The 60,948-nt window shown below is 47.2% G+C and overlaps 1 protein-coding gene across 2 annotated transcripts; it reads right to left on the bottom strand.

Moving 5' to 3' along the window:
- Window positions 1–16,914: 16,914 nt before the first annotated feature.
- PPP2CA (protein phosphatase 2 catalytic subunit alpha) lies at window positions 16,915–28,354 on the bottom strand. 2 transcript variants are annotated; one of them, XM_075344474.1, is made up of 7 exons: window positions 27,961–28,354; window positions 22,604–22,813; window positions 22,261–22,434; window positions 20,853–20,942; window positions 20,082–20,243; window positions 19,848–19,966; window positions 16,915–17,729 (listed from the first exon to the last, which is right to left on the bottom strand). In XM_075344474.1, exons 1-7 carry the CDS (start codon window positions 28,060–28,062, stop codon window positions 17,657–17,659), a joined length of 930 nt encoding a protein of 309 aa, XP_075200589.1. In that variant the 5' UTR covers window positions 28,063–28,354; the 3' UTR covers window positions 16,915–17,656. The 2 variants fall into 2 exon arrangements, with proteins under 2 accessions (XP_075200589.1, XP_075200590.1); XM_075344475.1 differs by lacking the exon at window positions 27,961–28,354 and adding an exon at window positions 26,335–26,417.
- Between the last annotated feature and the right edge of the window lie 32,594 nt (window positions 28,355–60,948).

The following is a 60,948-nucleotide window of genomic DNA, read 5'->3' as shown; positions in this document are numbered from 1 at the left end:
AGCCAGTGCTATACTGGCACTAGGTTATGCATGAAAATCCTGGTGATAGGTTCCTTTTTGTTGGATTTTAAAACCTATACATTTGATCTGACCACTACAGGTATGCAGAGAATCAGCCTGATAGTGGCAGTATAGCACTGGCTTTAGGTTATATACTAAAATCCTGGTGATTGGTGCGCTTTAACATTTTGATTGCGTGTTGACACACCTCATTCATTTAAATGAGTGGAAAATGAAACCAAAACACAACGTAGTGACATGCTGCTTTTTTACACAACGATTGACAAATATTTGTCAAACAAAATGCTGCCTAAAAGAAGCAACACACGCATGGAAATTTCTGATTTATCATAGGCTTTGCTGGGGAAGCAAAACGCATGCATTTTGTCAATGACTGCAGTTAAAAACGCAACACGCGCACATGGCCTAACTAGTGCCCCCTATTGGTAGTATAAAAACCCATCCTTCTCTAACCTTTTGCCAAAAAACAGCAGCCATGGGTTCTTTTAAGCAGCTGCCTAGCACTGAAAAGGCCCACAAAGCAGAAGGCTATAAAAAGATAGCCAAGAGTTTTCAAGTTGTCCTTTCCTCACTTTGAAATGTAATTCAGAAACGTCAGTTAACAGGAACAGTGGAGGTCAAGATAAGGTCTGGAAGAGCAAGCAAAATTTCTGTGAGCTGCTTGTAGAATTGCTAGAGAAGCAAGTCAGAACTCCCGCTTGACTAGAAGACCTTCAGGAAGATTTAGCAGACTCTGGAGTTGTGGTACATTGTGCAGATGTTTCTGAACAGTAGAACAAATATGGCCTTCATGGAAGAGCCATCAGAAGAAAATGTCTCCTGTGTACTCACCATAAAATTCAGCACCGGAGTATGCAAAAGAACATCTAAACAAGTCTGATGCATTTTGGTAACAAGTCCTGTGAACCAATGAGGCTAAAATAGAACTCTTTGGCCCCAATGATCAAAGGTATGTGTAGAGAAAGGAGCACAATGTAAGGAAAATCTCAACAACCATTAAGCATGAGGATGGCTAAATTACACTTTGGGGTTGTGTTGCAGCCACCAATGGGACAGGGGAACATTTTAAGGGTAAGATGAACGGATTCAATGGAATTTCAACAAATTCTTGAAGCAAACATAACACCATCTGTAAAAGAGCTAAAGTTGAAAATAGGATGGCTTCTACAAATAATCCTAAATGTATGTCAAAATCTACAATAAGACCTCAAAAGGTACAAGCTGAAGGTTTTACTAATGGGTCTTCTCAGTCCACTGATCTGATCATTGAAAATCTGTGGCTAGACATCAAAAGAGCAGTGCATGCAAGACAAGCCAGGAATCTCACAGAATTGGAAGACTTTGCAAGGAAGAATGGATTAAATTCCCTCAAACAAGAATTGAAAGACTCTTGGCTGGCTACAAAAGACGTTTACAAGCTGTGATACCTGCCAACGGGGAGGCTACTAGGTACTAACCATGAAGGATGCCAAAACTTTTCAATCGGCCCATTTTGCTTATTTTAAAATGTAAAAGGTGAATATATAGATTTGTTTGCCTAATACAAAAAAAGAGAATTTTGTTACTTACCGTAAATTCTTTTTCTTATAGTTCCGTATTGGGAGACCCAGACCATGGGTGTTTAGCTTCTGCCTCCGGAGGACACACAAAGTGCTACACTTAAAAGTGTAGCTCCTCCCTCTGAGCTTATACACCCCCTGGTAGCCAGTCCTAGCCAGTTTAGTGCAAAAGCTGAAGGAGAATAGCCACCCACAAGTAAAACCGAGTAAGAACCAGAACAACCGGAGACTCTGTCCACGACAACAGCCGGTGATAACACACGGAACAAGAAAATTGCCAACAGGCAACAGGGAGGGAGCTGGGTCTCCCAATACGGAACTATAAGAAAAAGAATTTACGGTAAGTAACAAAATTCTCTTTTTCTTTATCGTTCCTTTGGGAGACCCAGACCATGGGACGTTCCAAAGCTGTCCCTGGGTGGGAATAAACAGAAAAAACTAAGAAGTAGGCGGAGCCTAACTTCACAAGTGGGCGACAGCCGCCTGAAGGATGCGTCTGCCCAAGCTCGCATCTGCCGAAGCATGAGCATGCACTTGGTAGTGCTTCGAAAAGGAATGCAGGCTAGTCCAAGTGGCAGCCTGACAGACTTGTTGAGCTGTAGCCTGGTGCCTAAAAGCCCAAGAGGCACCGACAGCTCTGGTCAAGTGTGCTTTGATCCCCGGCGGGGGAGGCACCTGAGTACTCTGGTAGGCGTCCGAAATGGTCGATCTAATCCAACAGGCCAAGGTCGGCTTAGAAGAGAGACCCTTGCGCCGCCCTGTGGTTAGCACAAAAAGAGAGGTGCACCGCCTAAGCGCAGCGGTGCGAGACACCTAAATCCGGAGAGCACGCACCAGATCTAGAGTATGCAGCGCTTTCTCAAAGCGATGAACAGGGGCCGGACAGAAGGAAGGCAAGGAAATATCCTGGTTAAGGTGGAAGGGAGAGACCACCTTAGGAAGAAAGTCCGGGGTCGGACGGAGAACTACCTTGTCTTGGTGAAAAAACAAAAAAGGTTACTCCGAGGAGAGCGCAGCCAAATCAGAGACTCTCCTGAGAGAAGTTATGGCAACTAGAAAGGCCACCTTTTGAGAAAGACAATACAAAGAAACCTCCCTAAGGGGCTCGAAAGGGGGTTTCTGCAATACCGTGAGGACCAAGTTAAGGTCCCAGGGATCCAAGGGCCGCCGATAAGGCGGAATGATGGGAGACGCACCTTGCATGAAGGTGCGGACCTGAGCCAGCCGGGCGAGACGCCGCTGGAACAGCACTGATAGAGCTGAGACTTGTCCCTTGAGAGAGTTGAGGGACAGTCCTAGCTGCAGACCGGACTGTAAAAACGACAGAAGGGTCGGCAACGAGAATGGCCAAGGAGAATGGCCGGAAGAGCGACACCAGGACAGGAAAATTTTCCAAGTCCTGTGATAGATCTTGACGGAGGAAGACTTACGGGCCCGAGTCATAGTGGAGATGACTTCAGGAGGAATACCAGAAGCCGTCAAAATCCAGGACTCAAGAGCCACGCCGTCAATTTGAGTGCCGCAGAATTCGGGCGGAAAAACGGACCTTGCGAGAGCAGGTCTGGACGGTCCGGAAGATGTGCAATGAGGATGACTCGACGGCCCTCCATTCTGATCTTGCGCAGGACTCTGGGCAAGAGAGCTAGAGGGGGAAACACGTAGGACAGACGAAACTGGGACCAGTCTTGAACCAGAGCGTCCGCGGCGAAGGCCTGAGGATCGTGGGAGCGAGCCACGTAAACCGGAACCTTGTTGTTGTGACGGGATGCCATTAGGTCCATGTCCGGAGTGCCCCACTTGCGGCAGATTGACTGAAACACTACCGGGTGCAGGGACCACTCGCCACCGTCCACGGATTGACGGCTGAGATAATCTGCCTCCCAGTTTTCTACGCCAGGGATGTGGACTGGGGATATGGTGGACTTGGAGTCCTCCGCCCATTGACGAAAGCGTTGGACCTCCAACATTGCCAGGCGGCTGCGTGTCCCGCCTTGGTGATTGATGTAGGCAACCGCTGTCGCGTTGTCTGACTGGACTCGAATGTGCCTGCCCGCCAACAGGTGGTGAAAGGCTAGGAGAGCTAGAAGCACAGCTCTGGTTTCCAGCACATTGATTGAAAGGGCTGACTCGGACGGAGTCCAAGTGCCCTGTGCTCTGTGGTGGAGATGTACCGCTCCCCAGCCGGATAGGCTGGCATCCGTGGTGAGAATCACCCAGGACGGAGTCAGGAAGGAGCGCCCTTGGGACAGGGAGAGGGGTCGAAGCCACCACTGAAGAGAGCTCCTGGTCCGTGGCGACAGAGCCACTAACCTCTGTAAGGAGGAAGGCCGCTTGTCCCAACAGCGGAGAATGTCCAGCTGCAGAGGACGCAGATGGAACTGGGCAAAGGGAACCGCCTCCATGGAGGTCACCATTTGACCCAGCACCTGCATCAGGCGCCTGAGGGAATAACGGCGGGGCCTCAGGAGAGAGCGCACCGCTAGCCGGAGAGACTGCTGTTTCATTAAGGGCAACTTCACAAGTGCCGGCAAAGTCTCGAACTGCATCCCTAGGTACGTGAGACTCTGGGTCTGAGTCAGAGTGGATTTGGGAAGATTGACAATCCACCCGAATTGGGCTAGGGTGGCGAGAGTGAGCGAAACACTCCGCTGACAGTCTGCGCGGGATGTACCCTTGACCAGAAGGTCGTCCAGATAAGGAAGCACTGCTAACCCCTGGAGGTGCAGGACCGCAATCACTGCCGCCATGACCTTGGTGAATACCCGAGGGGCCGTGGCTAACCCGAAGGGGAGAGCCACGAATTGGAAATGATCCTCTCCTATCGCAAAACGTAACCAACGCTGAAGTGACACTGCGATTGGCACATGCAGATAGGCATCTCTGATGTCGATGGACGCCAGGAACTCCCCTTGGGTCATAGAGGCAATGACTGATCGCAGAGACTCCATGCGAAAATGCCGCACCCGGACATGCTTGTTGAGAAGCTTGAGATTCAGGATGGGCCGGAAGGTACCGTCCTTTTTTGGAACTAGGAAGAGATTTGAGTAAAAACCTCTGAACCGTTCCTGAGCGGGAACTGGGACAATCACTCCGTTTGCCTGCAAGGATGCCACGGCCTGCGAGAAGGCGGCAGCCTTGGAGCAGGGGGGAGTTGAGAGAAAAAATCTGTTTGGAGGGCTGGAAGAGAATTTATCCTGTAGCCGTGAGATATGATGTCTCTCACCCACTGATCGGAGACTTGCTTTAACCAAGCGTCGCCAAAGTGGGAGAGCCTGCCACCGACTAAGGACGTGGCTGGAGCGGGCCGAGAGTCATGAGGAAGCTGCCTTAGTGGCAGAACCTCCTGCGGACGCGCTTTTGGGCGCCAGTTGGATTTCTGATCCTTGGCTGAGTTAGCGGACGAGGCGGAAGGCTTAGAGGATGACCAGTTGGAGGAACGAAAGGAACGAAACCTCGATTGATTCCTACCCTGGGCGGGTTTCCTGGTCTTGGTTTGTGGAATGGAAGTACTCTTCCCGCCAGTAGCTTCTTTAATGATTTCATCCAGCTGTTCACCAAACAGCCGTGAACCAGCAAAAGGGAGCCCAGCAAGAAACTTCTTGGAAGAAGCATCTGCCTTCCACTCTCGAAGCCACAAAATCCTGCGGATAACAAGAGAATTAGCTGAAGCCACCGCAGTGCAGTGAGCAGCCTCTAGCATGGCAGACATGGCATAAGATGAAAAAGCTGAAGCCTGAGCAGTTAAGGTAACCATCTCAGGCAGATTCCTTGGTGAGGGAATGTATCTCCTCTAGAGAAGCAGAGATGGCTTTGAGAGCCCACACTGCTGCAAAAGTCGGGGAAAACGCGGCCCCCTCAGCTTCATACACAGATTTGGCCAGAAGGTCAATCTGACGGTCAGGGGAATCCTTAAGTGAGGTGCCGTCAGCCACCGACACAACGGTCCGGGCTGATAGCCTAGACACCAGAGGGTCTACCTTTGGGGAGTGAGACCACTCCTTGACCACCTCAGGTGGAAATGGATACCGGTCATTAGAACCACGCTTTGGAAAGCGTTTGTCAGGACAGGCCCTGGGTTTGGTCACAGCGGTCTGAAAACTGGAGTGGTTAAAGAACACACTTCACTCTCTTAGGCGAGGTAAACTGATGTTTTTCTGCCAAAGAGTTGCTCCTCTCACACTGGCGGATTGAGAGCCAGCACAGAATTAATAGAAGCAATCAAATCACTAAGCTCTGAGTCACCCTCAGAGAAATCGATGGGATACATAGCCTCCGAGCCCCCAGTGAGGGCATCCTCCTCATCTTGAGAGTCAGCTCTTGAGACAGAGCCGTGGGATGGGGAGGGGGAGGAAACCCTGCGCCTTCTCTTAGAAGGACAGGGTCTGGGATCAGATGATGAATCCTCCGTGAGCTCCAATGGACGGAGGTCAGAGGATAGGAGTCCTCCGTCAAGAGTATTAGAGGCACCCTGTGAGGGAGGCTGATGCATATTCATCAAAGTCCTGGACAAAAGTCCCATGGACTCAGCAAATGACTGGGATATGGACCTAGAAAAGGACTCTACCCAGGCCAGGGGTTCAGTCACAGGTGCAGCAGCAGCCTGAGAGACCACTGGGGGTGAGACTGCCAAGTTAGAGCAGACATCACAATGTGGATAGGTGCTCGGCTCAGGCAGCAGGAGCTTACATGCAGTGCATGTAGAATAAAGCTTTGGAGCCTTGCTCCTTGTGTTGCTGCTGGAGTGGGGGCTTTGCAGAGAATGAACCCCAGGGAGAATATACAGAGGTCCACAACCAGAGACCGGCTGTGGTTTACCAGACCGCTGAGCGCGGTGTTGTGTGCCCTCCAGATCCCGAAGCCCGGTCCCCCAGTCGCAGCACCTCAGCAAAGATGCAGAATGCAGGATGTCCCAGAGCAGAGTGAACTCTGCCTGAGAAGAGGGCGTTCCTATAAAAGAGCGGGAACTGGAGGGCTATAGAGACCTGCAGGGAAGGAGGGACGCCCCAGCAGTGGGGAGTGTCCCTCCCCTGTGTAGAACGGCCACCGGGAGGAGCCAAACCTGTCCCTCTGCATGAGTGACATGCGAGGGCAGGAAAATGAAACTAGGCCTCCGGCGAAGCCGGGGCCTAAATTTAGGCGGCGAGGCCGACAAGCAGGCACCATCGGCGCGGTTCTCAGGCAAAAGCTAGAGAACCCGCCGGAAAAGTTAAAACAATCACATACAGCATACTCTCCCCTTACAATAAAGAACCGGGACCCCCAACATAAACGTCTCAGTTAGCTGCTGAGACGCAGGGCCATGTCCCTGGGGATGAGTGCTCCGGTCCAACAGAATCCTCAAGGGGCTGTGGATGGAGACCGGACTCCTGCCAGGCATGGAGACCGTGCTGGCTCCCACTTCAAGCCAGAGCCCAGAAGGGATGGTGAAGGAGCGCGGCATGTAAGGCTGCAGCCTTGTAAATCGACCTTAACAACACCGCCGACACAGTGGGGTGAGAAGGGACATGCCGGGAGTCCAGACATGGACCCGCTTTTCTTCAAACTCTTTCCAAAAGTCAAACAAATCAGATGAGAATGCATGTGTGGATGTATGCCTCCTGACACAAAGCAATAAACTGGCTAGGACTGGCTACCAGGGGGTGTATAAGCTCAGAGGGAGGAGCTACACTTTTAAGTGTAGTACTTTGTGTGTCCTCCGGAGGCAGAAGCTAAACACCCATGGTCTGGGTCTCCCAAAGAAACGACAAAGAAAGGAAATGTGTCATGTTGCAGACTGCGAGCCCCCGTGGACAGGATGCTCTCCTCCTGTACCAGTGTGTTTTGTATTGCTCAGGATTATTGTACTTTGTTTTTATGAATAGCCCTTTTCACATGTAAAGCGCAATGGAATAAATGGCGCTATTAAAAACATCTTTAACTTAATGCCTTTTAGAAATCACTTCATCTTCAACTTGCTTAATTGTTCACGATAAACAGGATTTTGACCAGAAGTGCCTAAACGTTTACATGCCACTGTGCAAAACCAGATTCTACAGCATGTGTATGAGCAAAGGGAATGCAATTCTTTGCATCTCATCCACATGCTGCATATTTTACTTGCATTTTCAACCATTAGTGCATTTTTTCAAATCTGCAGGATGAACATTGTGTATTTCCCCCATTCAAATGAATACATAAAACACAACTAAGAGTGCACGATAACCGTGCATACTAAGCGCTGTATTTTTTCTAACAAGGTACCTTATTTTTAGTGCAAATCCATTCGCTATGTAAACTCAACTCTACTCATACACTACAGTGGAACCTTGGATTAAGAGTAACTTGGTTTGAGAGCTTTTTGCAAGACAAGCAAAGCTTTTAAAAATATGTAACTTTATTTAAGATCAACGATTTGCAATGAGCGCAAATACTCACCGTGCACACTTAAGGCCCTGTCTCACACAGATAAATCTGCGGCAGATCTGTGGTTGCAGTGAAATTGTGGACAATCAGTGGCAGGTTTGTGGAAGTGTACAAATGGAACAATATGTCCATGATTTCACTGCAACCACAGATCTGCCAAAGATTTCTCTCTGTGTGATGGGGCCTTTAGGCTATGTGCCCACGGGGAAAGTGTCCTGCGGATAAATCCGCAAGACATTCCGCAGGAGCTTCCAGGAAACCGCAGCACAACTTTGTTTCAATGCTGCGGCTGTATTGCGGGCATTCTGCATTGAGGATATAGTACCATGGCTTGGGCACTGCATCCTCAATGCAGAGCAAGTGCTGGAGTGATCGGTGAGTTCATACTTTCCTCCATCACGCAGCACTTCACTTTCTGGTCGTGTCTGCACTTTGCAGAAGGTGGGAGGGCCTGAACTAGCTCTGGCTGTCACATGACCGGAGCTCGTGCAGGCCCCACCCACCTCCTGGCTCCACCGCGCTCCTCTACACCGGAGGAAGTGACTGCTATCAAGGCAGGTAAGTAGGGGACCCTGCAGAGAAATCACAGGAATAATTCACATGCTGCAGATTTTTCCGCAGGGAAATCCGCATTATTTCCGTTGTGGAAAAAACGCAGCATGGGCACAGCACTCCCCAAATGCCATAGAAATGGCTGGGGACTCGCTGTACTGCGGATTTTTTTAAAAATCCGCGGAAAATCACGGCAAATACCGCAAATTTTTTTGCAGCGTGGGCACAGCCTTACAGTTCTGTCCTTTCACCGCGCTCTGGAGGTAACTTGCTGTATATGTACTGTATACAATTGTACAGTACATACTACATAACATGTCTCAATTTGCATTTGTGGATACAGTATTGTACTTTCTGCTAACCAGCACCGCACATTGCTTGTACTGTAATCTAATTGCCCATGCAGTATTCCTACCCCATATTTGTCTTTGTTCTGCCCTTATTTTGGCAATAATACATTTGGGGTCTTTTGTATTGTACTAGAATAAAGATTATCAAATTTATACATTTCTTACTATACTTTACCTCCCGCACTCCAATTCTATTGTAAGCTAACATTTTTAATGTACAGTAATTTTATATGACTACAGTCCATTATTGTGTTACTGTAATAAGTTTGTATAACTACGAAAAATGTGTGTGTGTTGTGGAACAAATTGTCTGTTTCAATTATTTCCTATGGGAAAATTCACTTTGATATAAGAGTAACTTTAACCCCTTCACGACCTTGGACGGATCTATCCGTCCAGGATCGTGTCGGGTTAAGCCCCGCCCCCTGCCGCGTGCAGGCGGCGTGGATCGGCACACATATCAGCTGTTTTCAACAGCTGACATGTGTGCCTACTAGCCGCGGGTGGAATCGCTTCCACCCGCGGCCATTAACCCCTTAAATCTTGCTGCCAAAGTCTGGCAGCAAGATTTAAATGCGCGCGGTCATGTTTGTTACTCACCGCCGCCCCCACCGGAAGTCACGTGTGTTATCACGTGACTATCGGTGGTTGCCATCGTAGCACAGGGTCATGTGATGACGCCTGCTGCTATGATGTTTCACTTTCATTTTCCCTCGGCCGAGAGCAGAGGGAAAACCAAAGTGACTGAATCTGCTGATTACAGCGGTATAGCTGTGATCAGCAGATAGCGATCAGCAATCGGATTGTTGATCGCTATAGCCCCCTAGGGGGACTAGTAAAATAAAAAAAAAAAGTAAAAAAAAAAGTTTTAAAAAATAAAAAAAAAAACAAAAAACCTAAAAGTTCAAATCACCCCCCTTTCCCCCCATTGAAAATTAAAGGGTTAAAAAATAAATAAATATACACATATTTGGTATCGCCGCGTTCAGAAATGCCCGATCTATCAAAATATAAAATCAATTAATCTGATTGGTAAACGGCGTAGTCGCAAAAAAATTCCAAACGCCAAAATTACGTTTTTTGGTCGCCGCAAGTTTTACGCAAAATGCAATAACAGGCGATCAAAACGTAGCATCTGCGCAAAAATTGTACCATTATAAACGTCAGCTCGAGACGCAAAAAAGAAGCCATCACTGAGCCATAGATCCTTAAAAATAAGAACGCTACGTGTTTCGGAAAATGGCGCAAAACGTGCGCCACTTTTATTGGACAAACTTGTGAATTTTTTTAACCCCTTAGATACAAGTAAACCTATACATGTTTGGTGTCTACAAACTCGCACCGACCTGAGGCATCACATAGATACCTCAGTTTTACCATATAGTGAACACAGTGAATAAAATATCCCAAAAACTATTGTAAGATCACACTTTTTTTGCAATTTTTCCGCACTTGGAATTTTTTTGCCATTTTCCAGTACACTATATGGTAAAACTTATGGTTTCATTTAAAAGTACAACTCGTCCCGCAAAAAACAAGCCCTCATATGGCAAGATTGATGGAAAAATAAAAATGTTACGCCTCACGGAAGAAGGGGAGCAAAAAACAAAAACGCAAAAACGGAAAGTGCCCGGGGGCTGAAGGGGTTAAGAGCACACTCCCTGAACAAATTAGGCTCATAATCCAAGGTTCCACCGTATATGTTCCACCTTGAGTCAAAAGCCAAGGTAGAGGATCAACAGTGTAAGCGCTACATGTGCCACCATTACTATTATGCAGACAGAAATGTAGACAGAAAAAAAAAATAAAAAACACGAAAAAGGAAAAAAAAAAACCCAAGGGATTAGGTACTGATATGTGCTGCAGATTTCTGAAGGGAAAAAGAAGGGAATTTTGTTTACTTACCGTAAATTCCTTTTCTTCTAGCTCCAATTGGGAGACCCAGACAATTGGGTGTATAGCTACTGCCTCCGGAGGCCGCACAAAGTACTACACTTAAAAGTGTAAGGCCACTCCCCTTCTGGCTATACACCCCCCCGTGGGAGCACGGGTCCCTCAGTTTTAGTGCAAAAGCAAGAAGGAGGAAAGCCAATAACTGTTTCAAAAACAAATTCAATCCGATAAACAATATCGGAGAACGTAACTTAACATGAACAACATGTGCACCCGAAAAACAAATACCCTAAGAAAAAACAGGGCGGGTGCTGGGTCTCCCAATTGGAGCTAGAAGAAAAGGAATTTACGGTAAGTAAACAAAATTCCCTTCTTTTTCGCTCCTAATTGGGAGACCCAGACAATTGGGACGTCCAAAAGCAGTCCCTGGGTGGGTAAAAGAATACCTCGTGATCGGGCTGTCAGGCAGCCCTTTCTTACAGGTGGGCCACCGCCGCCTGCAGGACTTGTCTACCTAGGCTGGCATCCGCCGAAGCGTAGGTATGCACCTGATAATGCTTGGTGAAAGTGTGCAGACTCGACCAGGTAGCCGCCTGGCACACCTGCTGAGCCGTAGCCTGATGCCGTAATGCCCAGGACGCACCCACGGCTCTGGTAGAATGGGCCTTCAGTCCAGAAGGAGTCGGAAGCCCAGCAGAACGGTAGGCGTGAAGAATTGGTTCCTTGATCCACCGCGCAAGGGTGGATTTGGAAGCTTGCGACCCTTTATGCTGACCAGCGACCAGGATAAAGAGTGCATCCGAACGGCGCAGAGGCGCCGTGCGGGAAATGTAGATCCTGAGTGCTCTCACCAGGTCCAACAGATGCAAACCCTTTTCAAATTGGTGAACTGGATGCGGACACAAAGATGGTAAAGTGATATCCTGATTGAGATGAAAGGAAGATACCACCTTGGGAAGAAACTCTGGAATTGGACGCAGTACTACCTTGTCTTGGTGAAACACCAGGAAGGGAGATTTGCAAGATAACGCCGCCAGCTCTGACACTCTCCGAAGAGACGTGACCGCCACCAGAAAAGCCCCTTTCTGTGAAAGCCGAGAAAAGGAAATCTCCTTCATAGGCTCGAAAGGTGGCTTCTGGGGAGCAATTAGAACCTTGTTCAGATCCCAGGGTTCCAATGGCCGCTTGTAAGGGGGAACGATATGACAAACCCCTTGCAGGAACGTGCGTACCTTAGGAAGTCGCGCCAGGCGCTTCTGAAGAATACGGATAGCGCAGAGACTTGTCCTTTAAGGGAGCTAAGCGACAAACCTTTTTCCAACCCAGACTGCAGGAAGGAAAGAAAAATAGGCAATGCAAATGGCCAGGGAGAAACTCCCTGAGCGGAGCACCAAGATAAGAATATCTTCCACGTTCTGTGGTAGATCTTGGCGGAGGATGGTTTCCTAGCCTGTCTCATGGTGGCAACAACATCATGAGATAAACCTGAGGTCCCTAGGATCCAGGACTCAATGGCCACACAGTCAGGTTCAGGGCCGCAGAATTCAGATGGAAAAACGGCCCTTGAGACAGCAAGTCTGGACGGCCTGGTAGCGCCCACGGTTGTCCTACCGTAAGATGCCACAGATCCGGGTACCACGACCTCCTTGGCCAGTCTGGAGCGACGAGAATGGCGCAACGGCAGTCGGACCTGATTTTGCGGAGCACTCTGGGCAACAGTGCCAGAGGTGGAAACACATAAGGTAGTCGGAACTGCGACCAATCCTGAACTAAGGCGTCTGCCGCCAGAGCTCGGTGATCGTGAGACCGTGCCATGAAAACCGGGACCTTGTTGTTGTGCCGTGACGCCATCAGGTCGACGTCCGGCATCCCCCAGCGGCGACAGATCTCCTGAAACACGTCCGGGTGAAGGGACCATTCCCCTGCGTCCATGCCCTGGCGACTGAGAAAGTCTGCTTCCCAGTTTTCCACGCCTGGGATGTGAACTGCGGATATGGTGGATGCTGTGTTTTCCACCCACGTCAGAATCCGCCGGACTTCTTGAAAGGCTTGCCGACTGCGTGTTCCCCCTTGGTGGTTGATGTACGCCACCGCTGTGGAATTGTCCGACTGAATCCGGATCTGCTTGCCCTCCAGCCACTGTTGGAAGGCTCGCAGAGCAAGATAGACTGCTCTGATTTCCAGAACATTGATCTGAAGGGTGGACTCTCTCTGAGTCCACGTACCCTGAGCCCTGTGGTGAAGAAACACTGCTCCCCACCCTGATAGGCTCGCATCTGTCGTGACCACCGCCCAGGATGGGGGTAGGAACGACTTTCCTTTTGACAATGAGGTGGGAAGAAGCCACCATCGGAGAGAGTCCTTGGCTGCCTGAGAGAGGGAGACATCCCTGTCGAGGGACGTCGACTTCCCGTCCCATTGGCGGAGAATGTCCCATTGTAGAGGGCGCAGATGAAACTGCGCGAAAGGGACTGCTTCCATTGCTGCCACCATCTTCCCTAGGAAATGCATGAGGCGCCTCAAGGAGTGGGACTGGTTCTGCAGGAGAGATTGCACCCCTGTCTGCAGAGAGCACTGCTTGTCCAGTGGAAGCTTCACTATCGCTGAGAGAGTATGAAACTCCATGCCAAGATATGTTAGTGATTGGGTCGGGGTTAGATTTGACTTTGAAAAGTTGATAATCCACTCGAAACTCTGGAGAGTCTTCAGTGCCACGTCCAGACTGTGTTGGCATGCCTCTTGAGAGGGTGCCTTTATAAGTAGATCGTCCAAATACGGGATCACGGAGTGACCCTGCGAGTGCAGGACAGCTACTACTGCTGCCATGACCTTGGTGAAGACCCGAGGGGCTGTTGCCAGCCCGAAAGGTAACGCTACGAACTGCAGGTGTTCGCTTTCTATAACGAAGCGTAGAAAACGCTGATGCTCTGGCGCAATCGGCACGTGAAGATAAGCATCTTTGATGTCTATTGATGCTAAGAAATCTCCTTGAGACATTGAGGCTATGACGGAGCGTAGAGATTCCATCCGGAACCTCCTGGTTTTTACGTGTTTGTTGAGCAACTTTAGATCCAGGACGGGCCGAACGGACCCGTCCTTCTTTGGCACCACAAACAGATTGGAGTAAAAACCGTGACCTTGTTCCTGAAGAGGAACGGAAGTCACCACTCCTTCCGCCTTTAGAGCGGCCACCGCCTGCAGCAGAGCATCGGCTCGGTCGGGCGGTGGGGAAGTTCTGAAGAAACGAGTTGGAGGACGAGAGCTGAACTCTATCCTGTACCCGTGAGACAGAATGTCCTTCACCCAACGGTCTTTGACCTGTGACAGCCAAATGTCGCCAAAGCGGGAGAGCCTGCCACCGACCGAGGATGCGGAGAGAGGAGGCTGAAAGTCATGAGGAAGCCGTCTTGGTAACGGTTCTTCCTGCTGTCTTTTTTGGGCGTGACTGAGTCCGCCAAGAATCTGAGCCTCTCTGATCCTTTTGAGTCCTTTTGGACGAGGAGAATTGGGACCTGCCTGAGCCTCGAAAGGACCGAAAACCAGACTGACCCCTCCTTTGTTGGGGCTTGTTTTGTCTGTGTTGAGGTAAGGATGAGTCCTTACCCTTGGAGTGTTTAATGATTTCATCCGAACGCTCCCCAAACAATCGGTCGCGAGAAAAAGGCAAACTGGTTAAGCACTTCTTGGAAGCAGAATCTGCCTTCCATTCTCTCAACCACAGGGCTCTGCGCAAAACCACGGAGTTGGCTGACGCCACCGCCGTACGGCTCGTAGAGTCCAGGACAGCATTAATCGCGTAAGACATGAATGCAGACATTTGAGAGGTCAATGGTGCCACCTGCGGGGCAGATGTACGTGTGACCGAGTCGACTTGTATAAGCCCAGCTGAAATGGCTTGTAGTGCCCATACGGCTGCAAAAGCTGGCGCCAACGACGCTCCAATAGCTTCATAGATGGATTTCAGCCAGAGCTCCATCTGCCTGTCAGTGGCATCTTTAAGTGCCGCTCCATCTTCTACTGCAACTAAAGATCTAGCTGCAAGCCTGGAGATTGGAGGGTCCACCTTGGGACACTGGGTCCAACCCTTGACCACGTCAGGGGGAAAAGGATAGCGTGTATCTTTAAGCCGTTTAGAAAACCGCTTCTCAGGATAAGCGTGGTGTTTCTGGATTGCATCTCTAAAGTCAGAGTGGTCCAGAAAAGTGCTTAATTTACGCTTGGGATATCTGAAATGGAATTTCTCCTGCTGTGAAGCTGCCTCCTCCGCAGGAAGAGCTGGCGGGGAAATATCTAACATCCTATTGATGGACGCTATAAGATCATTCACTATGGCGTCACCATCCGGTGTATCCAGATTGAGAGCGGTCCCAGGATCAGAATCTTGATCAGTTACATCCGCCTCATCACCCATAGATTCGTCCCGCTGGGATCCTGACCAGTGAGACGAAGTTGAGGGCCCCTCATAACGAGCCCGCTTAGGTTGTCTGGGACTGTTGTCTGAGTCAGAATCGTCACCCTGGGGTGCATGTGACACCCCCGGAGCTTGGAAGTGTTCCAGCTGAGGGGGACCAGGGAGCAATGATGCCACAGTGTCCATGGTCTGAGTTACTGGTCTAGACTGCAATGTTTCAAGAATCTTTGACATGGTCATAGACAATCTGTCAGCAAAAGCTGCAAACTCCGTTCCTGTCACCTGGACAGCATTCACAGGTGGTACACTCTGGGTCACGTCCGGCAGAGGCCCCGGCTGTGCAAGTTGCACAGGGGCCGAGCACTGCACACAATGGGGGTCAGCCTGCCGGTAGAGCAGCCCCACATGCGGTACAGGCAGCCTATAATGTCTGTGCCTTGGCACCCTTGCGTTTTGCGGACGACATGCTGTTGCCTCCTTGTAATCTAGGAGGGTATATAGCCGAGAATCACCAGCGACCGTACAGTACAAAGTATTTGCAAACACAAAATACTCAGTATACAAACGGCACAAGTGGGGGTGAGCCCTTGAGGGCTGCTTACCGCCCGCTGAACAGCGGGTATGAGGCCGTAGAATCCCGTGTCTGGGTCTCCCCGTCTCCCCTCTGCAGCTCAGCGTGCAGGCAGGAATGGCTGCCGGCGTTCAGTGAAGAGGGGCGGACCGTGGGCGTGCCACAAACAAAGTGCGGGAAACTGCGTCCTACTGTGCCTGGTGTGAGGGCTGGAGTATGTAAAAAAGACTCCAGCCCTCAGCGCTGATGCTCTGTACAGCGTCCCGCCCTCCTCCTGACTGGCAGGTGCGGAGGCGGGAACGAACGAACTAGGCCGCAAAAGCCGGGGACTGTAGTAATAAGCGTGGCCGTGATATATGCACGGTCAGCGCGGAAGTCCCCGGCGCACCACAAGTCCCAGCCGCGTCGCAGTCCCAGCGGCCGGCGCGACCGTTCTCCCTGAGTCTACCCACTCAGCTAAGCTGAAGTGAGGAAATGGCACAAGCGCAGCAGCGCTGTTGTCCCCGGCGCACTAACACACCCAGCAATGCTGCGGTGTGCGCGCGTATGCACGGGGACACAGAGTACCTTGACGGAGCAGGGCCATGTCCCTGACGATACTCAGCTCCATATCCAGCGGCTTCTCCAGGGGCTGTGGATGGAGCACGGTCTCAGTGCCTGGAGACCGGTAAAATCCCACTTCGCCCAGAGCCCTAATGGGGATGGGGAAGGAATCAGCATGTGGGCTCCAGCCTCCGTACCCGCAATGGGTACCTCAACCTTAACAAGCACCACCGACAGAAAGTGGGGTGAGAAGGGAGCATGCTGGGGGCCCTGTATGGGCCCTCTTTTCTTCCATCCGACATAGTCAGCAGCTGCTGCTGACTAAATAGTGGAGCTATGCGTGCGTGTCTGACCTTCGCACAAAGCAAAAACTGAGGGGGGGTGTATAGCCAGAAGGGGAGGGGCCTTACACTTTTAAGTGTAGTACTTTGTGCGGCCTCCGGAGGCAGTAGCTATACACCCAATTGTCTGGGTCTCCCAATTAGGAGCGAAAAAGAAAAAAGTACACTTTAAAACTTTATTAGGTTCCTGGAGCCGATCTCCGTCCCACATACCAAGTCTGCTTTTCTTATGGAAAAGTATAGAGAACAAATTAAGCTTCACATTCTTAAGTACTTTGTTCACATGTTTATTATGAAAAAAAGAAAAAAAAAATTGCTGCCTTAGATTGCAATGGTAACAGAAAGTGATCTGTCAAAACTATCCTTAAACAATGAAGAGTGACAGAAATAATGCACATGGGGAGAAAAAAAAAAAAAAATATAAGACTGGGCGAAGGTGGATATATTAAAAAAAAAAAAAGTTAAATTAGTTTTCCCTGAAAATAAACACATTTCTGAAGTCACAGAAGAGGCAATGAAGGCCTTGGTACGTATTCTTAAAAGGTCCTTAAATCCCTTCACACCGACGGAGGAAGCCCCAAAAGGCTGCAAGCCCCCCCAGGGAGCTAAAGGGTTTCCCAGACTGTCTATCCTTATCTACAATCATGCCGAGTAAAGCTATTGCTAAATGGAGAGTTAAATTGGATTCACGAGTTGTTAATGTTTACATCTTAATTTTGTCGCAGTCTGAGAAAGCAAAAAGGAACTACATGTAGTGCTATGCCTGAAAACTGGGTTTCGTTTTCTTTGACAGACGGACGTGTCACTTCAGCATGCAATGAACGGGTCTTTTCCAATGTGGTCACGGGCTGTTGAGATGAGAGGCTTTGCTTTTGTATATGGCACATCTTTTGGTCCATTTGAGAACAGTACATGTGTGACAAATGCTCTCTCCTGACTGAAGTTACTGCTCTTCTCGGCTCCCAAGACAAAAATCCTGCTTGTGGCAATACTGTACAAGTGTAAAATTCCACTTAAAGGAAGTAGTCTGGGGTGCGACGAGTCACGTGTGGTTCTCCTCTACGGGGTGCTGGGTCAAACTGCAAGCTGGAGGCGGAAAGAAAAATATTACCATGAAAGCCAAGAAAGTATCCAAAGCTGCACACTGCTCTGCCCATCCATACAAAGTACAAATCCCTGCTCACCTAGACACTGGTCACAATGGCAGATGTAAAGTTTGTTTGGGTTAAATCGGATGGTCCACAAAATAACACTGGAGTTGACAAAAAAATAAATAAAATATGTACCGTATTTTTCGGATTATAAGACGCACTTTTCCTTCCAAAAATTTGTAAGGAAAATGAGGGGTGTGTCTTAAAATTTGAATGTAGTTTACCAGGCGATTGAGAGGGGTCTGTGCAGGGGCCGGCAGAGCTGCTGTGGGCGGCAGCGGCCGGTGACATACAAGCCATTCTGATGATGTCAGTAGTAAGGACTTCAAATAATGGCGCCCAGAATCCGCGAAGGCGCAGATTGAGATCTAGGCTCAAAAGCTTCATCTGCGCACACACTGCCTTCGGGCGCCATTTGTTTGAAGCACATCTTCAGAATAACTCTTGCCTCGCCACCCCCTTCACAGAGCAGAGCCAGCGCGGGGCCAAGGCAGAGCCAGCGCGGGGCCAAGGCAGAGCCAGCGCGGGGCCAAGGCAGAGCCAGCGCGGGGGCCAGGGCAGAGCCAGCGCGAGGCCAAGGCAGAGCCAGCGCGGGGCCAAGGCAGAGCCAGCGCGGGGCCAAGGCAGAGCCAGCGCGGGGCCAAGGCAGAGCCAGCGCGGGGCCAAGGCAGAGCCAGCGCGGGGCCAAGGCAGAGCCAGCGCGGGGCCAAGGCAGAGCCAGCGCGGGGCCAAGGCAGAGCCAGCGCGGGGCCAAGGCAGAGCCAGCGCGGGGCCAAGGCAGAGCCAGCGCGGGGCCAAGGCAGAGCCAGCGCGGGGCCAAGGCAGAGCCAGCGCGGGGCCAAGGCAGAGCCAGCGCGGGGCCAAGGCAGAGCCAGCGCGGGGCCAAGGCAGAGCCAGCGCGGAGCCAAGGCAGAGCCAGCGCGGGGCCAAGGCAGAGCCAGCGCGGAACAGAGCAGCACAGAGCAGAGCCTGAAGCCCCGGAACAGCGGTAAGTCACCACCAGATTATAAAACAGAAAACATTTTTTTCCCATGAATTTGGGGTGCGTCTTATAAAACGAAGAATATGGTATATATATTCCCATGAGATAGATATATATAATATATATATTTTATATTATATCTATCCTGGGCCAGCGGCCATGACTACAGAGCTAGATAGAGCCTTGCAAACCTCCTGTGAGCTTTGTATTCCCCAACAACTCTCTGATTACTATGCCACCATAATGTCTTATGTAATGACATCATGGCTGCCTGCTATAGAGAAGTGGTGTCGGGAATGTCACCTACGGCGAGGATCACATTGCTCTTACACACAGATGGGGTCCTGTTGATACATTTGCTCATCACTTAATCATGGGTTTGGAGATAAATGGATCATTACTAGAAGTTTCCCCAATGATCACCAGAACAGGGGTCTTTGATGAAAAGAGCAATGGTCACATGCACACTACCACTTAACTCAAAAGTCGTGACTAAAACAGATGGCCAGATACATAAAGTGGCAGTGCGTACATGACCAGTGTTACATTGACATAAGGGACACGTTGCGAGCACTACCATGCTCGAGTGCTCATAATCAGTTGGATGCTCAGATGGGCACAACTCAAGTACCCAAATAAAAGTAAGTCAATAGAAACCTCAAGCATTTTTCCAGGAAAATGCTCAAGTTCCCCATTGACTTCCATTATACTCTGGCACACAAGTCACGCCCATTCGAGCATCTAACTTCATTACGAGTGCTGAGCATGGTAGTGCTCGCTCATCACTAGTTATAGGTATTGGTGGGAGTTTCCACATCAACTATCCAACAGAGAATTGTTTTTTTCATGGATTACCACTAATTTACCACTCTTGTGTAAGTATACTGTCCCTCAGGGTCACCCCTCACATCCCCCATTCTCACACCCTCCTCTGACATATATACCTGCATCCTGAGATATTAAACGCTCACTACTGTAGGGCAAATAGCTGGACTACAGCAAGCCAAGTCTACTAGTTATAGTATATATAAAAGGCTAATGAGGAAACTTTCTGTAGGTTGTCATACTCACAATGAATATTTCAGAGTATCATCAAGTTCCATTATTGCAGCCTGGTTACCACAGCGGTAACAATAATTTGGAGCACTAAAAATAGTCACTACATTTCGGTCATGGCACCAGTTGTATCCCTGAAATCAGAGGACAGATGGTTAGAGATTGTTATGTATAATAACTAGGAATACAGAAAAGCAGTGGGCAGAAACTAATCTAGGATTCTCGGATTAAGTCATTAAATCATTGTACCTCCATCACCAACTGATGAGCTCTAGAAACCAAGGTAAGGCCATTGGCATGGTTGAATGTTTCAGAGATGTCTTGTCCAAATGTGTATCCAGCACCTCTAGGAGAAATACCCCAGCCTCCCCGGTCATCAGGATCGGACCATAGCAAGTCACACATTGGGCCCTGAAAGAGCAAAAGTGGAAAACGTCAAATTACAATGCAACAAGCGCACACATACGAGCAAACAGATTGGGCCCATTCACAAACTGGCTTAACAGCTTCCCCTTGAGAAAAGCATCCAGTTCAGACATGTAAAGGTGGATAACTAAAAAGTGATCAAAATGGATTGTGGCATTTAAGGGGTTAAACTTCGAGCTGAGCGAGTAGCTAACTATTCGTATTTGCTGTACTCATAACGAGTACTGTATAATACCCACATACTCATTTCGAATAACGTGTGCAATGCAAGTCAATGGGGAATACTCAATGTAATGAGTAACTCAAATCCCGTACTATTCATGCAACTAACAATAGTGCTGAATTCAGGTTACTGGTTACATTGCGAGTATTCCCCATTGACTTACGTTCTGAATAGCATGTGCAATGCATCAGACAGAACTCATGAGTATAGAGTATGAATAGTTAGGTACTCTCGCAATTCTAGTTAAACTACATTCACATTCTCCTTGAAGCACAGCTGCTCTGAATACTGTACATCGAGGTCAGGATGCCATAAAGCATTTAACCTTTTGGCACAGAGGGGACTTTAGGGAATTTTTATAAGACACATACCTCGTGTGGGACTTCCTGAAGACGATCAAGTGCTCGGATATGATCCAGTGTATCTATTGAAGGTGACAATCCACCGTGTAAACAGAAGATCTGTGGATGAAGGACAGAATTATATCCCATGTTTTTTCCCATAGTTTAGTAGTGATACTGTCTAGAACTTTTTTTTTTTTATTGGTCAGTATTTGTAGGGTTCAAGAGGTTAAAGCTTGGGCCCACCGTCAAAGGCATTGTATACTGACTAGAATATCAAGCACCCTCTAATAGAAGGATGACCAGCAGGAAATAATAGGACCACTCGTAGCACACTGTCATATAGCCAAAGTTTAAAACCCTGCAATGGGAGATAGACGACGGAAATATGGACAAGACTCAAGTGATATATAACATACCAAAAAGATGGGCGGCTTCTAGCAGAAAATGCACTTGACACACATACCATAAAGCCTCATCCCTTACACTGCACAACCCCCAAGTCATAAATACAGCTATGACTGGAAGAGACCAGCGTCAGCAGTCTTTAATGAAGGGCTCCATGAACTCAACCTAGAACACCCCAATTTAAAAGGGGTTGTCCAGGAATTATACACTGATGACCTATCCATAAACATCACATCTGTGGAGACCTCTCAATGATCAGCTGTACACAGCAACAGCAGCAGACAGATATACAGTGTATAGAGCCAGAACAGCGCTCTACACTACAGTGGCCAATCTCAGGTACTGCAGCTCACATTCACTATAATAGGACCTGAACTGGAGTACCCGAGAGTGGCCACAATGTAGAGAGCAGGGCTGTTCTGTCTCCATCAATACAGCCCACCTGGTCACAGCAGGACAAGATGGCAAGGTTTTCAGATGATTGTATTATAAAGGTAATGATCAATCTTCCTAGGCAACAGGACATTTTTCATGATAGTGAGCTCCAAGTCATTGGCTTCCCTTCCCACATCCTTGGCTAAGTCATGGTTTCATATTATAGGCTCTTAAATGGATGATTGATTCATTATAATCCTCCCTCTGTCACATCCCCATGATTGTGGGATTTATAGCGATGCACCGTATTAGTCCAATTAAAGAGGAACAAACCTGATCAGGAACAAAACTGACCCATTAGGAACAACTTTTACTAAAACACTCAACACTAGCAATCCGCTGACCCTACAACTACACAGGTATCACCAGGGGCTGGCCATATACAAGTACAACAAAAGATGCACAACACAATGTAGGGGGACTAACTGCTATCTATAATACCTTATAGAATGAAGGGGAGCAATGCATTAACAAGAGTAGGAACTAACCCTCTAGAAATGGACATTGTGTACGTCTGGACAGAAAATGTATAGAAAACCATCAGTGCCTGTAAGAAGTCTAGCTATATGAAGTGGCCCCCTCCTCAGAACCTTACCTGGCCATCCACTAAGGCAGTTAACGGAAGGTAATCAAATAGATCGGTGAAGTATTTCCAGACGTTTGCATTTCCATATTTTCTTAAACATTCATCATAAAACCCATATACTTGTGTGATCTGCCTGCTTTCGTGATTCCCCCTTAGAATTGTGATACGTTCACGATATCGAACCTGGGAAGAAAATAATGCAAAATGTTACAAAAGACGAAATATGATCTTCAGCAACTTCCTAGTGAAGTCCAGCATGTTTCCAGTGGGACAGACAACCTAGAAAAATGAAGGTCACATTTCTAAAACAATTCCAGGTAGGATTGACAAGGCCAAGTACAGACACTCATACCTTTAGTGCAACAAGTAGCGTTACAGTCTCCACAGAGTAGTAGCCTCTATCCACATAGTCTCCCATAAATAAATAATTTGTATCTGGCGATTTGCCGCCAATTCTGAACAACTCCATGAGGTCGTGAAACTGTCCGTGAACATCTCCGCAAACTGTTACCGGGCATCGCACTTCTTGAACGTTTGATTCTTTTGTCAAAATTTCTTTTGCCTGTAACACAATATAACCTGGTTAATGGGACATCCAGGATTTATATCAGCAAATCCCACCAAGGACAATATCTACAAGAAGCGTGCTTGGGTTTCCTCCCACACTGCAAAAACCTACTGATAGGGAATGCAGATGGAGAACCTCAATGGAGACCGTATTAATGTCTGGAAAGAGCTGTGGAGTAGGATGGCGCTTTATAAGAGCAAGAGAAAATTGTGACCAAAATCCACATTCAACAAACGCAGGTTAAAAAAGTATTCCTCAATAACACCAGTGCACCAGAACTCAGTTTTTAGTATTTAATGTGCAAAGCCATCACAGCAGTACAATCAGAAGTCACGCTGATTGTAGACCAGTGAACATGCCCACTTTATGGTAGAATGGATCCTGCAAAGATCCGCTGGGGAAAAAGTTCTGCAAAGAACAGTTTTAAATAATGGATTTCTGCCGGCTCCAGGTTTTTAACATTGGACACTATGGGGAATAGATCTGTTAACAGATTGCTATTTAGTAGTGATGAGCGAGTACCAAAAAGCTCAGGTGCGCGAGGCTCGGGCCGAGCATCCCAAGATACTCGTGTACTCGGCCCGAGCACCGAGCCCAATGTTATCCTATGGGAGACCCGAGTATTATTCTGAAATGACCCCCGGCAGCATGTAGAAACCATAACAATGTAAATTAAAAAAAACGTGCGTGTGTGTGTGTGTAAGCGTGCATATATATATATATATATATATATATATATATATATATATATATATATATATATATATATATATATACATACATATACACACACGCGGAGTGGAGTGCGGGAGGGGCCGTAGCCGAGCGGGGAAGTGTCGGGCTAAAGGCACGGTCATGCTGTGAGGGCCGGCCAATCACTGCAATTCCACAAATAACCGGGCTGTGGCATTGCAGTGGTCTGCCAGCCAATCCCTGCATAAGGGCTGGCTCTAAAAAGAGCGCCAACATGCAAAGATGAAGACCACGAGTACAGTACGAGTATCGCAAAATTACTCGGTCCCCGCCGAGTAGCCCGAGTACAGTGATACTCGTGCGAGTACAGAGTAGTGACAAGCATACTCGCTCAACACTACTATTTAGTCATCAGTTATTCTTGCGTTCGTAACGGATCAGTTTCTTTCTTACAGAATCCATTACAAATAAGAGATAAATAGAAATCAGTTAACGGATCCGTACTCCATAGACTCCAATGTTGAAACTGAGCTGGCAGAAATCATTTTGCCAAGGGATCTCTGCAAGATCTGCTTTAAAGGATGGTTAGAGGACATGTGAACTCAGCCTTAAAAAGGCAATCCGTCAGTCAAATCATGTAGCCCAAACCACAGGCAGTATGCATCAGTCTGGCTGCACAGCTAGGCATGTTACCCTGAAACTCCAGCGTTTCAGAAAACAAAACTGCTTTAAGATCTGGCTAGGCAAAGACTAGTCTAGTCTGGCACAGCTGCCAACCGGCTTCTCGCTACTCTACACACTTGACCATAGGGAGAGTCCTGTCAATCACCTGGAGCGGTGTGGGAAGATGCTGGCCAGAGAAGTGCTGAACTAGCCTCCTCTCCCTATAGTCCTTGGCTAGATCTTTAAACTAGGTTTCCCTGAAACAGCAGAGTGTTACAAAGAAAAACATCTGGCTGCAATTGCCAGGATCAGATTAAGAGTACTTTCACGCTTAGCAACGCAGCATGTAACGTTAATTGCTTGCGTTAAAATGACGCCGAGCAGCAGATTCCGTTGCTTCCGTTAAATTTATAATGGCTCCCTATGGTGGCGGATTCCGTTGCAAAGTGCTTTACAACAGAATCCGCTGCTGGATTCCACTAATTTCTACTGAGCATGTCCAGAATGAAGGCCAAAAAAAAAAAAAAAAAGCCGACACATTCCGTTAGACGGACGCCTAACGGATCCGTTATTTCACAGGAATCAGCTAACTGATTCCTGTGAAATAACGGACCCGTTGCCACTGCAAAAATAACGGATGCGTCAAAACGACGCAGCGACGAACCCAGCAGATTTCACCCAACGCAAGTGTGAAACCAGCCCAAGGCCTAAGCCACACGGCATGAAAATCAGTGCGAGTGGAGTGCGATTAAAAAACGTATTCCACTAGGACCAATATTAGCCTGTGTGTCAGCGCACATGAGCTATTTTCGCAGGCCTAATCGGACCGAGAAAACAGTTTGCAGCATGCTGCGACTAATGCGAGACTCTCTAGCACCCCATTCAAGTGTACGATATTTAGCAAGCACGGTCCTCTAAAGAGAAGACAGGATTTGTTGGGTTCTTTGAGTACAGATTTAAGAAGCAATTAAAAGGACGTATCCACCCTTGATTATTAATTTCATGTACTTAATACTGGAGCGGTTCTAAGTCAAGTAACCACATCTATTGGTCAGAATTATAAACAGGGTCTACTGCAGTGGATGACTAGTCCTGGTCTACAAATCACTTTACCAGTGTAGCGCTTCATGTCTCCTGCAGAGGGATACAGAAGAATGAAGGACGTCCACGAGCCCTAACAAGCAACGAGTGTGGGGAAAACTGTTCTAGGACCCCTCAAATTTTTTTTTTTTAAAACACACGCAGTCAACTGATCATTGGAGAAAGTCCTACAAATTTTGGAAACCAAGACTCCACAATAGGTATGAGACCACCAACTTATCTGCTTAGGGAACATGAGGTAGCCAGACTAAAGTCCTCACTGCAGACAGGAGGACATGAAAATTGGATATTTGCCCTGGACACATGGGGCCAACAAAAACCAACAGATTTACTAGGGCTAAATACATGCAATCACTGACAGCTTAAAGGGTTAATCACATCTCAGGGCATCTATGACTTAACCACAGGATATAAAATGTCAGTGATACAGACTCATCCTGCAGGAACAGAAGCCATCCCGAGCACGGAGGAGTGGGCATACACATGGCTTCCTGCACTGACTTCTTGAGAGCTCAGTCTATTTTTGAGAAGTCAGTGATGTCAGCATGGCTCCGAACTTGTACAACTTATCCCTCCTCACCTAAATAAACTAAACAGATCTCTGCAGTGGGAAGACCCTAGAAAACCTGCACAAACCGAGGGGTGCTGGGAAACCACAGAGGTGAGACATGGAGCCAAGCACAAGCGCCGGTCACACCCAAAGGGCACCAAATTCCCATTCAGCGTGACATATCTGATGTGTGCCCTGACAGTGGGATAAGTGCCAGCCTGCAGTGTTATGTAACCTTCATATAGGAGGTGTACCTGCACATCCCACCGGTGTACAGCAGGACAATACGCAGTAATACCCCGACCCACAGGCTGAAACTGAGGTTAGGTGCAACTGGGTGCACAGGGTTAGGACTAACTAGTAATATATAAGAGGAGACTGGCAGAGCAGACATGAATAAGGCTATGTGCACATATTGCTTTTTTGTGCGCTTCTTTTCGACAATGTTTTGGCAGGAAAAACGCAGCAGAAAAACCACCCTCTCCTCTCGCCACCGGCCTGTCCTCACCTGCCCCTCTCCTTCCTTTCCTTAGACCATCGTCCCACCCTCACCACTGCCATCCTTCTTGCACCGAAGACTGCCCTCTCGTCCTCTCCCCCCCCTCACACTGCCGCCGGCCCCCGTCCACCTCTCCCCCCCCTCACAGCCGCCGGCCCGTCCACCTCTCCCCCCCCTCACAGCCGCCGGCCCGTCCACCTCTCCCCCCCCCACAGCCGCCGGCCCGGCCACCTCTCCCCCCCCCTCACACCGCCGCCGGCCCGGCCACCTCCCCCCCCCCTCACACCCGCCGCCGGCCCGGCCACCTCTCCCCCCCTCACAGCCGCCGGCCCGGCCACCTCTCCCCCCCTCACAGCCGCCGGCCCGGCCACCTCTCCCCCCCCCCCTCACACCGCCGCCGGCCCGTCCTCCTCGCCCCCCCTCACACCGCCGCCGGCCCGTCCTCCTCGCCCCCCCCCACTCACACCGCCGCCGGCCCGGCCACCTCTCCCCCCCCCCTCACACCGCCGCCGGCCCGTCCTCCTCGCCCCCCCTCACACCGCCGCCGGCCCGTCCTCCTCGCCCCCCCCCCCTCACACCGCCGCCGGCCCGTCCTCCTCGCCCCCCCCCCTCACACCGCCGCCGGCCCGTCCTCCTCGCCCCCCCCCTCACACCGCCGCCGGCCCGTCCTCCTCGCCCCCCCCCCTCACACCGCCGCCGGCCCGTCCTCCTCGCCCCCCCCCTCACACCGCCGCCGGCCCGTCCTCCTCGCCCCCCCCCTCACACCGCCGCCGGCCCGTCCTCCTCGCCCCCCCCCTCACACCGCCGCCGGCCCGTCCTCCTCGCCCCCCCCTCACACCGCCGCCGGCCCGTCCTCCTCTCCCCTCACACCGCCGCCGGCCCGTCCTCCTCTCCCCTCACACCGCCGCCGGCCCGTCCTCCTCTCCCCTCACACCGCCGCCGGCCCGTCCTCCTCTCTCCTCACACCGCCGCCGGCCCGTCCTCCTCTCCCCTCACACCGCCGCCGGCCCGTCCTCCTCTCCCCTCCTCACACCGCCGCCGGCCCGTCCTCCTCTCCCCTCACACCGCCGCCGGCCCGTCCTCCTCTCCCCTCACACCGCCGCCGGCCCGTCCTCCTCTCCCCTCACACCGCCGCCGGCCCGTCCTCCTCTCCCCTCCTCACACCGCCGCCGGCCCGTCCTCCTCTCCCCTCCTCACACCGCCGCCGGCCCGTCCTCCTCTCCCCTCCTCACACCGCCGCCGGCCCGTCCTCCTCTCCCCTCACACCGCCGCCGGCCCGTCCTCCTCTCCCCTCACACCGCCGCCGGCCCGTCCTCCTCTCCCCTCACACCGCCGCCGGCCCGTCCTCCCCTCCTCACACCGCCGCCGGCCCGTCCTCTCCTCGGGCCTCTCAGCGCATTCCTGCGGAGGGGGCGGGAGGAGCAGTCGCCGCCATCTTAGGAGCTGAGCGGCCATGAGCCGGCTAAGATGTCAGCGCCGCTCCAGTCCGCAGCCCCCGGTAGTGTGCGGCCCCTGGCGGCCGGTGATAGGCACATGCAGCATTGCACCGGCTGCGTCCATCACGTCCCCGCTCTCCCCGAGGCCTGGCTATGCTGGACCCTGCAGCCCCCGGTAGTCAGTGCCGGCATTACCTACCTTCTCACACAGCGTCTTCACCTGGCTCTCCGACAGTTGCTTACATTCATTCAGCTGCTCGATCCATTGATCCAGCTCCTTGGTGAACGCCTTCTCATCCATGCTGAGGAAGCCGGGCTGTGGCCGCTAGGCCGAGGAAGGACCGGGGGTGAAGAACAGAGGCTGCTGTCGCTGCGGTCAGAGGTGGTTAAATCTACCCGGTAACCGGCGCCGGCAGAAGTCGCGGTCTCAGCCGTGTGACAGCCCCGCCGTGGAGAGCAGTCCGGGAACGGGCAGCAGCCGGCACCTAATCAAATCCTAGATCCCGCAGAAAGCGCAGCTTCTCCTCGGAGCGCCGGCTCGTCACCTCCCAGCCTCTCCTGCTTCGCGTAATGGCCGCCGTGACGTCATGCACCCTCCTTTATCGCCATCACCTCCTCCCCGAGCTCGAGCCCAGCGCCCGCTCCAACGTCACTTCCGCCAGCCCCGCCCACCCACTTTCATTTATTGCAGGCCAGCACGTTGTGAGGGTGTGTGCTGTGACGTCAGCGCGTACAGGGCGCGCGGTGTGAGGCGCCTGCTGCCTTCCCTAGCTGACAGGCTGCAGCGTGGCAGTGCAGTGCAGTGCAGTGCAGTGCAGTGCCCACATGACGCTCTCACACTGCACAGTGGTGCTCTGCTGCCCTGACAATGCATTGTCTGTATGAGGGCTCACATCTGCGTGTATATTCCGTATGTCATGCGAGTGCCATTACTCTCGCCTAGCGGTCGTGCTCCGTGCGTTTCATTCTCGCACCCATAGACTTGCATGGCGGGTTTCGTCTGTTTTAGGCCTTCACACAACCGTGAAAATCACGCATGTTTTTCACGGACATGTCAAAGGTGCGTTTTGCCCTCCGTGAGCCATGTTTATGGCACTACGTGTGTGCTCTGTGTGTTATCCCTGATAACACACGGAGAACGGGAATTTTCTGCTCACCTGTCCCTGGCATTGCTGTCCGGTGTGCTGGTCTTCGGTCCTGACGACTCTCCGCTGCTGCTGCTTCCGGCCCACAGTGGAGTGAATATGTAATGAGCGTGGGTCGGAAGCAAATGACAGCAGTGGCAGAGACAGGAGGGCTGGAGAATAGAGACGGGCAGTCCGGCTCTTTTTGGTGATCCGGTTCCCATGGCTCCGCTCACCAAAAAGGGACGGATCTTTCAGATCGTTCTCGGCTCCTTATTAAATATGTGTTCACCCCAGGTGAACACATTTAAGATTATAGTAACACCGCTGGGGCCCTGACCACCCACAGCCAAACACCGCCCACTTACAAGTGACCAATTAGATTGTTGAGTGGGCGGGGTTTGGCCACGGGTGGGTGGGGTTTCAGCAGCGAAAAGAGCCGTTGAGAGATTTTAGTTGCTCTCCCTGGTGATCCGGCTCCTGTCGGTCATAGCAGGGAGCCGGATCTTTGTGTTGGATCGTTCACGACCGACACATCACTACTGGAGAAGGTGAGTATAGAAATTCCTTTTAATTCACAGACACTTGTGTTTTCTCCAGTGTGTGTCACATGTATCACATCCATGTGCGGTCTGTGTGATACCCGTGATGCTGGAGAAAAACGGACATGTGTACGTGTGGAGCACACGGGGACACATATGCTCCACATGGTCCATGGCAAAACACGCATGTGAGCGCAGACCCATTGATTTTAGTGGGTCTACGTGTTCCCGTGTCACCGGCATGTGAGGAAACGGACCAAACACGTACTGGAGATGTTAAGGACGTGACTCAACCGGTCACTTTTTGGATCTGACTGCTGTTTCAAATTATAATGTCATGAGTGCACGCGAGACTAAATAACGTACAACGAGTCAGTTATATCTATCTCCATGACTGGCACTGACCAGGACTGGTCTTTATTGTTTGAAACTTCTATAGCTCTTAAGAAGTGGAGGGTGTATACAAAAGTTTAGTCCAATCAAGTATCGCAGGCTGGACTCAGGACATATAGAAATTAGCATAGTCTCTTCCTGATTGGTCAGTGCAGGCTTAGGAATTCCTTTGTTCATCATCTCCTTTGGGTGTGAACAGTATATGGCAGCCATCTTTAAGTTACATATATTGGTATATACTGGGTTTAAGGAAAATCACTAAATATGCAATATACATGTTAGTAAGGAACAAAAGCAATCATAAATATGTGTGTTAGTTTACATCTACTAAACTACATACCTGAGTCTATGAAATGGCTGAATTAAGTATTTCTGGTTACTTAATTCTTATCCTCAACAGAGACACGGACATGTGAAGGAGGCCTTAGGCTGGAGTGACGCTTGCAAGTGATCCACACGAGGTTAGCATAGAAATACATGAAGCTGACCCGCTCCTGGCAGGAGAGCTGCCGCTCCGGGAAATGCTATGTGTTCCTCCCGCAAGTAATGAGCCGGTTTATGTGCTTGACAGCTTGCATTGGCATTCATTTTACTTATATAGCACCATTATTTCCACAGACATAGTCACCGTCCTAATCGGGGCTCACAATCCATATTCTCTATCAGTATGAAACAGCGTGCCCCATACAAACACGTGGAGAACATACAAACTCCTTGCAGATGTTCTTGGTGGGATTAGACCCCAGAGCTGCAAAGAAACAGTGCTAACCACTGAGCCTCCGTGCTAATAAATTACTCTTTAATGGGAATCTGTCACCATTTTCTTCAGTATTGACCCAATAGTATCATCTTCTGCAGCTTATGGGCTGTATTCTATGAAGGTGCACCTTGTTCCTGACTACCCTTGCAGACCCCAAAAATAACTTTATAAAATCTGACCACGACGTACACAAATGACCTGTTCTGGTTGGATGGGCGTGCTCTTTTTTGCGGCTCCTGTACCCTCCTGCTGGCGATAACCAATAACCTGTACCGTAGCTGTCGATAACGGTATCACTTTGCACAGTTCCGTACGGTTGGACTGCCATGGAGGTGGGACTTCCTCTTCTTTGGCGTTCTGTGCTGCAATTGACTATGGCATGATAAATAAAGGGATTGTTTTTGATGCTGTGCTTGTCCTCGCTGTGGCCACAACACATTTACAGTTCAATAATCAAGCTCTACGGTCACAATGGGATGGGTTCTTAGCACACAATTAATAGGATCCTGTTTGTGACATAAAAAAAGTTGTCGTGTACCATGCACTATGTGGGGTGCGTTAGTTACGCCACGATACCAATGACAAAAACAAGAAAACAAATAAAAAGAAAAGAGAGTTCATGATTAATGATGAGCGTACCCAAACTGTAAAGTTCAGGGTTCGTACCAGACACCAAATGACCGTGCATCTACCCCGAATACGGACTTCTCAGGAAAGTCCATGTTATTGTTGAAAGGAAGCAAAATGGGGATTAGAACAGTACAGTTTTACTTACTGAGTCTCCCGTGAGGCTGTCACATTGCTTCAGGTCCGCTCATTTAAGTCTCATGAATGTGCACTGCTTCCCCCACCCATCTTCTGAGTCAGCGTCTGTGATTGGTTGCAGTCAGACTGCTGGCGTCTCTGATTGGTTGTGGAGTGTAAAAAATAAATAATTTGAAAAAAAGGAGTAGGATCCCCCACGTTTTCATACCCAGCACAGATATAGCAAGCGGCTGCAGTACCCACCTGTGTGCGTTATCTTGTCTGTGTATCAAAATATGAGGGACCCCATACGGATTTTTTTTTTTTAAATCATTTAAATAAATAATTTTAAAAAACAGCAGGCGGTCCCTCACAATTTTGATATCCAGAAAAGATAAAGCAGACATGGTTATTGGTCCCTTCCTATAACAGCAGCCCACAGCTTTTTTTTTTTTTTTTCCTCTTTACCATATGCTTGCAACCAAAAAATTGCTATTGGAATATTGCTTACCTTAATATGAATGGAATGCTAGATTAGTACATAATATCCATCTTTTATTGCATTTGGTATATTGTTGAAGGGAAAGCACATGTTATATATCTGTGGAAAGTTTTTTGTCGGATTATCACTATATCAGAGATCATATATCTCTTGAGGTATTTAATTATATCTATACTGCTATATGCAGAGTTTCTTGTTGGATCACTATATACTATATCTATAGTTACATTAAACAACAAGGGAAATCAGTCTACACAAATGTTTTTAATATGTTTGTTATTCTATGTGTATATATGTTTTTTTGCGTATATATTTTTTGTATCTATGCACACTTGCATTATACCATATTATATCATGTATACTCATATATGTAAATTTGCTACTGTGTATCTCCATTTGTTTCGGATCCCTCAACTACTAGTTGAGGAGTTGCCTCTAGTGAAACCACACATGTGAAACTAATTAGTGGACCAGGGATCTGATTTAACCCTTTAGTGACGGAGCTAATTTTCACCTTAATGACCAGACCAAATTTTGCAATTCTGACCAGTGTCACTTCATGAGGTTATAACTCTGGAACGCTTCAACGGATCCCGGTGATTCTGAGATTGTTTTTTCGTCACATATTGGACTTCATGTTAGTACCAAATTTAGGACAATATTTTTTGCGTTTATTTATGAAAAAAAAATGAATATTGGCAAAAATTTTGAAAATTTAGCAATTTTCAACTTTTGAATTTTTATATCGTTAAACCAGAGATTTCTGTGACACAAAATAGTTAATAAATAACATTTCCCACATGTCTACGTTACATCAGCACAATTTTGGAAACAAAATTTTTTTTTGTTCGGAAGTTAGAGGGGTTCAAAGTTTATCAGCGATTTCTCATTTTTACATCAAAATTTACAAAACCATTTTTTTAGGGACCACATCACATTTGAAGTGACTTCAATAGGCCTAGATGACAGAAAATACCCAAAAGTGACACCATTCTAAAAACTGCACCCCCCCAAAGTACTCAAAACCACATTCAAGAAGTTTATTAACCCTTCAGGTGCTTCACATGAACAAAAGCAATGTGGAATGAAAAAAAGCAAAAATTAAATTTTACCTAAAAATGTTGCTCTAACCCAAATTTATTCACTTTTAGAAGAAATAACACAACAAAATGGACCCCAAAACTTGTTCCCCACTTTCTTATGAGTGCGCCGATACCCCACATGTGGTTAGAAACCTCTGTTTGGACAAATGGGAGGGCTCGGAACAGAAGGAGCAATATTTGAATTTTGGAAAGCAAATTTGGCTGAAATAGATTGCGGGCACCATGTTGTATTTACAGGTCCGCTAAGGTACCTAAACAGAAGAAACCCCTCACAAGTGACACCATTTTAGAAACTAGACCTCTCAAGGCTTCTATCTAGGGGTATAGTGAGCATTTTGGATCCACAGGTACTTCACAGATTTTGTTAACGTTACGTTGTCATATAGAAAATTTTAATAATTTTCTCAAAAATGTTGCTTTAGCATCAATTTTCTCACTTTTTCAAGAGGTAATTCCAAAAATTTGACCTCAAAGTTTGTTAACCACTTTTTTATGAGCGCGGTGATACCTCACATGTGGTCTGAAACCTTTGTTTGGACAAATGGGAGGGCTTGGAACGAAAGGAGCAATATTTGAATTTTGGAAAGGAAATTTGGCTGAAAAAGATTGCGGGCACCATGTCACATTTGGAGGACCCCTAAGGTACCTAAACAGCAGAAACCCCGCACAAGTGACCCCATTTTGGAAACTAGGCCCCTCAAGGAATTTATCTAGATGTTTGGTGAGTACCCTGAACCCCCAGGTGCTTCACAGAATTTTATAACGTTGAGCCATGAAAAAAAAAAAATAAAATTTTACCACAAAATTGTTATTTCAACCAGGTAGCTTTTTTTTTTACAAGAGTAAAAGGAAAAAATTCAGCATAACATTTATTGTGCAATTTCTCCTGAGTTTGGCGATACCTTATATGTGGTGGAAATCAACTGTTTGGGCGCATGGCAGGGCTCGGAAGGGAAGGATTGCCATTTGACTGCAAAATTGGCTGGAATCAATAGCAGACGCCAGGTTGCATTTGGAGAGCCCCTGAGGTGCCTAAACAGTGGCGGTCCCCCACAAGTGACTCCATTCTGGAAACAAGACACCTCAAGGCTTTTATCTAGGTGTATAGTGAGCAGTTTGAATCCACGAATACTTCACAGAATTTGATAAGCTTAGGTTGCCATATTGAAAATTTTCATTTTTTTCACAAAAATGTTGCTTCAGCATCAAATTTCTCACTTTTTCAAGAGGCAACAACAAAACGTGGACCCCACAGGTTGTTATCCATTGTCTTATGAGCACAGGGATACCCCACATGTGGCCAAAAACCTCTGTTTGGATAAATGGGAGGGCTTGGAATGGAAGGAGCACCATTTGAATTCTGGAAAAGTTGAAATAAATTGCGGGCACCATGTCACATTTGCAGGGCCCCTTGGGTACCTATACATTAGAAACCCCCCACAAGTGACCCCATTTTGGAAACTGGATTTTATTCAGGAGTATAGTAAGCATTTTGAATCCACAGGTACTTCACAAAAATGTTGCTGTAGCAACAAATGTTTCACTTTTAGGCTATGTGGCCATGATCCAGCGACACGGCGTCTAGTACACAGTGTCAGCCTCCTGCAGAGATGTGAGTGTTGTCCACGGGAGAACGCAGCTGGCCATGCCCACGATTTGGGTTCAGGCCGCTGTGGAGCTCTATGCTACCTGCAGAGAACACTCATCTCCGCAGCATAAATTGACATGCTGAGGCTCGGGAAGCTGCGCCACAGGTCGGTTTATGCTGCGGAGAAAAGAAGCACATTGGGCAAGCACATTGGGCATGGGATTTCTAAAAATCCTTCCACTGTGCTTCTACTGCACAATGCAGCGCTATGGACACAGGGACACACTATGGACACACTCTGCGCCCAAAACGCTGCAAATCCCGATTATGGGCGCACAGCCTAAAATGCTACAATGGATGAATGGATACATGTCAAACATATATAACGTCCCACCCCCTGCATATTCTAAGCTGGCGCCCTTTAGTGCCTTTCATGTGGCACTAAAGGGTGCCTAGCCTTGTATTTAGCCCCCCAAAAAATTAATAATTAAAATAAACGACGTGGGGTCCCCCCTATTTTTGATAGCCAGCTAGGGTAAAGCAGACAGCTGTAGCCTGCAAACCACAGCTGACAGCTTCACCTTGTCTGGTGATCAATTTGGAGGGCTCCCCAGGCGTTTTTTAAAAAAAAAAAAAAACGTGGGGTCCCCCCCAAATTAGATCACCAGCCAAGGTGAAGCGGACAGCTGGGGTCTGGTATTCTCAGGGTGGGAAGAGCCATGGTTATTGGACTCTTCCCAGCCTAAAAATAGCAGGCCGCAGCCGCCCCAGAAGTGGCGCATCCATTAGATGCGCCAATCCTGGCGCTTCGCCCCAGCTTATCCCGCGCCCTGGTGCGGTGGCAGACGGGGTAATATATGGGGTTGATACCAGCTGTAATGTCACCTGGCATCAAGCCCTGGGGTTAGTGATGTCACGGCATCTGAACAGATACCCGACATCACTAACCCAGTAAGTAATAGAAAAAAATAAAGACAAAAAAAAAATTTATTTGAAAAAACACTCCCCGAAACATTCCTCTTTCCCCAATTTATTGAAAATAAAGAAATTCCGGTCGCTGTAATCCATTTTGGAGGTCCCTCGGCGACTCTGGATCTTCTAGAATATGGAGGGCACGTTCAGGGAACGTATCCCCCATTTTCTGGAAGAGCAAGCTCTCCATGAGCAGTGTGGGTGCAGTAATCTGAGAATTACTGCACTCACACTGCCCCGGTCCAACTTAGGGCAGAGTGACCTGCAGTAACCTCATTCCAGAATATGAGGGGCACGCTCACAGAACGTACCCCCCATTTTCTGGAACAGCAGTCTCTCCATGTGAGGACCACACTCCTCACATGGAGAGACTGCTGATTACTGCACTCACTCTCCCCCGGTCCACAGTGGAGAGCCTGTGCAGCAGCGACGTCAGCGTCCCAGGGATCCAGCTGACAGCCGCTGTCTGCGCATGCGCCGCCAGCATTCAAGAAGGAGGCGGCGTGATCGCGGGACGGATCACCAGACAGGTAACGTATGACCTGGGGCTGGGGGGGGTGACCTAGCGGGACCTGGGGACTTGGGGGCACCTTGGGACTTGGGGGCACCTTTCTGTCGCATGTGACGTGTCACATGCGGCAGAAAGAGCAGAATGAATGCGGCCGCGCGGCGCCGCCATTTTCCACGCTCCGGAGGGGGGAGGGGGGAGGCGGCTCTGGAGACCGGAGGGGGCTCCGGGGACCAGAGATCTCCGGTGTACCGGAGGAGGGGTCAGGGGGAGGACATTTCCCTCCGATCTGAAATGTTTGATCATTTCAGATCGGAGGGAAATGACTGCAGAGCCGGCGGCGGCTGCAGTTTTCTGTGCGCTTCGGCGCCATTTTGGATGTCCGGTGGGGGTAGGGGTGGGGGTGGGGGGACTCTCCGGTACCGGGGGCTTTGGGGGCACTAGGGGTTTAGATTTCTTTCTCATCTGACATGTTTGATCATGTTAGATGAAAAAGAAATCAGTTTTACCGGCCATTTCTTTTTTTTTCATGTGTTCGTCGGTATACGGTGTATACCGGCGATCACATGGTCGGGGTCCAAAAAAAACACCCCGATTCATAATCTGGGGGGTCTCAGCTACCCTCGGTAGCTGAAACCCCCGAGATTTTCGGTCGCTGGGGGGCGCTACAGGGCTTTTTCGGGCCGCCGCTTTAAAGCGGCGGAACAGAATAAGTACCCTGTTTTGCCGCCGCTTTAAGTCGTACGGCCGTCGTTATGAGGTTAAGGGAGATGGTTACACTCTAAAGTCAGAACATGACTAAGACCTGAAGCGTCGAAACGCGTTGTTCTGCCATCTTTCTGACATCTATTATGGTATCTGCTGGATTTTTATTACCTTATTTTCAATAAAAAAGGATTTTTAATCTATTCCTGGCGCTGGAAATTTATCTTTCTATTAGCAGCCCACAGCTGCCTCCAATTCTGTCCCTTTACCTGCCTCATCCCATTTGCCCTAGAGCAGTGGCAATTGGGGTAATATAAGGGGTTAACAAGAGTGTTGCTTTGTCAAAAAATCACAGCTTTCATCAAGCTCGAGATTAGTTATGGGGAGGGTCTATGAGACCACTCCAATACTAATTGTGTAAGTAAAAATAAACGCAAAACACAGAGAAAAATCCTTTATAAAAAAAAACAAACAAACAAACCACCCTCCGTCTCCAATTTATTAACCCCCCCAAACATGTTGGCTACAGGCATTACTGTGATTGGCCGGCCACAACACGTGATCAGGTCTTATGATACACACACTGTTCTCTGAAAGTAGTTCAGTGAGAGTTGATGTAGAAGGGAGAACTTAGATTAGAACAGGGTTTGTACACTTGTACCCTTTAGTGCATTTTCTGTGGCACTAAAGGCACTAAAGGGTGATTTTAGCTTTCTATAACTTTCTTTAACTTAATACATTATTTTAAAAAATGACATAGGGTCCTTAATTTATTGAATCACCAGACAAGGTAAAACAGACAGCTGCAGGCTGGTATTATCATGGTTATTTGGTCCTTATCAGCCTAACAATAGCAGTCTGTAGCTGACCCAGAATTGGTGCATCCATTAGTTGTGCCAATTCTGGCTATTCACCCCAGCTTCTCCTGATTGCCCTGGTACGATGGCAATCGGGGTAATATTTTTTGGGGTTGATATCAGCTGTCTAATGTCAGCTGGCATCAAATCCAGGGGTTAGTAATGTCTATCAGACAGCCTTCATTACTAACCCAGTAAGTGTAAAGTGGAAAACACACACACAGAAAAAACATGTTAATTTGAAAAAGACTCCCCCACACTATCCCTATCGCTAATTTATTATAAAAAAAATTGTCCCCACGAACCTCCATTGTAATCCACAATCCATGAATGCAGCTCCGGCAGCTGTGAATAGCAGTAAATTCACAAGCGATGGGTAGCAATGAAAATTCTCATCAGAGCGGCCGGGTCTCACTGACGTCACTACCTGGTTCCTGTGCTTAGCTGTACTTTACTGCTGCTATTCACATTCGCTGGAGCTGCATTCATAGATCGTCGATTACAATTGAGCTTTGTGGGAATATTTTTGATAATAAATTGGTGAACCAGGGATAGTATGGAGGAGTCTTTATTTAAATAAACAATTCTTTCCCTGTGTGTGTGTTTTTTTCATTTTCCACCTGTTGGGTTAGTAATGGGGGAGTCTGGGGTTGCTGCAGGCTGATATGTTTAGGCTGGGAAGGGCCAAAAACCATCGACCTTTCTACTCTGATAATATCAGCTCCCAGCTGTCTGCTTTACATTGGGTTTTTTAGAGTCTCAATTTTAATTAATCTTAATAAATTTGAAATTTTAGGAGTTTTTCTTTAAATATTTTTTTGTAGCTTTTAATAATTGGTTTACATTGGCTGGTGATCAAAAATAGGGAGGACCCAAGTAATTTTTTAAAAAAAATTATGTATTTATTTACTGGAAGTCAGAGATGCTTCTTCCCATGCTGTTCCCATTTCATTTGAGTACTGTTTCCATCTATTTCAGTAACTATCCTGCTCCCCCCAACCCTGCTAGGGGGATCTGATGGAAAAATGCTTGCGTTCTCCATTGACTTCTATTATAATTGTTACTCAAATTGAGCCTGTCCAACCGTGGGTCCTGCTTGATTCTAGTACCGAGCACTTGAGCAGTTTAGTACTTGCCCATCACTAGTCACAAATCTAGTCCGCAAATATATTAGGCTTGGGTTAAAAATAGCTCTATCCCAAAATCCACACTATGTCACCATTTCGGGAAGGCTTCAAATGACCTTGTGTAACTGCTTCTATTTTCTTAGTAAATTCCTTTTATTGTTGTACATTGAACACTGAGGACATCAGTATTTGTAAACCAAAATCATGAGTGGAGCCTGCAGAGAGGAATCAGAACTGAAATCCTCATACCTGTCCTGTGTTTTGGATCCATTCCTGAAAACATCTCATCTGAAGTCTATATTGAAGGATTTTAAAGGAGTTTTCTCCTTCTTTAAAAGTTACTCTGAATAGGCCCAGCATGGGGTAATGTGGTACCCTTGAATACATCAGGGTGCCACAGGGAACTGCATCCTTACCCAGGGTGCAGAGCCTATCCCCCATGGTTCCAGGTGCCCAAGAAACCGGTGTCACTCCCATCTGCACCACAAAACCCAATCACCTCACATTAGTCACTGCCAGACACACCAGGGGGGTTGGACTAGCTGGAAAATGGGCCAGCAACTTGGGAGCTGAGCAGACTGTAAGAGGGAGACAGGAGGGTGAAGAAGTAGGCTCCAGAGAGTGAGGAGCTGGGAGAGTTAGCTCCTGGGGAGCTAAGGAAACTGATTGGGTCTCAAGCAGTGATTCGGGTCCAGAGGAGTCGGGGACCGGTTGCAGGGACGTTGGACAGGGGTGTGATGGACGTAGTCTTGAGGGACTGTCGGCACCAGAAGGGCCCAACAAAACTGACCGGTACCGAGCACGACGGGGTACAGGACCCTAGGTCAAGAGCCGATTCAACGTCCTGACAATTCACCTGAGAGCGAGATCTTCAAGGACTTCCCTAAACACTCAGAGATTGAGGGCATCAGCACAACGAGGGGGACAGGGTTTTTCCAGACACAGCAACCCATTGACGTCCCAAGTGCCAGCCCTTAAGAGCACGGCTACACTACACATAGTGAGCAGGGCCCCCAACAGTTTCAAGCCATGGGGACCACCAATGGATAACAAATTGTGCACAGAGGCAGGCTCCGAATCACTAAGTGACACCGGTGGGACCGGGTACTTGGACGGGCTCCCTGCAGTGGCAGCTGTATTCAGAGTCTTTGGTTTACCTATAGTGTGTGTCACCCTGTCTTCCCAAGGCTACCAAGCCCCTGAGCTCGGGGCCTTCCCTACCTGTGGAGAGACTGACATCTTGCTGCATCCCACCATCTGCCCCGGTCCTCCCTTCAGCAGCGGCGGTACTCCCATTACCGCAACCCGCAGGTGGCGTCACAAACTTTTCCCCTGTAAATAACCTCTTTTACGGATCAGGGTGTCCGCCAAGCCGAGTCCGGACCCCTCGAGCCACGACGATCCTGGATCCGAGTAGCCCGACTAACACCGGGGCGGCACAGTAATAAATCCTATACTCTCCTCCCAGCCCAGCTCTGCTCCTTTGCACTGTCTGCTTTCCCCACTGCTGTCGGGGATCACATGAGTGCAGTGGATGTCCAGAAGGGGGACCCGGATACATTTGTGCAAATCTTTGTGATTGACTGAAGCCCTGATGATATGGTAATGACTTTAATCCAATGGAGCAGCTTGTTGTTTCCCTAGTTTGATTTAATTATTTTGGTTCCCTACGTGCTTTATTTTGTAAATTACTATTGTGTTCAGTTAAGCAACTGCAGACTATGAGAAACATCAATGACATAATGAATCCATCACCTTAAATAGAATGGGTCGGATTTAACAAGGATTTCCTCCTTAAACATCCTCTTAGCACATGAGACATAAGGATTACAGTGTCACCTTTTCACCAGGTCGTCACACTGAAAAGTGAAACTAGTCTCTGAGGATTATAGGGTCAAACAAGCTGTAAAATGTGACACCCCTTAAGCTGGGTTTACACACTGCAACATCGCAAAGGACATCGCTGTAACGTCACCGGTTTTGTGACGTAACAGCGACCTCCCTAAGTCTCTGTTGAGTCGCTGGTGAGCTGTCAAACAGGCAAACCTGGCCAACAACGCAACAGCGATCCGGACCTGCAGAGCGACCTAGCTGGTTGTTGGGGACGTTGATAAGCAGGTTTTTGAAAGGGAAGTTGCTAACAAAGTCGCTGCAAAGTCTTTCACACACTGAAATTTTGTAGCGATGCATGCTGCACAGCGGGAAACAAAGGACCTAGGAAGGGTCCTGAATGATTTGTAGCGATCAGCAACTTCACAGCAGGGGCCAGGTCGCTGATGTGTTTCACACACTGCAACATCGCAAACGACATCGCTATTGCGTCACAAAACCGGTGACGTTACAGCGATGTCGTTTGAGATGTTGCAGTGTGTAAACCCAGCTTTAGAAATAACAACAATAATTAGGAAAACAATGTGATACAACTCCAGTATGTGCAGTTGAAACCAGAAGTTTACATACACTATCTGACATGAAACAGAATAAACCTTTCCTGTTTTAGCTCAACTAGGAACCAAAATTTAATTATATTTGCCAAATGCCAGAATAGTGAAAGAGAGAGAATATTTGAAGGCATTTTCATTACTTTCTGTAAAGTCAAATGTTTACATACACTAAAGGGGGCTTTACACGCAACGACATCGCTAACGAGATGTCGTTGGGGTCACGGAATTCGTGACGCACATCCGACCTCGTTAGCGACGTAGTTGCGTGTGAAACGTATGAACGACCGCTAACGATCAAAATTACTCACCTAATCGCTAATCATTGACACGTTGTTCTAATCCCAAATATCATTGCTGTTGCAGGATGTAGGTTGTTCGTCATTCCTGAGGCAGCACACATCGCTACGTCTGACACCACAGGAACGAGGAACAACACTGTACCTGCGTCCTCCGGCAACAAGGTGGGCGTGTCTTTTTTTCGGCTGCTCTCCACCCCTCCGCTTCTATTGGACGGCTGCCGTGTGACGTCGCTGTGATGCCGCACGAACCGCCCCCCTTAGAAAGGAGGCAGTTCGCCAGCCACAGCGACGTTGATAGGCAGGTAAGTCCGTGTGACGGGGACTAACAATATTGTGCGCCACGGGCAGCGATTTTCCCGTGACACACAACCGACGGGGGCGGGTGCGATCGGCAGCGACATCGCTAGCGATATCACTGCATGTAAAGTGGCCTTAAGAGTACTATACCTTTAAACAATATGGGACAGCTCATATGATGATGTCATGTCTTTAGAAGCGTCTTATAGGTTTATTGGCAATATCCGAGTTAGAGACACACATGTGAATGTATTTTTATGCACACCTGGAACACACTGCTTCTTTGTGTAGCATCATGGGAAAGTCAAAAGAAATCAGCTAAAATCTCAGGAAGAGAATTGTGGACTTGCACAAGTCTGGTTCATTCTTGGGTGCAGTTTCCAGATACCTAAAGGTGCATCATTCATCTATACAAACAATTATATGCAACTCCATCATACTGCTCAGAGATGTGCATATCAACCCATGAACAAAAGCAAAAGACCTTGTGAAGATGCTGGCAGAAGCTGGCAAGATTGTGACATTATCCATAGTGATAGGAGTACTGTATCAACAGGGGCCGAAATAAAATAATAATAGTATAATAAAAGATGTCATTTTACATTATACAAAGTGGCCTGGGCATTTATATACAGCATTCTACTATGCTGTATATAAGGGCTTACTGGTCGTGGCCGCAGCTTATAAGGGACAAATATGGTGACAGGTTTCCTTTAAGACGTTTGTTAACGGTTTTATTTTTTCCATTTAAGGAGCATTTAGAGAGTGAGAAAACTTTTTTTATAAAGGTAGCAGCTTACGGAAGACATGAAAATTATTTAATCTTTTCAGATATATGTAATTGTCCATTAGGTGTGGTAAAAAAGATAGAATGCCCAATGTTCACATGCCTTCTGCTGGAATACTTCGGTTAATATAATAATGTCCCATTGTATGTCATTTTTATGGCTTGATTAAGGCCCTGCATTGGCCGAAATGTCGTTATTGCATTTTTCTTTGCATGCTGGGACAAATAAAGTTTTTCAAAACGGAAAGAATTTTTCGGTACTTTGGATTTCCTTATATTTTTATTAGAATAATACAGTTAAGTCCAGAAATATTTGTACAGTGACACAGGTTTTGGCATTTTAGCTGTTTACCAAAACATATTCAAAATACAGTTATATAATCAATATGGGCTTAAATTGCAGACTCTTTACTTTAATTTGAGGGTATGCACATCCTAAGGGTTTAAAAATTTCAGCTCTTTAATATGTAGCTGCCCCTTTTTCAAGGGACCAAAAGTAATCGGATAATTATGTTAAAGCCCTTTAATGGGCTGCATGGGCTATTCCTTAATTAATCCGTTATTAATTAAGCAGGTATAAGGTCAGGAGCGGATTCAAGGTATGGCCTTTGCAATTGGAAGCTGTTGCTGTGACCCAACAACATGCGATCAAAGGAGTGCTCAATGGATGAGAAACTGACCATCACTTGGTTGAAAATAAAGAAACAATTAGTGTTGAGCGAGTAGTTAACTATTCGTACTTGGTATACTGTTAGTGAGTACTTTCCGTTACTCGCATATTTATTACGAGTCGTAGGCACAATGTAAGTCAATGGGAAATACTCGCTAAGTAGTGAGTAACCCGAAAGCCATACTTTTTGTGCGAGTAGCTGTTTTGCTATATTTTTAGCACTAAGGTTCAGATACGGCTTTAAAGAAGGCAAATAAGTAATTTTATTATAAAAGTTAATATGAAATACAAACTTAAAGGAAATTATGATATTGCGTACACTTTTGTATATTCAACATACAAAGGTTAAGTACAGTTAAATACTTACATCACCAAGGAGTTTTGGACATCATCTGCCTGGAGGTCAGAGAAGCATGACATAGACAGAGAACTCCTGGACATCACTGACCGGACGTCTCACGGTGCAGCAAACACGAGCTTCTGTCTGTGCTATATTTCATCTGATCTTATAGAGGCTTGAACAATATTACAAGCCTTAAGCTGGTGTCACACACAGCGACAACGACAACGACGTCGCTGCTATGTCACCATTTTCTGTGACGTTGCAGCGACGTCCCGTCGCTGTCGCTGTGTGTGACATCCAGCAACGACCTGGCCCCTGCTGTGAGGTCGCCGGTCGTTGCTGAATGTCCATCTTCATTTTTTGGTCGTCACTCTCCCGCTGTGACACACACATCGCTGTGTGTGACAGCGAGAGAGCGACGAACTGAAGCGAGCAGGGAGCAGGAGCCGGCGTCTGGCAGCTGCGGTAAGCTGTAACCAGCGTAAACATCGGGTAATCAAGGGAAGACCTTTCCCTGGTTACCCGATATTTACCTTCGTTACCAGCCTCCTCCGCTCTTGCTGCCAGTGCCGGCTCCTGCTCTGTGCAACGACGAAAAAATGAAGCAGGACATTCAGCAACGAGCAACGACCTCACAGCAGGGGCCAGCTCATTGCTGGATGTCACACACAGCGACAGCGACGGAACGTCGCTGCAACGTCACAGAAAATGGTGACGTAGCAGCGACGTCGTCGTCGCTGTGTGTGACACCACCTTTAAGCATACACAAGATTTTGTAACTATGTACACTTTGTCTGATTAAATAATATGTTATCGTTTAACATAATGTATAAACTCAAAAATAGACATTTTTATATTTGCAATACATTCCACCCTTGGCTATTTTGAGCCAAACATTATTTATACCAGGTACCATACCCTAATGGCATAATTTTAGCGGATGATACAACAACACAAAGCAATGCATGCACAATAGCAAAAATTACTCCTAATATATAATGCATATATCCAAAAATCAGGTAACTAAGAAAGGACCCATTCCCAACATCTACCTCCATCTTGTGTAATGTAATTAATCTAGTATATCTATCTCTACTTGTGGTATTTATAAATGTAACCACCAAAAACAGAATCGGCCTTTTGCTTTAGCTGCATATACCGCAACTGTGAGTATTCCTACAATTATTAGGAATAATCCTAGTATCTTTAACAATTTTACATCTTGTGTATAGAGGTCACTATATTGTTAATCTCATATTATTTCCTGCCCTCATACATTTGCATTTTTTATTTGTATGAGAGCCACAAATAATAGCAATCTCTTTATGCCCTGTCTGATTCTGTATTTTTAATTGTTGACATCTGCCTATTTTGCTTTGACAAGTCCTCTGATAGATCAGCTGGTGTAACACTTTGAGTCCTTAGGGCAATCATCTCTTTTGTTAGAGAATGTTCCCCAGTGCAGTTCATATAGGCACAATACAGATTGGAGGTGACGTTTTGGGTCACATCTTCTTCTTCTTCTAGGTCTTATTCGGTTTGGTTTTCAATAAGGCCACATTTTCCATGGTTGGTCTCTGTTTTCGGTCTGAAGGTTGCTTGGCTTCTGACGGAAGTAGATCCATGCCCATGGTGGCGCCAATGATGCAACATTTCCAGATTTTGATCTAAAGGGGCAAAAATACACATATTACGCATCTGTCAGTTGGAATGTATTCCCACTTTTCTTGTTTCATAACTGTCAGCACATTGTCTGCTCCTTGAGCAATGACTTCAGCAGGTTCTGAAATACCTTTGTCACTCAATTGTTTCACCCACATTTTTGCACAATCATTGATAGGATGTGAAGATCCAAATCATTTATCTTCTCTGCAGAACTGAAGGAGCCCTCCCTCTGACTATCTACATTTTAGAAATAGACAGTACCATCAACTGAACTATTCTATCTCACTTCTGTATTAACATGTCACTATCTCCACTATTCATTAGAATTACCTTAATTAATAATCCTGATCTATCCCTTCTCTCATTAACTGAATTCAAGTTTAAGGCCAAATCTGACCTTTGGACTATAGCTGGGTTTACACACTGCAACATCTCAAACGACATCGCTGTAACGTCACCGGTTTTGTGACGCAATAGCGATGTTGTTTGCAATGTTGCAGTGTGTGAAACCTATCAGCGACCTGGCCCCTGCTGTGAAGTTGTAATCGTTACAAATCGTTCAGGACCATTCCTAGGTCCTTTGTTTCACGCTGTGCAGCATGAAGTTTCAGTGTGTGAAGACTTTGCAGCGACTTTGTTAGCAACTTCCCTTTCAAAAGGCTGCTTATCAACGTCCCCAACAACCAGCTAGGTCGCTCTGCAGGTCCGGATCGCTGTTGAGTTGTTGGCCAGGTTTGCCTGTTTGACAGCTCACCAGCGACTTAGCAGAGACTTAGGGAGGTTGCTATTGCGTCACCAAACCGGTGATGTTACAGCGATGTCCTTTGCGATGTTGCAGTGTGTAAACCCAGCTTTAAGGCCCCGTCACACTAAGCAACATCGCTAGCAACATCGCTGCTAACGAACAACTTTTGTGACGTTGCTAGCGATGTTGCTGTGTGTGACATCCAGCAACAACCTGGCCCCTGCTGTGAGGTCGTTGGTTGTTGCTGAATGTCCTGGGCCATTTTTTAGTTGTTGCTGTCCCACTGTGAAGCACAGATCGCTGTGTGTGACAGCGAGACAGCAACAACTAAATGTGCAGGCAGCAGGAGCCGGCTTCTGCAGAGGCTGGTAACCAATGTAAACATCGGGTAACCAAGAAGCCCTGTCCTTGGTTACCCGATATTTACCTTTGATACCAGCCTCCGCCGCTCTCACTGCCTGTGCTGCCGGCTCCTGCTCTGTGCACATGTAGCTAGCTGCAGGACACATCGGGTTAATTAACCTGATGTGTGCTGTAAGTAGGAGAGCAGGGAGCCAGCGCTAAGCAGTGTGCGCTGCTCCCTGCTCTGTGCACATGTAGCTGCAGCACACATCGGGTAATTAACCTGATGTGTGCTGTAAGTAGGAGAGCAGGGAGCCAGCGCTCAGTGTGCGCTGCTCCCTGCTCTGTGCACATTTAGCTGCAGCATACATCGGGTAATTAACCCGATGTGTGCTGTAGCTAGGAGAGCAAGGAGCCAGCGCTCAGTGTGCGCTGCTCCCTGCTCTGTGCACATTTAGCTGCAGGACACATCGGGTTAATTAACCTGATGTGTGCTGTAAGTAGGAGAGCAGGGAGCCAGCGCTAAGCAGTGTGCGCTGCTCCCTGCTCTGTGCACATGTAGCTGCAGCACACATCGGGTAATTAACCCGATGTGTGCTGTAACTAGGAGAGCAAGGAGCCAGCGCTCAGTGTGCGCTGCTCCCTGCTCTCTGCACGTGTAGCTCCGTGCAGTGGTAACCAAGGTAAATATCGGGTTGGTTACCAATATTTACCTTAGTTACCAAGCGCAGCATCTTCCACGCGGCGCTGGGGGCTGGTCACTGGTTGCTGGTGAGCTCACCAGCAACTCGTGTAGCGACGCTCCAGCGATCCCTGCCAGGTCAGGTTGCTGGTGGGATCGTTGGAGCGTCGCAGTGTGACAGCTCACCAGCAACCTCATAGCAACTTACCAGCGATCCCTATCGTTGTTGGGATCGCTGGTAAGTTGCTTAGTGTGACGGTACCTTTAGAGACCAAAATGCTAAGGTGCCATTTACAAACCTATTGTGGTCCTGATTGAACATACACATAAAACAAACAACAACCATTAGGTAAATACAATACCCATTCATCACAATGGGATGATTACTTGTTTCATTGTTTTAGCCTGATTGCTCTAATATCATGTGAAACTTTGGTCTCCATTCTAAAAAGAAACACAAACATGATTAGCATATAAGCTCAAAGAAAACACAAAACATGATTTAATCCAGTCCATTATACATATGCTAAAAGATTCACATCTAAAGGTCCAGTCACACTAAGCAACTTACCAGCGATCCCAACAACGATAGGGATCGCTGGTAAGTTGCTAGGAGGTTGCTGGTGAGATGTCACACTGCGACGCTCCAGCGATCCCACCAGCAACCTGACCTGGCAGGGATCGCTGGAGCGTGGCTACACGAGTTGCTGGTGAGCTCACCAGCAACCAGTGACCAGCCCCCAGTCTCCTAGTTACAGCACACATCAGGTTAATTAACCCGATGTGTGCTGCAGCTAAATGTGCACAGAGCAGGGAGCAGCGCACAATGCTTAGCGCTGGCTCCTTACTCTCCTAGTTACAGCACACATCGGGTTAATTACCCGATGTGTCCTGCAGCTAAATGTGCACAGAGCAGGGAGCAGCGCACACTGCTTAGTGCTGGCTCCTTGCTCTCCTAGTTACAGCACACATCGGGTTAATTACCTGATGTGTGCTGCAGCTACATGTGCACAGAGCAGGAGCCGGCAGCACAGGCAGTGAGAGCGGAGGAGGCTGGTATCAAAGGTAAATATCGGGTAACCAAGGACAGGGCTTCTTGGTTACCCGATGTTTACATTGGTTACCAGCCTCAGCAGAAGCTGGCTCCCTGCTCACTGCACATTAGTTGTTGCTGTCTCGCTGTCACACACAGCGATGTGTGCTTCACAGCAGGACAGCAACAACTAAAAAATGGCCCAGGACATTCAGCAACAACCAACGACCTCACAGCAGGGGCCAGGTTGTTGCTGGATGTCACACACAGCAACATCGCTAGCAACGTCACAAAAGTTGTTCGTTACCAGCGATGTTGCTAGCGATGTTGCTTAGTGTGACGGGGCCTTAAGTTGACAGCCTAAAAAGTTCACTATTTACCCAACCATATTGGTATATTGTGCTATATTAATTAGCAGCAGGGCTATGGCGATTGGTGACCAACTGAAGTATAATTGCCAGTATAATTGCCCTTCAAATAGACTGAACACAGGGATCCTGCTGGTTTCCAGTCTCTCCTTTGTGAACATTTGGATGGCTCTGTATTGTTTATGAGCAGGAATGGCTTTTATATTACTTATCGCTTTACATATCTCTGTACATTCTGTATTGGTGGCAATCTCCTCTGTGGTCTCAATATTACCCTTATCAATTTCCCCCATCTATCTTCCATTTCAGATGGAGACATCTTGGTGGAAGATGATGTCAACCTCTTCTGTTGGGCTTTGATTTCCTGCACTAAACATCTGACTTCAGCATAAAGATCCAACACCCCCGGTGGTATAGGCTTTGCTGGTGACGATGAGAAAGTGGGCCCTCTTTCTCACCGTGTCCTGCTGTGCCCTTGCTGTAGAGATTCAGAATCTTTTGCTGCAACCTTTTTATTATGTGAAACCCGTGACTTTTTATTGAGTCCTCTCCTTTGATACAATTTTCTCTTTTGATACTATTTCCACATCTCAGAGAAACCAAGGAAAAAAGTGTGAAAAAAATCCACATCTCGTCAGTACTAATCCCGTCTATTTTATCCCAGGGAACACCATCCTTTATCAGGGCCATAAACATATCTCTCCTGGTGACACGGGATCTACGATTTTTACTACTTTTGACGTTGTCACACTGTTCTTCAAAATTAAGCTGACCTCTCTTGGGACCCCATTCTCCCAAATCCCCTAACTGTCGGATCGCCTCCAATGTATTGGAGATGGGTTTCCCTGTCTGATTTACCATTAATGACATCATGACATGTTTATAAGCTGGAGGGGCATTTCTAATGATACAATTTCTAATAGAAACACTTACAATAACTTGCATGTAATCGTCATATGTACTTGCTGAAATAGCATTTTTCATAGCCTCCTCCTTCAATCTCCGAGCACAATCTTTCGTTTAATATTTCTTTATTGTTTTCAAGAAAAATTATATAACAAAGCATGAATATATAGAATTTTGTAGTGCCCGGTTTTACAGAATATGGAAAAGTTGCAGTTTGGTCTGGGCATTTAAATCTTATACAGCATATACTACAGTGAACTTTATCGTAGGTCTTACAAGAAAAATTCTTCATAACATCCTTAATGACATCTTATCCCAAGTATATATCAATCGTTTATCTTTTGTTCTATTTAATATGTAGATGCCAATATCATTCTGTATAATCTTGCCATATATTTCAACAAGTAAACCTATGTACACTAATTAGATAAGCAAGAGAAGGAAAAGAGGGGAAAGAAAGAAAAGCAAGGGATGAAAGGAGAAGAAGAGGGAGAAAGAGAAGAGAAAGAAGGAAAACACGAGAAAGAGAGAAGGGGAGATTCTGTAGGGTTCTGTAACGTGGCACCATGCCATCCTCCCATCAGGAGGGCCACTTCGCCCCGCCAAACATCAGTGTGGCAGCGTGCCCGTGTGTAACCAGGATTGGAATTGTTGTGTTTCTCTGAATTGAAGCCACGGATACCAGGTGGAAAAGCATAGTGAGTCTCTCCCTTCATCAAATGCTCTTATCTCTTCCAAACGTCTCAGGGCATCCATAGCTCCCACCCAGTCTGCTCTTCTCAATGTATAGGTGGACCTCCAATGTTTCGGTATGATCTGTCTCATTGAGATCATGAAGTATGAGAGCAGACCTCTCTTCGCCTTAGAGATTGCCCCCCCGTACATTGAGAAGAGTGCCACTTCCGGCGAGGGTGTCACTTCCACTTGATGTAAATGATTATAGAGAGCAAAGACGTCTTCCCATAATCCATGGATCCCTGGACAAGACCACCAAACATGCAGCATTGTGCCCACCGAGGTCTGACACCTCCAGCAAGTGTCTGAGACCTCTGGAAACATTCTGTGGAGCCTGGCGGGTGTCCTGTACCACCGTGCGAGGATTTTATAGTTGAGTTCCTGCATTCTACATGAGATGGTGGATTTGTGTGTTAGGTTAAATGACTTATACCACTGTTCTTTGGAAAAAGTCTTTCTCAGTTCTGACTGCCATTGCCCTACATACTCGGGCAGGTCCCCCCCCGTCCCTCCAGACACTGTTATGTTGTAGATTATCGAGACTGTGTGGGGAGGTGTTTCTCGAAGGAAACATAGTCTGTCAAATGGAGTCAAGTCCTTATGCATCTCAGATCTCGGAGACAGAGAGTCTACAAAGCTACGTAGTTGTAAGTATTGAAACCAATGACTTGGCTCTCTTGGCCGGTCATCTAGCAAGGACAACAGTGGTCTGCAACCCTGTTGAGTAATGACATCTTTAACACGTGGGATCCCTCCCGTTGGCATTGAAATCAAGCTGGGACGGATTTCGTGAAGCCAGCATTGGAATGCAGGGTTGCCCACCAGTGGTGTCATAGGGCCCGGTTCCCCTGTCAGCCTATATCGCCTATTGGCCCTCCTCCATGCAGTAGCCAGAGACAAGAGAATCGGGGAAATTCCCAGGGTCTCCAAGTTGATTCTAGATGATAACCAGAAGATTCCCTGCGTCATGGTTGCGTGTAGATCACATTCAATCTCTACCCACAATTTTCTGTCCCTGTTATGGAGGAGATCCAGTATGCAATTGCCCACCGATGCCGCATGGTACGCTTTAAAATCAGGTAGCCCCACCCCAGCGAGACCTGTTCAACATGGAGTATTTCAGTCGGGGTCTGGTACCTCGCCATACAAAATTGCTGATCATCTTTTTTAACTTGAGGAAGAAGTTTTCTCCTAGATTCAATGGGATTGTTTGGAACATATATAGTATTTTGGGTAGAACATCCATTTTAATTGTATTGACTCTGCCAAACCACGAGATGGGGAGGTTATGCCAAGCCGTGAGGTCTTTTTGTATGTTTTTTAAAAGGTCTGGAAAATTATGTTCATATAGGTCTTGGTGTTTAGAAGGTATCTTGATCCCCAAATATTTTATGCAATTGCTGTTCCACTTAAAGGGAAAAACGGGTTTGAGGGCATCCTCTTCCACCGACGGTAGCGATACGTTTAGGATCTCTGTTTTTTGTAGGTTTACTTTAAAGTTGGAGAGTCCACCAAAAGTCTCAAACTCCTGTAGTATGGCGGGTAAGCTAATCCTTGGTTGTGTCACATATATCAGGAGGTCATCTGCAAACAGTGCCAGTTTATGAGACGTTGGTCCTATCTGTAACCCCTTTATCGAGGGGTTTTTCCTAAGCGCGTTTGCCAGGGATTCCATTACCAAAATGTATAGGTATGGTGATAGAGGGCATCCCTGTCTGGTGCCATTTCCAATATTGAATGGGGTTGACAGGCGTCCGTTCACACCCACTTGTGCCGTTGGCTCACAGTATAGGGCCTTTACCCATTGTAGTAAGCGCGAACGGACGCCAATTGCCTGCAGCGTGGCTTCTAAAAAGCCCCAATGGACTCTGTCAAATGCTTTTTCGGCATCGACTGTCAAGAGGCACATTGGGGTTTGGCGTTGTCGGGCTTGGGCTACCAAAGACAGGGTTCTGATTGTATTATCACGCGCCTCCCTCCCTGGAACAAATCCTACCTGGTCTTTGTGTATCAGCTTGGGAATGTAGGGGCCTAATCTCAAAGCTATCATTTTAGAGTATAGTTTAATATCCACGTTTATTAATGAGATAGGTCTGTAATTGGCGCAAGTTAGTGGATCTCTGCCAGGTTTTGGGATTACTGTTATTCGGGCTTGAAGTGTCTGTTTAGGGAACTGGCATGTTTTTGTTATGGAGTTAAAGGCTTTCAACATTATAGAGCTACAGGCTTCTCCACATATTTTCTAGAACCGGGGGGTAAACCCGTCGGGGCCAGGACTTTTGCCAACTTTAAGGGCTTTAATAGCATCGCCTAGTTCAGTGTCTGAGAAATCCTCTTCTAGGCTCTCAGCCTCTGTAGCCTCAAGAGGGTCTGGTGCATATTTATTGAGGTATTCTAAGATGTTATGGTGTCTCATGTCAGATAATGGGGCATGTGGAGTTGGGATGTTGTAAAGTTTTGCATAGTAGGTTCTAAATTCTTCTAGTATGTCAGGGGTGGAGTGGATCTGAGTTCCTGTCTGTGAGTTTAGCGAGAGTATTGGAGTTTGTGCATATCTGGGATGTAGGGTTCTGGCCAGTAATCGTCCACTTTTATCTCCAAACTCAAAGATATTCCTGCGGAATTTATCCCTGGCACACAACGATTTTCGATCTAGTATGGATAATATTTGGTGACGAATGTTAGATATTTCTATTTTGAGTATATCACTGGCTCTGGATTTATTTATCGTTTCTTTGTGGCCTAGCTGCAGCAGTAGTTCTTTTAGCTCTCTTGCACTTTCTTTTTTAATTCTGGATCCATGCGATATGCAAACCCCCCGAATCATACATTTTAACGCTTCCCATTTGACCGGGTCTGGTGTAGGATCTGCCGCATGATCTATTTTGAAATTTGCAATGGTCTTATGGATATCTTCCAGACACTGCTCATTTTTAAGTAGATTATCATTAAATCTCCAGGTGTGTCCCGTGTCCCCTCTGTCCCTTACCCCAATTTCCCCATACACTGGTGCGTGGTCCGACCAAAGGAAGACATCCATCGAGCAGCCCGGGGATTTGTCCAGCAAGTCATGGGATATGAAGATGTGATCTAATCTGGTGTAGCTGTTGTGTACTGTGGAATGAAAACTGTAGTCTCTGACTCCGGGATGTAGGACCCTCCAAAGATCAACTAATTTAGGGGATGTCAGTTCCCTTTTCAATCTACGTAGTGCCGAGGAGGGGATTGCGGACCTACCAGAGGACGAGTCCAGGACCGGGTCTAGAACGAGGTTGAAGTCTCCTCCCACGATGATACAGGTGCCACCCGCAAACTCCGCCAGCCCCCTCAAAGTCTCCAGTCCAAAGGATACCTGGTCTTGATTTGGAAAATAGATGTTAGCAATGGTATAGATGTTATTCAAAAAAGATATTTTAAGAAATAACCAGCGTCCCTCCTGGTCAATGAGTGTGTCAAGGATTGTTGGCTGGAACGTTTTGTGGAAGGCAATGGAAACCCCGCATGCCTTCCGACTAGGGTGTGGGCCATGAAACCACGTCGGGTAATTTTTGGTTTTACATTTAGGTGTATTGGAAGCTATGAAGTGTGTCTCTTGGAATAGAGCTATTTTAACTCCCTTCCGATGTAGACGATATAAGATTTGACTCCTCTTTTCAGGTTTATTTAAACCTTTAGTATTGTAGGTGCAAAAGGTTAGGTGCGACATCACAGAAAAGAGTGGGAAGGGGATAGAAAGAGAGAAAAGAAAAGGAAAAAGAAGAAGAGAGGAATAGAAATAAGATAGTTGAGAAAGAAAAGAGGTAAGTAAGCTAAGTAGGACTAGATGGCCTACCGCTCCTGAGTATCTACTAGTAGACTATTGTCTAATGTGGCACTCTGCCACGTCCCTAATAGAGGTACGGGGAAGCCTACGGCACTTCAAGAGCTCCCCCGTCCCCACGACAGACCTCCACATGAAATATGAATAACAATCCACATATGCAATTTAATAATGATCAATAACTTTTCCTTCCCTCCCTCCTCCCAACCCCCGAATGTTTGATATATTTCAAATATAAAACATATGGCACCGGGAGAACACGGTACAACCAACTTAGAAAAATGTAATTAAACCAGAGCTCAATATCAGATCTAGATGAAGTGGAAGGGGAAAAGGGGAGAAGGGGAAAGACAACTGGGGAAAGAAGGATTATGTAATGCAGGGAATGATGCAAAGAAAAAGGACCAGTGGGGAGAAGCAGGAAAAATTTGGGGGGCAGGAAAAAAAAAAAAAAAAAGTGGGGGAGGGGGTAAGAGAGTTGAATATGGTGTGTGCTAGAGAATGATGTGAGTGTGGAGAATGTGGGAAGGTGGGAAACAGAGGTGGGAAACAGGGAGAGAGAATAGAAAAAAAAAAAAAGAAAAAAAAAAGGTGGGGGGAGGGGGTAAGAGAGTTGAATATGGTGTGTGCTAGAGAGTGATGAGAGTGTGGAGAATGTGGGAAGGTGGGAAGCGGGGAGAGAGAATAGGAAAAAAAAAAAGGTGGGGGAGGGGGTAAGAGTTGAATATGGTGTGTGCTAGAGAGTGATGAGAGTGTGGAGAATGTGGGAAGGTGGGAAGCGGGGAGAGAGAATAGGAAAAAAAAAAAAAAAAAAGGGGGGGAGGAGATGGTATGATGGGAGAGGTGGGAAAAAGCATTGATATAGTTATGCTCTATAGATATGTAGGTAGATAAACAGTCAAATATAATAAACATGTATCTCGCCTCCTGGCTCCTCCAGTATGTTTCCTTCCTTTCTCTGGATGGTCAGCGATTATCAGCGATGTACATCTCGGGGGGATCCTCCAGCTCGTCTGTTCTGTACTTGTCGCCATTGCTCCCTTGGTGGTAAGGGTGTGGGACCTCCCGGAGTTGGCCAATCTGGCAGGCTGATCATAGGCAGTTCAAAAGTCCCTAAGAAATTAGGAAGATCTCCCAAGGACCGGAGGACTGCCGACTTCCCATTCTTCTTGGCTAGGAGTTGGAAAGGATATCCCCAGCGATATGGAATATCTTTATCTTTAAGGGACTGGAGTAGTGGTCTTAAGGCCTTACGTAGTTGTAGTGTTCTCCTTGATAGGTCTGGCAGGACAATCAAGGGTGTCCCTTTATATGTACCCGCTCCTTTCTCTCTGCATCTTTGTAGTATGGCCTCCTTTTCTTTATAGAAGTGGACCCGACATATCACATCTCTTGGTCTGGCCGGGTCAGGGGATTTGGGACCCAGGGATCTGTGGATGCGGTCCAGTTCTGTGTGTTGTTCTGGATCACGTTGGAGGAGACGGGTGAAGAATTTTTGTGCCCATTCGTCCAGCTGTGATGGTTCCACTGCCTCTGTGAGGCCTCTAATCCTTATGTTATTACGGCGATGCCGGTTTTCGATATCATCTAAATGGGTCAAAATGTCCTGTATCTGGGCTGTGTGCTCTGATAGGACTTGTTGATGTGATTCTATATGGGAAAATATCTGTTCCTGCACCTCTTCTGTAGCTGCTACACGCTGGCCAATTTGTTTGATCTCTGATCGTATAGCAGCCATGTCCTGCTTGTGGGATTCCCTTAGTTTCCCCAGCAAAGAGTCCATTTCCTGCCTGGTTGGAATTGATCTGATATGTGCTTTCCAATCCCAATCTTCCTCTTGTACCTGTGACTGGTCTGGTTTATTCTTGTCTCCTTTGTTTCTGCTGGTGGAGGTATTTGAATTGGAGGGTCTTTGTTCTTTAGGTGATGTATGTTGTTGTGGTGGTTTTATTACAGGCTCCTCTCCGGGTGCTGCAGGTCTGCTTCCCATAGCTGCTGGAGTTTGTTGTAATATTGGGCTGGAGCCTTGCTCTGCCTGTAACTCCCCTGGAGATCGTTGTTGTGTCTGGGGCAAGGGGTTATCAGTATTCCCCTCTGTTGTGCCCAGCTTTAATGTGTCTGCATTTAGAGCTGTGCTGGCTGCCAGCACGTGTGGGGGCAGTGAGGTCGCTCCTCTGCATGTTTGCTGAGCATTATCTCCTGTCTCAGTATCTGCCGGCGCCATCTTGGAGAGAGCAGCAGTGTCAGGCTGAGAGGCTGCAGCCCCAAAGAAGCAGCCGATATCAGCACCTTCTCCCTCCTGGATCTGTGTGCTCGTTGCCCGTCCTCTCCTGCGCGCCATTACCGTCCTGGAGCCCGGTTAGTGCCTGTGTTATTGGAGTTCTGCCGTGGGTCTGTGGGAGCTCCTTCTTTCTGTGTCTTAACACTCCATCGGCTAGCTCCTCCCCCCCGAGCACAATCTTTCAATGTAAACCATGGTTTTTCATTGGGCGGCCAGTCCGCCTCAGATGGGTATTTATGCTGCAATGCCATAGCCACAACATCCAACATACTACACACCACATGTGGTTGCTGAACCATCAAGGAACAAAATGCTTCCTTCACTACAGTCTCATGGCTGAGTTGAACAAACTTTGGGCCATCCACACTATCCAGATGCACTCCATGACCTTCCGTCTCCCATAATCTGACTATCCAAGTTATCAAAGGTTCATTTGGCCTTTGTGAAAAACGATTATGAAGCTGACTGCAATCCTCTACCATATTCCTGTTCTGTTTACCTGTAGCGGTTTCTACAACTCGTCTCTGATATATAGGATGGACTTTTATTGGGTTAAGAGGAGGATCACTTTCCTTCTCCCCACTGACATGTTCATCCTCCTGTTCTGGGTCGGTGACGTTTTCAGAATCAGATGAGTTCCATACGTCACCATTCCCTTCATCTGAGTTCCCCTCTGTCCCTGCTTTGGCTATGGCCAAAGCTACTTCCTTTCTATTCTCCTTCCCTCTCTTCTTTCTGTATTTATACTGCTCTATACATACAGCAGACTTGTCTGCATCATGCTGATATCCATCACATTTATCCACTGACAACTTATTCTGACACTGTGCTGTGACCAATGCAGTCTGGACCTCACACAACTGTCTCTCTAATTCCTGAACTTTTGTTACCATACGTATCTTTTCCTCATGCTGTTTTCTATATGCAGACAACAGGATCCATCCACGCCTACCAACAGCACCCAATTCTTTACCTTTTTCCACTTTCACTTCTGCAAGCATTCAACCACATCTACAGGTTCAGCATTTTTCAAACATTTGTCCCATGGTTCACTCAAACCAACACTGTGCGACCACTTGGTTGCTAAAATATCATAGGGACTCTGTTCCCAACCTGGAATCTCAATGCATTCACTCACATCCACTTTTTTCTTAAAAAGAGGCATATTTTACACAATATCACACTAACAAAAATAACATCAGAGCCTTCTGCGTATATCCTGTTCGCAGCGCCAAATGTTTTGCTATATTTTTAGCACTAAGGTTCAGATACGGCTTTAAAGAAGGCAAATAAGTAATTTTATTATAAAGGTTAATATGAAATACAAACTTAAAGGAAAAGTATGATATTGCGTACACTTTTGTATATTCAACGTACAAAGATTAAATACAGTTAAATACTTACATCACCAGGAGTTTTGGACATCATCTGCCTGGAGGTCAGAGAAGTCTGACATAGACAGAGAACTCCTGGACATCACTGCCCGGACGTCTCACGGTGCAGCAAACACGAGCTTCTGTCTGTGCTATATTTCATCTGCTCTTATAGAGGCTTGAACAATATTACAAGCCTTAAAGTTAATGTGTTGTAGTCTTATTGATCCATGCCCTTTGATGGCCAGTCTTTGGGCATAGATGAATCAGAGATACACCACACATCAGACAATAGGGAAATAAACCCACAGACATTCAAATCTCCCAAGAATGCACATCAGGTATTTGAGCTAGGTAAATCATAAGGTTTCTGTTACAATAGTATATTGTCTGTCCGTATGTTCAAGACAAAGACACAGAAACCCTTAAGCATACACAAAATTTTGTAACTATGTACACTTTGTCTGTCTGATTAAACAATATGTTATAGTTTAACATAATGTATAAACTCAAAAATAGCCATTTTTATATCAGATGAAATATAGCACAGACAGAAGCTTGTGTTTGCTGCTCCGTGAGACGTCCGGGCAGTCATGTCCAGGTGTTCTCTGTCTATGTCATGCTTCTCTGACCTCCAGACAGATGATGTTCCAAAGCTCCTTGGCGATGTAAGTATTTAACTGTACTTAACCTTTGTATGTTCAATATACAAAAGTGTACGCAATATCATACTTTTCCTTTAAGTTTGTATTTCATATGAATCTTTATAATAAAATTACTTATTTGCCTTCTTTAAAGCCGTATCTGAACCTTAGTGCTAAAAATTTAGCAAAACAGTAGCGAATACTACGGCTTTCGGGTTACTCGCTACTTAGCGAATATTTCCCATTGACTTACATTGCGCCCGCTACTCGTAATGAATATGCAAGTAGCGGACAGTACTTGCTAACAGCATAGTGAGTACAAATAGTTACTCACTCAAAATAGAAGAAATCCATCAGAGAGATAGCAGAAATGGTAAGAGTAGTGAAACCAACATTTTTGCACGTTCTGCAAAAAAAAAGCTTGGGAACTCAAAAAAGCTTGGACGTCCATAGAAAACAACAGTGGTGGATGATCACAGAATCCTTTACATGAAGAAACCTCCTTGAAAACATCCACCCAAGTGAAGAACCTTCTCCAGAAAAGAGGTGTTTCAGTAGCTAAGTCTGCCATAAAACCATAAAGAGAAAACTTCATGAGTGTCACAGCGAAGAGTGACAGAGTGGGGACACCTAGGCTGACCATGAGACTAGAAACCCTTTTCTGTAACTGAGCTCAGAGGTTCGCTTGATGGTAGTAAGGTCTGAATCACCAGTGTGACCCTAACTCCTATCTAAGCCCTGGTATAACTCCCCTCCTCCACCCAAGAGGTGATCCAGGACCGTAGTCACAAACCCCACAACAAACTTGGACAGGGGAGAACCCAAAATTCATACACATGGCAAGCAAACACAATGGAGCAACAATACGTGTACATGGGAAAATAACATAACAAGGGGGAAGTAAACTGATAACTGGTAAACTTCCATTACGCACAATAAACACACCACAGATCACCAATATAGGATCACCACAATTAGACCAGAATCGCTGTACAAGCTGGAGCAATTATGAGCACAGACTAGAAGAAACTGGTACCTTAAATAGGAGACAGCTGCACGTGGCAATTAGCAACCTGAGCTCATAGTTCCTGCTCACCAGTCTGCAGGAATTAACTCCTGCAGAGCTGAAGACCAGTGAACCTGAATCAGCCAACAACTGGCTCTGGCTGAACAACTTTGAAGCATCAGGTTGCTTGTCAGACTCTGTAGTATGACAGTCCAATGCAGCCTTGCCACCAAGTGCGTTCAGAGCCGAAGTTTGCATGACAATGAGAGAAATTACAGAGGGTTCACTGCAAGGTGAAAAGCATTAATCAGCCTTAAAAATAGAAGGGCCAGATTAGACTTTACCTAAAAACATCTAAAGAAACCAGGCTAGTTCTGAAAAGGCATTCTGTGGGCAGATGAAAGTAAGATCAACCTGTACCAGAATGATGAGAAGAATAAAGTATGGAAAAAGCTTGAAACAGCTTATGATTAGAGCTGGGTGGACTCGCAGATAATCGGGATCGGCGGGTCCCTGCTAAAGTTAAAAACAATCCAGTCTGGAATCCAGTACCCATATAAGTCTATGGGGATCAGAATCCAAAGATTAAAAATGTTGGTAGAAGGGATAGGAGGTAGGGGTGCACGGTGTAGTCACTAAAGATCCATCATGGTGGCAAGCTGCTTCCAGGTCACACATTCCCTACTGGGACCAACAATTAAACCTCAGTGAATATTCACTGCTTTCCCCACCCACCGTAATTAATTGCAGTTAGATGCTCCCCCACCCTGCATGGCAGCATGTTAGATGACTGCAACCAATCACAGGCGCCAGGACAGCCGGTGGACGGGGAAAGCAGTGCAACTTTCTACAGGTCAGTATTGTGGCATAAAACTAAATGGAAAAATAATCGCCGTAGTGGCTCCCGTATTCTGATACCCAGCACAAATAAAGAGCACGGTTACAGGCTGCAGCTGCCCGCTGTCGGGCTTTATCTTGGCTGTGTATTAAGGCCAGAGTCACACTTGCGAGGGACTCGCGCGACTCTTGCATCACATTACAGCCTGACGCTCTCCAGACACAAGCGTGCAGCTGTAGAGAAATACATGCAGCCGAGACGCTCCTGTCAGGAGAGTGTGCGGCTGTGCTGGGTGACTCTGGCCCAACAGTAACCGCATGCTAGTTTTTTTTAAAATGATTTAAATAATTTAACAAAACTGAATGTGCGGTTCCCCCCAATTTGTATATTCAGCCAAGATAATGCCCGACAACTGGGGCTGGTATTCTGAGGTTGGGGAGGTCCAGCCTAAAAATATCAGCCTCCAGCCTCCCGAAATTGTCGCATCCATTAGCTGTGACAATCCCGGCGTTTTTCTCCACTCTTCCCGTTTGCCCTGGTGTGGTGGCAATCAGGGTAATAAGGAGTTAATGCCAGCCCACAGCAGCCACTAAGTCCTGGATTAGTGATGGCAGCGTCTATGACACCCCATCACTAATCTGTAAGTGAAAGTAAATAAACATAAACACCGAAAAAATGCGGCCATGCTGGGTGATGCGATCCAACGGCTCATGTGAGCACACATATATCATAGCATATATCAGGGAGGTACAGACCCCCGAGAATGGTTGCAGGGAGACAGGCTGGGGCGCATCTGATTGCAATTAATCACAGACTCCAGGCGGCCGGTGGGCGGGGAAAGTAGTGCATATGCATGAGCGGCCTAGGAAGTGAAGGAGAGGCCACTGGAGCAGTGTGCAGCTTTGCAGGAGGATTTTACAGCTGCAACGGAGCCTTAGTAAGTATGAAGCGCTCGCTTCATTCTTATTTTCTTTATTTTTTGTT

Source organism: Anomaloglossus baeobatrachus, chromosome 4 (genome assembly GCF_048569485.1).
Source record: "Anomaloglossus baeobatrachus isolate aAnoBae1 chromosome 4, aAnoBae1.hap1, whole genome shotgun sequence".
NCBI lineage: Eukaryota > Metazoa > Chordata > Amphibia > Anura > Aromobatidae > Anomaloglossus > Anomaloglossus baeobatrachus.
Note: the sequence above shows the minus strand (reverse complement) of the source record. Positions and strands in the feature narration are given on the sequence as shown.

Coding starts and splice junctions, on each gene's coding strand:
- PPP2CA (XM_075344474.1), bottom strand. CDS start 28,062: ATGGATGAGAAGGCGTTCACCAAGGAGCTGGATCAATGGATCGAGCAG. Junction 22,814..27,960: donor TGAAGACGCTGTGTGAGAAG/GTAGGTAATGCC, acceptor ATTGTGTTACAG/GCAAAAGAAATTTTGACAAA. Junction 20,943..22,260: donor CTGCCTTAGTGGATGGCCAG/GTAAGGTTCTGA, acceptor CTTCATCCACAG/ATCTTCTGTTTACACGGTGG.